This window comes from Pteronotus mesoamericanus, unplaced genomic scaffold (assembly GCF_021234165.1).
Source record: "Pteronotus mesoamericanus isolate MK-2021 breed Mesoamerican mustached bat unplaced genomic scaffold, CSHL_Meso_final scaffold_167, whole genome shotgun sequence".
Classification (NCBI taxonomy): domain Eukaryota; kingdom Metazoa; phylum Chordata; class Mammalia; order Chiroptera; family Mormoopidae; genus Pteronotus; species Pteronotus mesoamericanus.
This window is the reverse complement of record NW_026555308.1, coordinates 49,331,814-49,403,902: the sequence shown is the minus strand read 5'-3', so window position 1 is coordinate 49,403,902 and position 72,089 is coordinate 49,331,814. Positions and strand designations below refer to the sequence as shown.

Sequence of the window (72,089 nt, the reverse complement as noted above, 5' to 3'; positions counted from 1 at the left end):
CAAAAATTTGGGCAAAAATGTACACATTATACACAGCAAAATACGGTAATATTAACTATTTTTGAATTGATGACAAAATAATAATAAGTAAAAGCAGATATTTTAATATTGTTGGCAAATCTCTACTTCAGCATACATACCTGGCTATGTGTAAGTTTGAGGGTCTCTGCAAAAGAGTGAAACTAGACTGCTGACACCATATACAAAATTTAACACAAAATGGCTTAACGACTTGAATGTAAGACCTGAAACAGTAAAATATGTACACAGAAACATAGGCCCTAAACTTACAGGCCTTGGTCTCAGAGGACTTTTTTGTGACCTGCATCCCAAAAGAAAAATAACTGAATGGGACTACATCAAACTAAAAAGCTTCTCCACACCAAAAGAAAACCATCGACAAAACAAAAAGGCAACCATCCGAACGGGAGGATATAATTGCAAGTGATACCTCCGGTAAGGAGCTCATCTCCAAAATTTATGAAGATCTCAAAAACAAAAATATCTGATTTAAAAAAGTGGGAGAGGATGTAAATAGACAGTTTTCCAAGGAATACATACAGATGGTGAGCAGATACACAGAAGGAGGTGGTCCGGTAATCATGCGCAGTATAGCTGGGCCGCCGCTCTTGTCCCTTAAACCTGCCCTCTAATCACAGGGAAGACTTCTGTGGCCAAGCGTGTTCTTTGTCAATGAATTAGCCAGGATTTTCCAGAAAAACATTGTACATACAGAATATAAAATATATATGTGTGTAAGCCCTGGCTGGTGTGGCTCAGTGGATTGAGTGCTGGCCTGCAAACCAAAGGGTCGCTGGTTCCATTTCCTGTCAGGGCACATGCCTGGGTTGCGGGCCAGGTCCCCAGTAGGGTAGGTATGACAGGCAACCACACATTGATCTTTCTCTCCGTCTCTTCCTCCCTTCCCCTCTCTCTAAAAATAAATAAAACCTAAAAAAATAAATAATATACATGTATATAGAGAGAATGTGCATATATGTGTATCTATGTGTAAATGTAGATGCACATGCATAGATTTTAAGCCTTTGCCTCACATGATTATGATAGGAGAGAGAGGAAGTTTAATAAAGATAAAAGGAAGGAAACATTTCAGAGAATGGGAAAGAAAACATTTTGGAAGCTATATGCGATAGCATTGCTGTGGTTAAAAAAAAATGACCAAGATACTCCATCAAGTGATATCCCGCAACTACCTTCTGTATCCTCCAAATGGACAAGCCTGCTTTCAGGGGGGTCCACCCCGCGCTCCATGGGCCACATGTGGCCCAAGATGGCTGTGAATGCAGCCCACCACAAAATCGTAAATTTACTTAAAAATTTTCTTTTGCTAATCAGTTTTCATTAGTGTTTGTGTATTTAATGCGTGGCCCAAGACAACTTTTCTTCCAGTGTGGTCCAGAGACACCAAAATGTTGGACACCCCTATTTCAACTCCATAATACAGCATTTACAGTTGGTTGGTATTATTGAGCCCCCTTACCCTATGTGTTTTTACAGTTCTGCATGGCACCTGTGAGGCCACTATTTTAACCATTTTACTGTTGTGAAAACTGATCATGAGAAGTTAATTCTCCCAAGATCACAGCTAGTGATGGGCAGGATGAAATTCAGATAAATTTTTTTCAAATTTCATTATCCTCGCTCTTTCCACTCTGTCATGCTTTCTGCATAATAAACATCCTAGTTACTGACAGCATCAGGGCATGGCGTCCCTGGGAGCAGAGATGGGCAAGGAGAGAGAACGCTATGGGGTACAAAGGCACACCTTCACCATTGCACTGACAATACCTACAGCCAATTTGCATTCCGCTGATAAAGTGTCTTTGTTATTTCCCTCGACTCTTTAGCACTACTGTCTGGATGTCTCTCAAAAGCAAAAGCTTTTTGCTTGGTCAATGCCAAGTTGTAATTATTTACAAATCAGCTGAATGAGCTGAGTTTTTAGTCCACTGTAAAACCTTAATTTCCAAAATTATTTCATAAAATTCATGAGAATATGTAAGGTTATGGTCATCTATATAACATATTGCTGTTTATATGGTGCAAAAAAGAAAGGAAATGGAAATTCCTGTGTTTCCAAGATGCCACGTCGAAATCTATATGTTATGTGTTTCAACCATTGTAACCACCAGAGGGCAGTATAAATCCACCCATTAAACTAAAATACATAAAAGCCATTACTTTTTGACATGTTCTGCAAAATTTTTGCTCTCATACTTCAAAAAGTAATTTCAAAAATTATAAATTTCTCTCAGTTTAAGTTTGTATCTAAAAACTTTCAAGTTAAGTACATACATTTCTTATGTTATAGCAAAGGATATCATTTCTGGCATATTTAAAACATTGACATTTAAAAATGAAATTTATAACAACTTTTCTATATACCCAAAGACATGATAACTTAATACTCATCACCATCAATTTAAAAATTCTATGATGGGTGTGGGAGAGGGAGGGCCCCAAAGGACCTATTCCTCTGTGGATGGTGCCCCCTACACTGCCCTGCCTGGCCTCTCCTTGTATTTAGTCAAACCCACTTTTTTTAACCCCTAAAAAAGTTTATATGAAAATCCTTTATTTAGATATTGGAAAAATGTGTATTTTCTGACTTTCTAAATGTATATAAATCCCACTTATATCGCAATACGTGTACGACGTCTGTCTGGAAAGAGTCCAGCCATTGTTATATAGTGAGAATGGTTTGTGTTACATTCACTTAACCTGGCAGCCAAGGACAGTGAACTGGAAAGTGCATGCGTGAACAATGACAACCTCACTGTGCTAATCAGTGGGGGTGGTAGATGCCGTTGAGTGAGCATGTGTACTGTGTGACTGTCACATTCAAAATGACTGTGCAAGCAGAGCAACGAAACTGCATCAAATTTTGTTTTAAACTTGAACATTTCTCTGCAGGAACTATTCAGGTAATTCAGAAGGCTGTAGCTATGGGCAACTGGTGATTGGCAGCTTAATCATGACAATGTGCCCCCTCATCCATCATGTCTTGTGCAGAGCTTTTTGATGAAACATCGAATCACGCAGGTGCTTCAGCCCCTCTACAGCCCAGATTTGGTGCCCTGTGACTTCTGGCTTTTTCCAAAACTAAAATCACTTTTGAAAGGGAATTGATTTCAGTTGATAAGATTCAGGGAAATACGATGGGCAGCTAGCTGATGGCAGTTGGGAGAACTGTGAGGTCTCAAGGTACCTACTTTGAAGGGGGCTGAGGCATCGTTATCTTATGCACAGTTTCTTGTATCTTGTATCTTCTTCAATAAATGTCTCCATATTTCATATTACGTGGCTGGATACCTTCTGGACACACCTCATATATACCTAGAAGGTTTTTTGTGTCACTTTCTCTTAACATCCCTGAAACAAAAATATGTATATAATTTGAAATACAGTTTTAAAAATGTTCAAGGGACCATACTTATTATAGTTATTACTAATATATAATTAATCACAATAGCATAAATATATTATAAGCATTAATACATAATTATTAAACCCAAAAAGTAAAATTGTACTTGAAATATAGATATTAATAAGATGGATGAGAATGTATTTACTTTAGAATGAGACAGGATTCAGCATTAATTTTATTTCTATTGCTCTGTCAAACTTGATCATATAAATAAGTACATGGAAGGAAATGGAAGGAGTTTTTTTTTAGTCCCTTAACTCCTCCCATATTACACACCAAGTCATGTAGGGATTGATCATCAGATATATTTTAATGATCTATTAGTTGACAAATTAGGCTAGGTCATGCTTTTTTGTGGTAAGAGAGATTTGAAACTATTGATACTTGATTTCCAAGATGATTGTCACCCATTTATTAGAGTCAGTCATGTGCTTAAGAAATATTTTTAATTATCCCATGACTTGAGGCTCCAGAGGTTTTTCTTTTTCTTTTTCTTTTATTTACTTATTTATTTTTAGAGAGAGGTAGGGAGGCAGAAAGAAAGGGAGAGAAACACCGATCAATTGCTTCTGGTACAAGCCGACCAGTAGCCGGCCCACAACTCGGATGTTCCCTGACCTGGGATCGAATGGTGGGTGACCTTTCACTTTGCAGAGGACCCTCAACCAACTGAGCCACATCCATCAGGGATCCCGAGGTTATTCAAATCAGGGCATTGATCCCTGCTAAGACTAGGGAAGGCTCAGGGAGATGCATTTCATTTGTAAATTGGGAGAAGAGTATCTATGAAGAGGGAGTGGGCAAGGAAAACCACCATAATGTTCAACCCCGGGGACGGCTTCGGGCAGAACAATTTTTAAAAATCCTACATATGAAACGAGGTTGTGGAAATGATATGCACATACCCCTTAGGCTTCATATAGGCCAGTTGAAAGATAACTGTTTTAACTTAAAACAAAAGCATAGGACTTTTCTCTCTTCTGGACCTTTGGAATCAGTTGAGGTGAGAGCATGTGATGAAAACTGAGAAGTATGCAGGCCCAAAATTTGATTTTTATCTAAGTAAACATTTTTTTAAGGCTCAAGAAAGAAGTTTCAGCAAATATATGTATTTATTAGTCCGTATGAATTATTGTTCATACGATCATAGATAGGATTTTGTATTCTGCATTTTAACTGTTTGAAATATACATTTTTATTTTATTGAAATACTACACATCATATGAAGCCAGAGATACCTCCACAAAGCTTGTAAGAAAAAGAGCAATTCTGTGTCTTACCCACCTCCCCCGGAGCCTTGTTTACCTCCCTTTTTAACTCTCTTGCCTGACTTGTGATTGTAACTCACATGTACACAAATAAAATATGTTCATCACCACTTCCTTAATCTTATAGTTTTAGGCATTAAGTATTACGTTTCTATTATGAAAGATGAGGGATTAGTTCAATTTTATTTCCACTTGTGTCCCACATGCAGTTCCCACGCCCCAACCCTTGCTGGGTAGGTATATCTGTAATAGGAGTCATGCTCACTTCGCACGTACTGATAACCATCTAGTACTCTGTGATGACCCTGTCTTGCCCGCACAACATTGTTTTCTTTGGAATTTGTAAGTCTTGCTTTGTTTTCTATGTATTCAATTCGGTGTCAGGCTCTCCCTGAATTATATGTTCTGGTACCTTAGGTATTCCATCAATTTCATCTTCCAAAGTCTTCTGACCTTCCCCATTTTGGATGGGTGTCCTCTCTCTGCCTGCACGGCTGTGACCTTGAGATCTTCCTTCACCTCATTCAAGGGTTCTGTTGGCTTCCCTCCTGCCTTGGGTCCCCTGGTGACTGGATCCCATGTGTTCCTCTTTGTTTTAGCTCCTTATGCCGTGGAGCATGCTCTTTAAGACAATTTTGAAAAAAGATGAATTTGAATTGAGTTTTTGAGGGTATATTTCAAAAACATTCCTTTTTAAACCTGCAACTTAATGGATAATAGGGAGCCTTTAAAATTCTAAAATTAAAATTCTAGGTTGGAAATTATTTTTTCCTTTTTTCTAATCAGTGTGTTTAGTAGAACATGTCACTTTCCAATCCTTTTCCATATTTATGGTATCTTCTTCTTCTTCGCCTGCTTTAATCCATTGTGTCAGACACTCACAAATCTGATCTGGAATGCTTTAAGATCATATATGCTTCTGCCTTCGGGGTGAGGAGGGAAGCTCAAAACCTTCAAAAATAAAGTAAATAGAATTTGAGGTGTCATCACTGTAGGGAACAAAGAATTACCCTTTTAGTCATACTCACAGTCATTTTCTGTCTCCCATAGACAAATTTTTCACTTGGGGACTGGTCTGTTCACCACCCTCAAACATACCTCAGTTGTCACAATTCTGTGCCTTTGCTTGGACAATTTTCTAGGCCCTGAAATATATTAACAAAGTCTTGTTTTTCAGTTCCCACTTGAGTTCCTATTTTCTTCATGACATTTTCACCGTTTACTTCTTTTAAAAAAGATATTTATTCCATTTTTGAACATTTGATGCAAACTTCCAGTGGCTATGGGCCACTTTATATGCAAAGTTCAGCCACTAATTTTTGGACAGCTCAAAACCCAAGAATTCATCACAATTTCTAAAAGGGAAACAATACTTCAAATGTTGATGATTTTTGTTTCAAACCATGGAGCAGAATGGCAGTATGTGTAGTTTTCATAAAGGTAGCACAGAAAGTTTCCATATCTCGGGGATTTTTGTCTTCATCTCTGTTTCAATTGAATTAGAAAATTATATTTGTGTATCATTGAGAATGGGAGCAACACTTTGATAATCAGTTTTCCATGTTTTTACTGAATGAGAACCTTGAGGTTAAAGAGAGAATGCTCAGTGAAGATGATTTCACTTTGTTGGACATGTATAGACGACCTGTCACACTAAAAACAGCAACAACAATAAAAACCTACATGGTTAATTGCTTTGACACATAGGTTGTACTTGCAGGTTTCACTTAGCTCTGAAATATTTCTTTATGTTCTGTTTTAGCACTTAGGTCTAGCCAAAGTTTGCAGAATAAGGTATCATTGATTTCATTCACTGAAAAATGAAAAAAAAATCGAGTGTTTGCAAAGTGTCAAACTCAACAATGCAATAATTTAAACAATTTTGTCTTCTAAGGAAAATGTATATCTTATTTTCAACATTAAAACTTGTGTGATTTGGTCTTAAACTGTTAGATTCTGGCTATTCACCAGACTAATAACAAAATCAAATAGTAAAAATTAAAATTATTGGCATTTTCAGTGTCATGGTAAAGTGTTTTAATTTCATCTCTTTGAAAAACTTATGCAAACAACTTACCTTTCAAAAGTTGATTTACCATGGATGTTAACAGCAGAGTCATTTACTTACATGTTATTTCTTCATGTAATGTGAAGAAAGGAGCTACAGTCACCACCACCACAATTTAATTACTATTAATAATTTTCACCATTTCAATCAGTGCTGACTCATGATTGAATGTTATATTTTCTACATAACTGTGTTCTGGGAATAAAACAGTATGTGCATTGGCATTAATTTATAAATTATTTGCAATGTATATTTCTTTCTTCCTGCATATCAGTGCAGGAAGTTTTGATCTGCAGAGTGTTTTGAGACATACATTTATAATCTGTCATGAGGGTCAGCAAAGTGTTCTGTAAATAGCCATAGAGTTACCTTTGCAGGCCCTACAGTCTCTGGTGCAACTACTGTTCAGTTTTTATAGCATCAAAGGAGCAATAAACAATAAAAAATGAACGTGCTTGTGTTTAAAAAAACTTTATGTATGAACACTGAAATTATAATTTCACATTTATCACATATCAGGAAATTTACTCCTTTTTTCAATGTATCAACTATTTTTTTCCTAAAGATTTTATTTATTTATTTTTAGAGAGGGGAAGGGAGGGAGAAAGAGAGGGAGAGAAACATCAATGTGTGGTTACATCTCACGTACCCCTTGCTGGGGACCTAACCCACAACCCAGGCATGTGCCCTGACTGGGAATCAAACCCGCGACATTTTGGTTCGCAGGCCAGTGCTCAACCCACTGAGCCATACCAGCCAGAGCAGGAAATTTACTCTTTAAAAAATTTTTAACCATTTAAAAATAAAGATATTGTTAACTGGTGAGCAAACAGGTATTGGATCAGATTTGGACCATAGTTTGGGCCTAAGGACCATAGTTTGCTAACTTCTGGTCTGTGTCATGGCTAAAAAAAAAGAAAGAAAGAAAGAAAATGAACCTCAACAAAACAGAAAGCCTATTCTCACGTAGTCTGGGTTTTAAGTGTTAAGCAAAACAAACAATAAATCATCAAATACTTCTATCTTATATGTGCCTCATAAAGGGCCAAATCTGAATCATACCTGGACCATCAGTGATAAATAGTGAAGTAAATTATCTGCTGGCACACAGAAGAAAATAATTGCTCTTCCGCATACTATATTATAATGTCATTAATATTATATAACATCTAACAGCGATCTTTTAAAAAAGGAGTTTTACCAGTGGCTTAATTTTTACCTTTATTGGCAGACAGATAAGAATATTTAATTGTTGGTATTCAAGTTTCATTATAAATTTGTTCCATCCTAGTCCAGGTGTTTTTATTCTTTTGACACAAATTGTGGCCAAAAAGATCTCGCACAAGCTCAATCGCTGTTTAAGAAAAGTGTGTATTTAAGAGGAGTTATGAAAGGGCGTGCCTGTGTTTTAATCTCGAGTCATGCCTTTCATCGATTTTAGAAAATGCTGTCATTATCCCTTTGAATAAACCACTCTTCCATTTGTTCCAGCATTTCCTTCTGGGACTTCTATTTTATATATGATGGACTTCACATCTTCTATGCCATATCTCTTAAACATTTTTATTTTTTTACTATAAACTATTTTAAGCATAAAATAGAGAAATTGTAAAAAATAATGCAATTCACACCAGTAAGTCAACTTTGTCAAAGCATAGCATTTTGCCATGTATGCTGAAGTTATAAATATTTTTGAAAGAGAAAATGTTATAGGTATAATTGAAATCTCCCTGATACCTTCTGTGAATCTATTTTCCTTCTTACCTCTCCCCGTTAATGATTTATTTAAAAATATTTTTCTATATAAACATGTACTAAAATTTCATATCACAGTTAAATATTTCAGATGCATCAATCTTTTTTTCATGTAGATTGCTTTTGATTTTAGTATATTGTTTAAGAAATTCTTAAGTTCATAAATAATTAAATCTACATTTTTTAACACTTAAAAAGGTTTTTCTTTTGACATTTATGTTTTTAAACCATTGAAATTTATTTTCTTGCAGAGTGAGGTACAGATACAATGTTACTTTTTGCTTATGAATAAGCAACAGTTCAAGCACACTGTATTAAATACCTCCTTCTTTTCCTCTAATTTGAATGATGAAATCCATCGCATAGCAAATTCCTATGTATGCTTGGATCAATTTCTGGCCTCTATTCTGTTTCACCAGCTTATTTTTCTCATTCTGAGGCAGCATCATTGTTTTAATTGTTATGGTATTCTGTTATTGATAACTGGTAGGGCATGTTTGGACATATTTTTCTTCAAAATTATTCTGTTTCCTCTCTCATATAGTATATGTCATTGACCTTTTTTGGTTTTAAAGATTTCACAGCAATAAAAGGTAGCAAGTATATACATATGAATTAATACCACTCTTTAGTTTTATCTGCTTTCAGAAAAAAATTAAGCAAGTAGTATTTTTTTGCAGTTTTATAAAACTGATTAATTTTACAAGAACAGCCACTATGCATGAAATCCTCTAAGGTTCTATGCTGCCGTAGATGAGTCTTTTAACAGATGATACCTTGGGACTGGTGGCAAGGGATCAATTTTCCAATAAAGCTCATTTATCTTAAATTCATCATTGTACTTAATCACACTTTTCTTTATTGGCTGCATGTGCAAAATCCCTGCAGCTTTAGGTTTCCTCACTCCAGCTTTTGTAGATTCACATTCTATGTACACACTGGAGTTCTGCTCCCTATTTATATGTCTACCTTTATTCTGAGTTGCAGTATTTCCATTGCCATTTTCATCACTCCTTTTAATCTTTAATAAACTTTTAAACTATGGATATATATTTTTTCACTAGGATGATAATGAAAAATGAAAATTTAACAAATTTAAATGATAGTAGTCAACTAACTTGAAAACACTGTGAACAAAGAGGAAATAGTTCAGGTGAGTTGAAGGTTAAGCAAGAGTTTCTGATCAAAGCTGAGAAATAGAACATAATGAATGAGATTTTTTAAAATTATATTTATTGATTATACTGTTACAGTTGCCCTGATTTTTCCCCCTTTGCCTCCGTCCACCCAGCACCCCCACTCCCTCAGGCAGTGCCCCACCATTGTTCATGGCCACGGGTCATGCGTGTAAGTTCTTTGGCTACTCCGTTTCCTACACTGTGCTTTACATCCCCATGGCTATTCTGTAACTACCTATTTGTACTTCTTAACCCCCTCACCTCTTCACTCATACCACAAATCCCCCCTCCTATATGGCAACCATCAAAACACTCCGTGTCCATAGTTCTGTCTCTGTTCTCCTTGTTTGCTTAGTTCCTTTTTTTAGACTCAATTGTTGATAGATATGTATTTTTTGTCATTTTATTATTCATAGTTTTGATACTCTTTTTCTTAAGTAAGTCTCTTTAATATTTCATATAATAATGGTTTGGCGATGACGAACTCCTTTAGTTTTTTCTTGTATGGGGGGCTCTTAATCTGCCCTTTGATCTAAATGATAGCTTTATGCAGTGGAGAAATTTTGGCTGTAGGTCCCTGCTCTTCATGACTTTGAATACTTCGTGCCAATCCCTTCTAGCCTGCAAAATTTCTCATGAGAAATCAGCTGACAGTCTTATGGGAACTCCCTTATAAGTATCTAACTTCTTTTCTCTTGCTACTTTTAAGATTCTTTCTTTATCTTTAATCTTTGGCATTTTAATTATGATGTGTCTTGGAGTGGGCCTCTTTGCATTCATCTTTTTGGGTCTCTCTGTACTTCCTGGACTTGCATCTCTTTTGCCTTCACCTAATTAGGGAAGTTGTCTTTCATTCTTTTTTCAAACAGATTTCCAACTTGCTCTTCCTCTTCTCCTCCTGGCACACCTGTGGTGTGAGTGTTGGAAGTCTTGAAGTTGTCCCAGAGGCTGCTTACATGATCCTTGTTCTTTTGGATTGTTTTTTTCTTCTTGTTCTGATTGGTTGTTTTTTGCTTCCTTATGTTCCAAATCATTGATTTGATACTTTGTTTCATCCACTTTACTGTTGTTTCCCTGGAAATCGTTCTTTATTTCAATTAGTGAATCCTTCATCTCTGACCGCATCTTTTTTATGCTGTTGAGGTCCTCACTAAGTTCCTTGAGCATCTTTATCACTAGTGTTTTGAACTCTGCATCTGATAGATTGCTTATCTTCATTTCATTTAGTTCTTTTTCTAAAGTTTTGATCTCTTCTTTCGCTTGGGCCATGTTTCTTTGTCTCCTGGTTTTGGCAGCCTCCCTGTGTTTATTTCTACGAATTAGGTAGAGCTGCTTTGACTCCATGTCTTGGTCGTGTGCCCTAATGTAGTTGGCGTCCTGTACGGTCCAGTGGCATAGGCTCCCCTATCACCCAAGCTGGGTATTTGAGTCGTGCCCTTCGTATGGGCCGAGTACACCCTCCTCTTGTAGTTGAGCTTTTGTTGCTGTTGGCAGGCCAATGGGAGGGATTTACCCAGGCCAGTCATCTACAAGGATTGGCTGTGACCACTTATCACCAACCTCTGCCCTCTGGGGAGGATCAGCTGTGCAGGGGCAGGGTGGTGGTGCTCCTGCATGGTCTGTAGCTGTCCACTGTGTGCTCTGGCCCTGGGGCTTCCCAAGTGGTGCAGGCCAAGGTCAGCCCTCACCTGTGTTTTCCCCAGGGCCACCCTGCCTGCTCTATAAAGCAACCTGAGATAGCTGCTACTTGTGCTGGGCTTGGAGATTCCAAGTGAAGCCAAGCTGTGACTCTAGGCTGGCTGCTGCTAGTGCCAGGCCTGGGGCTCACTGAGACCAGCTGTTGCTTGTTTGAGAGGATTTAAGAAGTTGTGAAACATGAGCCAAGCCCAGCCATTCACATGGAAAAGCAGCTTGGGTGGATCCATAAGTTCAGTGGGGCTGAGTCTCTGGCAATTTCCAACGTGGATCAAAACAGTGTTAGCCAGGTTGATGGTGTCTCAGATATGGCACCAGCTTGCCAGCTCTGTGGGGGGAGGGTTTATAAAAGGGACAATGACCTCTGCTCACCTTAATGCCAGACACTTCAGTTCCTCCCATTATGCCACTAGTGCCTTTCAAGCTGCCACCCTGGTGCTGGAGCTCAGAGGGAGTGAGTCTGAGTAGATGAGTCCATGTGTGGGTTCTTTCACAGGTACTGCTTGGGGCTCCAGAAGTTTCTTCCATGACTCAGTCCCTGCTTTTTTGCAGCCAGAAGTTGTGGGGACTTATCTTCCTGGCACTGGAACCTTAGGCTGGGATCCTGGTGTGGGGCTGAGACTCCTCGCTCCTGAGATATCCCTCCCAGATTTTTATCCACCACATGTGGGTGAGAGATCAGACCATGCCCCATCTCTGCCCCACCTACCAATATGTATGGAGGTGGTTCTTTTAATTCTATAGTTGTCAGACTTCCACTCAATTCAATTTCTGACAGTTCTGAGTGATTGTTGTTCTTTATTTCAGTTGTAATTTTAATGTGGTTGTGCAAAGAGTGAGCCATGTCTGCCGATGCCTCCATCTTGAATGGAAGTCTCCATAATGAGATTTTAGCAAAAACTCTCATTACTCTTACATTTCAAATTTATAAGCTATATGCAAATTGTTGTAAGCTTTAAAGATGTTTTATTTGCCAGACAGACTCAGGATAACTTCCCAGACCATAAGAAACCACCCAGGGTCTGAGGAAAACACTTTTAAAAGCACTGTCCTGAAACATTTACTTCAGCATTTAAAAGCTTTGTGCTATGTTTCAGAGAAGTAGAACTTTAACAACCAGAAGACATGGTAGTTGGCAGAAGAGTTTTACTAACCCAGTTGTAGCCAGATCTAGATTCTGACGTGCATTACTTTAAATTTCACTGTCACCCCAGAAACTCCCTAGGCTCTATCATCAGATTATTTGAAACTGGAAATTTCAGCATTTGTACTGCCTGTCACAACCAGGGCCAATAAGTAGAGACAAGGATTGAATCTTTATGAATGCTTCATTCAGATGGCCAGTGATCTGAGGAGATGGTGGGTTATGTACCCTAAAAATTGTCTTTACATCTCATCTCAAGCCGATCTTTTTATAAGGGGAAGGAAGGGTAGGTAAGGGGTTTGGAATTCAGGGGAAAAGTAAGTAAGGGGTTTGTAATTCAGAGGACAGCTTAATCAGATAAAAGTTGCAGTCTGGCGATTTTCCTAGCATCCCTTCATCTGCTGAGCAGCTATTCCTTCTGTGCATCTGGATGTTCTGTCCCTGGAGTACAATGGTTCAGATACCATCGTGATCACTCACAGTCCTCCTGGAGTTGGGGCAGGGCGGGTCATGCATTCCAGTTCCTGGAACAACACCTTTCTACATGCATTAATCACAAAGCCTATTAACTATAATTGAAGCTCAAAACTTTAAACTCTTGAGCTCTCCCATTATACATATGCGCTGTAAGTGAACAACAGCCGTTTTAGTCATTTTTGTGAGCTGAGAAGTTTGTGCACTTGTTTGAATCATATTTTTAATTTTTGACAGTAATCATGCTCCTGGTTTAAAAATGTTTTTAATTACCAAAAGGTTTAGGGGGAAAAATCCCACACAGTTCCCATGACCCTTTCACACCCAAATCCCATTCCCTGAAAACAACTACTTTAAGCTTTTAGCTTTTGTTCCTCTGTTATTTCCCTCCACATGTCTATATATTTATTGCTTTCTCTTAATTCACCAGTTGTAAGCATTTTCTATTAAATTTTTGTCATAGCAGATAATTTGAGCTCTCTCACATCCTTCTTCCACCTCTTTTTTCCAATATGGTATGATCACGAGATTTAGATAAATTTTTATAATGTTTCCATTAGTATATTCAAATCTTTCTCTTTACTGGACCAAGTAGAGCACAGTGACTTTTCTTGTAAACCACCCCCCCACCCCGCAACGCACAGGAATTCATTGTCTAACTTTTTCATTTGCTTGGCATTCTTCAAGTCTCTTTTTCCAAATTGTTTTTTCTGTTCAGTTTTTCTGGACCTCCTAAGTGTCAATATCTACATCCAGGATGAATGTTCAAACAAAACAAAACTTTTCTTTTCCATTGTCCATCACGTTGTTTTTCTGTTGTACCTTTCTGGACATTTCCTAGGCTTATTTTCCAAGTGATGTCTTTAATCCCGCTGCTTTTAATTGCCCAGAGCTTCCTATTTGTTCTTACAATTTTAAAAAAGAAATAGAATCCAGTTCCCTGACTGCAGATATACATCTGGGGATACCCTTCCTGCCTTGCCCCCATTTGCTCTCTCTCTCCCTCTCCCACCCACTCTGTGCATAGTGGGCCTAAAGACCAAGTGGGCAGTTTCACTGTAGAGCAGTAGGGTGTTCAGTTGTCTTTTTTTTTTTTTTATTGGCCTCACCTAATGTTTGTATCTTTAGGTTGTTTCTCTGGGCTGGTTTTTTGAGTGGACACATGGGGTCTTATTGTTCACATATAATTTCCCTGTGTTCAGTTGCCAGAATTTCCCAGGCCTTTCCTGGCACCAGATCCCCCCATTCCTGAGCCTTTCAAAAGCGCTGCAGGGCAGACTGAGGTGCTTCCTGCCATGTCTCCCTTTACTTTTACCTGCATTGGATTTTTCTTCACTCTGATGACCTTTCCCCTACTCACGTCTGATTTACATTTTAGGAAATACGGATTTATTTTAGAATCATCAAAATTTGACTTTTTGTTTCTTTTCTGTTCTCATTTTTGGGATTATTTAAAAATGAGCTAGGGGTTAAACGATACTTCCTTTGCCATTTTGTACCTGGTCGTGAGATTAGTCTTTTCTGAGCTGATAATGCCTCCTCCAGCTTCTGAATTGTTTGGAGCCAGACTCTGGGGTGTAATATCAGCCCGGGAGGAGAGGAGTGCCATGCTTTGCACGTACAGGAGTCATTCAAGTTTACTCAACCAACTAAGCCAGATACCCTATGATTTTCAATAATTCAAGAAACTATTCACAGCATGCTTCATTGAAATAATCACGGAAAAACTGTTCCTGAGTTCTCAGAATTTTTGGAGGCTTAGGTTATTTATTCTCAGGCAGCGGACAGTGCCATTAACCAAATAAGATGGACAACTAAGACCATTCATCAAATGGTAGTTCATTCTTTTTTTTATTGTTCAAATACATTTGTTTCCATTTTCCCGCCCCCACATTCCCCTGCCCCCCCCCACCTCCCACCCTCAATCCTTCCCCACTATAGCTTTGTCCATGAGTCCTTTACACACGTTCCTTGATTTGACCCTTCCCCATATTTTCCCTGTTACCCTCCTCCCTCCTTCCCTCTTGTTACTGTCGGCTTGTTTCTCCTTTCAATGTTGCTGGTTATATTTTCCTTGCTTGTTTGTGTTGTTGATTAGGGTCCACTTATAGGTGAGATCATATGGTATTTGTCTTTCACCACCTGGCTTATTTCACTTAGCATAATGCTCTCCAGTTCCATCCATGCTGTCATAAAGGGTAGGAACTCCTTTCTTTCTGCTGTGCAGTACTCCATTGTGTAAATGTACCAGTTTTTTGATCTACTCCTTTACTGATGGGCACTTAACATCGCTTCCAGCACTTGACTGTTGAAAATTGTGTTGCCTTGACCACTGCGGAGCATAGGTTCTTTTGAATCAGTGTTTTGGGATTCTTAGGGTATAACCCCAGTAAGAATCACTGGGTCAAAAGGCAGTTCCATTTCTAGCTTTTTGAGGATATTCCACACTGTTTTCCACAGTGGCCGTACCAGTCTGCATTCCCAACAGCATACTAGGTTTTCCTTTTCTCCACAACCTCGCCAGCACTTTTTGTTTTTTGATCTGTTTATGATGCCCATTCTCACCAGTGTCAAGTTGTATCTCATTGTGGTTTTAATTTGCATTTCTCTGATGGCTAATGATGCTAAGCATTCTTTCATATGTCTCTGGGCCCTGTGTATGTCCTCCTTGGAGAAGTGTCTGTTCAGGTCCTTTGCCCACTTTTAAATTGGATTGTTTGTTTTCCTGGAATGGAGTCCTGTGAGTTATTTATATATTTTCGAGATCAAACCCTTGTCTGAGGTTTCATTGGCAAGTATATTTTCCCATACAATTGGTTCCCTTTTCATTTTGCTGATGTTTTCTTTAGCTATGCAGAAGCTTCTTATTTTGATGAAGTCTCATTTGTTTATTCTTTCCTTTATGTCCCTTGCTCTAGGGGACATATCAGTGAAGATATTGCTGAGTGGAATATCTGAGTGTTTCCTGTCTATGTTCTCCTCTAGGACTTCTGTGGTGTCGTCACTTATATTGAAGTCTTATCCATCTTGAGTTTATTTTTGTGTATGGTATAAGTTGGTGGTCGAATTTCAATTTTTTGTATGTTGCTGTCCAGTTCTCCCAACACCATTTGTTGAAGAGACTATTTTTACTCCATTTTAAGCTTCTGACCACTTTGTCGATTATTAATTGACCATAGAGACATGGGTTTATTTCTGGGCTCTCTATTCTCTTCCATTGATCTATGTGCCTGTTCTTATGCTAGTACAAGACTGTTTTGATTACAATGACCTTGTAATATAGTTTGATGTCAGGTATTGTGATCCCTCCTACTTTGTTCTTCATTCTCAAAACTGCTGCAGCTATTTGGGGTCATTTATGGTTCCATATAAATTTTTGAAATGTTTGCTCTATATCTGTGAAATGCATCATTGGTATTTTAATAGGGATTGCATTGAATCTATAAATTGTTTTGGGTAGTAGGGACATTTTGATGATGCTAATTCTTCCAATCCATGAACATGGTGTGTGATTCCATTTATTTGTGTCTTCCTTAATTTCTTTCTTCAGTGTTGTGTAGTTTTTTGAGTATAAGTCTTTTACCTCCTTGGTTAAGTTTACTCCTAGGTACTTTATTTTTCTTGTTGCTATAGCAAATGGGATTTTTTTCTTTCTGATTTCTGATTGTGATATTTCATTGTTGGTGTACAAAAATGCCTTTGATTTCTGAATATTGACTTCGTATCCCACTGTTTTGTCAAATTTACTCATTAGGTCGAGTAGTTTTTTGGTGGAGTCTATGGGGTTTTCTATGTATATTAATTCTTAGTAGATGACACAGGGTGAAGGCTTTGTGGCCACTGCTGCCTCAACATGTGTAGGCACCAGAGACTGCTCCATCAGGAAGTGGGCCCCCCCCCAATTAGAAGGCAGGAGGAAGGCAGTGCACCTGCAAGCTTTAAACCACTGCAGTGATTTCCCACCCTTCCATCGTGGCTAAGATCACAGAGTGTCTTAAGGTCTTCAAGAATCCAATAATCACTTTAAAAATCACTTGAATTTAAGTTCATATCTATATATTTATAGCTATGCCTATATTTATATATCTATATCTATAGTTATATCTATATCTGTGTCAGTTATGTTTGACCCTACTAGGAAATAAGGATATACATATAAGTGAATTTTCTAGTTAATTTTATTATTTATGAATTGCTGTATATTTTCTTGTTTTCCAAAAAGACTTTATGTAGATTAAAAGATACACATGATAACTAACCACTCAGTGCCTTAGTTTTATATTTTATATTTTTTATTTTTAATATATATTTTATTGATTATGCTATTATAGTTGTCTAATTTTTTTCCTACCCTTTATTCCTTTTTGTCCTGCATCCCCCATCCCACCAGCATTCCCCTCCTGCTTAGTTCATGTCCATGGGTCGTACATATAAGTTCTTTGGCTTCTCCATTTCCTACGCTATTCTTAACCTCCCCCTGTCTATTTTGTACCTACTATTTATGCCTTTTATTCCCTGTACCTTTTCTCCAATTCTCTCCTCTCCCACTCCCCCTCTGAGGTCCATTTCTGTGATTCTGTTCCTGTTCTAGCTGTTGGCTCAGTTTTTAGTTTTTTTTTTAGGTTCAGTTGTTGATAGTTGTGAGTTATCATTTTACTGTTCATAGTTTCTGATCTTCATCTTTTTCTTAGATAAGTCCCTTTAACATTTCATGTAATAAAGGCTTGGTGATGATGAACTCCTTTAACTTGACCTTATCTGGGCAGCACTTTATCTGCCCTTCCACTCTAAATGACAGCTTTACTGGATAGAGTGATCTTGGATATAGATCCTTAACTTTCATGACTTGGAATACTTCTTTACAGCCCCTTCTTACCTACAAGGTTTCTTTTGAGAAATCAGCTGATAGCCTTATGGGAACTTCTTTGTAAATAACTGTCTTCTTTTCTCCCTCTGCTTTTAAGATTCTCTCCTTATCTTTAATCTTGGATAATGTAACTATGATGGGCCTTCATTTGTGCTTCCTTGGGTCCAACTTCTTTGGGACTCTCTGAGCTTCCTGGATATCCTTAAAGTCTATTTCCTTGGCCAGATTGGGGAAGTTCTCCTTCATTATTTTTTCAAATAAGTTTCCAGTTTCTTGCTTTTCCTATTATCCTTCCGGCACCCCTATGATTTGGATGTTGGAATGTTTAAAGTTGTCCCAGAGGTTCCTAAGCCTTTCCTTATTTTTTTTGAATTCTTGTCTCTTCCTTCTGCTCCAAATTGTTGCTATGAGTACTGGTTTCCTTCTTTTTACTGTTGGTTCCCTGTAAATTTTTCTTTATTTCACTTTGCATAGCCTTTACTTTTTTCTCCATTTCGTGACCACAGTCCACCAATTCTGTGAGCATCCTGATTACCAGTGTTTTGAACTGTGCATCTGAGAGGTTGGCTCTTTGTTCATCGCTTAGTTCTATTTTTGAAGCTTTGGTCTGTCCTTTCATTTGGGCCATATTTCTTTGCCTCAGTGTGCCTGTTACATTGGAAGGGGCAGAACCTTAGGTATTTGTCTGGGTGGGGCAACCCAGGTCACTGGGTTGTGATGTTATATGTATGGGAGGGGTCTGAGAGGGAACAATACTGCTTGCTCAGCTCTCGGCTGGCTTTCAGTCACTTCCTCTGCTACCCACGAGCAAATTGGGCCCTTCCGGCACTGATTCCCAGGTGGGTGGATTTGTGTACTAGGACCCTGTGGGTCTCTCCAACAGACAATCCTGTGGGGCTGGGAGTTTCTCTCACTGTTGCATCCCCCAAAGGTTTTTACAAACAGAGGTTTTGAGGCTTTGTTTTCCTGCCTTGGAACCCTGGCTTGTGGGGTCTGTCTCGCTCCCTAGCTTTGCCTCCTGGTTTACCCCTGTGCAAATGTGGGCCTGCCCCGTCGCCACCCACCACCTTGCTGTGCTTTCCTCTCCACCCCAGCTGCCTGTCTCTGCCCCTCCTACTGGTCTGGATGAATGTTTCTTCTTTAGTTCCTTGGCTGTCGGACTTCCATACAGTTCGATTTTCTGGTAGTCTGGTTATTTTTTTGTTTTTAAATTTGTTGTTTTCCTTCTTTTGGTCATGCGAGGAGGCAGAGGGTATCTACCTATGCCTCTATCTTGGCTGGAAGTTCAGTGCCTTAATTTTTAATGATCTATTTATGCCCTTACATTTATGAGAAGTGGATCATACAATCTTAGCTTTGAACTTTCTGGTACCATAGCAAGATAGGAAAGGTGATCAGCTATATGATTCACAGAGCCCCTTACTTAAACAAGAGATAGTATTATTCTTTATATTAAAATCAGAGAGAAATATCTCCCTCGGTCTTACTGTCTATTATTGCCACCAAGTTTCTCATAGTTAATGAGGCAACAGATTTTATGGGGCTGTGTCTCATCATCCCCTTTAGTCACCCCATATATACTGCATGAGAGTAACCTGGGGCTGCAACAAACTTGCAGAGGTCAGGACACGGGTCAGTTACATACTATAATTATGGCGGGGCTTAATTGAGGAATAACTGTGAGAATGTCGTTAAGAATGAGAAAATAGATTATCTTCTAGGCCTCAGTTATTTGAAATTAAAAACAAAAGGCAGGGGATAGGAGTGGAGTGGGGTATATAGTAAACACTTCATGTTTATTTAATAAAAGAATGAAATCCTTTATTTTGGCTATTTTTATTGAAAAACTAATATAATGGGCAATGCACACTCTGCCATTTTGTTGGGGGATTCAAAATATAATTTAGCCTTTTTCTTGGTGACTCAGTTCCACTGTAATGAACACCAGTGATGTTCTCTCAGGAGGCTGAGATGCCTCAGCCAGTTTGCTCCCTGACTCTAATGTAGAAAGTTATGTTTTTTATTCGATGTATGTTTCAAAGTTCTCCCTCCTGCATCCACAGCAGTTGTCAGGTTTATTTTTGATTATTGCTAGCAGGCTTGCTTCTATAAGCCTTCTTTCTTCCCTCTGTATAGTTGTTGGTTGAATTGAAAAAGAAGTTGGATGATTAGGATGTAAGAATTGTATCAAAAATAAGAGTAAATAAGCCCTAAGCTATGGCCAGAGAGATTCTCCTATGAGTAAAATGCACAAGTAAAATGCACTGTAAGATTCCTTCAGTGGCTCAGATGACTTTTTATCTTATTATTTACTCTTGGCTATGTTTTTGGATAGTTGAATTTGCCAGATAAATAATCTTGGGACAAATGCAATATTAATCTACACAGGATACAGTGCCATGTTGAGTAAGGTGTCAATGGGAGAGTTTCTTTCAAACTATTTCATGAGAAAGAGATTGCAGAAGTGTTGCTGGGAAAGTCTATCTATACATATAGATAAGGTAAACGAGAGCTCCAAGTGATTGGGGACCAGATAAACCAGACTGTCACACCCATGAGTCATCCAAGTGTATTGCCAAGAGGTGTTGAAGGCCCAGGGCTTGGAGCTTGAATGTCCTAGATACCCATCTGTACCCACCTGAAACATCACTTGCTTGCCCTTGGAGAAAGAGTTGGATGGTTAGTCAGTGCCACGCTTTATCATTTTCACATTCCATGGGTGGAGTGAAAAGAACATTCCTTTCTCCTCTGAAGTTTGGCCATGTTGCATCCAATTTTTGCTTAGTGATTTTGTTGTTTACCCTAAACATTTTTAGCTACCTAGGGATATTTAGAAATGGCACAACAAAATACATGGACAATATAACACAATATGATCTCAAAGAGTTCAGTTTTAGCACCATGAACAAGGTCAGTTTAGTTTTTTAAGTTGATGATTGCAGATCAGTAAACTTGAGAAGTGAAGTAAGAGTTTCAAGAGAATAAGAGATATATAGTTTCTAAAGAAGAAGCAAATCCTTGAAACTGTTTTCTCACAAAAAAATAGTGTGACCCAGCATGACATAGTAAAGACTGCATTGAGAGTATTTTTAAATTTTATAAAATTTAGTCCACATTCTCTACCTATTTGGGCATAGTATTCCCATTTTAATCACATAATCAATTGCTAGCAGTTGAGCTTGTTGATGCTGCTGCCAACCTGATTAATGAAATGTAGTGTTTGCAACACTAATCCATTTATTCCTTTAAAAGCAAATCATTTATTTTTGTTTCTGAAACTTATTCCCACATGTCAACTACCTTGATCTTTATCAAATTATTTTTAAAAAATCTAAATGCATCTCTTTCCTGTAAAAAATGTGCTTCATAGTGGGTGATTATTGTATTGTCAATTGGCTTGTTCAATTTACTTTAAGGTCATGTTAAAACTACATTATTCCAACTTTAAATAAATTGCTTAAATTGAGGTCAAAGGTAGCCCAAAGAAAGTAACCTTCTTCACTGAGCCACCTGAGCCCACTCCCAGAATTCATTGACCTGCGCACACAATCCCTGTTCACGATCGATTCCGAGTGCCCTCCAGTGAACCTGCCTCCTGCGCCTTTCTTTTTAATCTCATCATTGAGAAAGCTTAGGAGCCAACAGGACTGTCCATCGTGATGAATGGCAGCCGGGCTTACACTGAGGATGGCAGCTGGTAAAAGGGCCAGAATCTTCGCTTGTGGACAACGTGAGCTGAAGAAAGCCCTGCTCTCCATTATTCCAAAAGGTGAGGCAGGAGGAAGTTCCTGTGAGGGAAAACTGGAATCTTCTTACACACTTTTCTCTCTTCCTGACATGCCAGAAGTTGTATATTTACCATGAGGAATTTTCTAAACCCCACTTAGGTATATTGTCTTTTTAAGAAGACTAAAATATACAGAGAACTAGAAAGTTCTAAGCATCTAGTGAATATTCTGGTGTTTCCCAAGCCTGTCTAATGATCCTATTCAGACATGAAGAGTTAATAAAAGTTTTCCCAAAGTTAATATATGTCAGTTATTGTTAAAAATTATTCATATTTGTTTCTCTTTTATGTGGAGGACTAGGGGAAAATGTTGAAACATTTACAATGATCTTCTCTATTCATGGGCAAACAAGAGATTCATGAACCTATTTCTAAATTAGAGCAGATTAAGCCTTGGCCCAGTAGTTACACTGTGGATTCGAGCTCCTTTCAGGGAACATACAAGAAACAATGAATGAATACATGAATAATGGAACAACAAACTGATGTTCTCCTCTCTCTTTCCCTTCTTCTCTCTATGATCAATAAATTAAAAAAAGAATTAATGCAGATTAAAAGACAGCCTACTCAAAGTTAATTCTTATTTTGGAGCAATTTATTTTGGTAGACATTTGGGGAGAAAAAGCCAAAAAAACAACATACTCAATAACAGGGACACATCAAACAGCATTGAAACTAACTTTGAAGAAGAGACAATATTTTCTGCCCTTTGGCATCAGTTGTAGATTTTAGGAAGACATGATTTCTGAATTATGAGCTATTTATACACTTAACAATATCAAATAGATGATTTCAAAAAATTAATTTCTATTGAAGTGATGGAGAGCTGAAAGGATAATGTACTCTAAGATTAAGCATTTCAATTTATTATCACTGAAGACTGTGTTTGAATTCATTATCTTGCCCTGGATATGAAAGCCTTGTTTCTGTGCTATGTGGGATGTGGGTGTGTATGGTGTACCTGTTAGACCTAAAGTAGTGCCTGTCTAATGATGTGAAGGCAGTTCTTTCCTCAACTGAAGTATTTCCTCCTTTCCCTTAGAAACATGTAGTTAGGGTAACCTTGTTTGTAAGACAGGTGATGATTTACTGCATTTAAAAGTTTTAATACCAGGGTAAAATAATTTGAAATGAACATTGCTCAAAACAGCAACTTTCCTATCTGTGGCAGGTGTTTTTCAAATATATCTAAAGATAACAATAATCCCACATTATCTTCTACAATGTGATCTTGATATTCGCTCAACAAGAGAGAGAGTTTCTCTACTTTCTTATATTTGAATATGCCCTGTGATTGCTTTGACTATAAAATACAGTTGGAGTGATGCTATGCAAGTTACTGGTGTAGCATTTAAGTGCGTTCAACTTATTACCAACCTTGGATATTAAGAAACTGCTTTTGCCCTATGCTTGCTTTTGACATGCCTCCCTTCAGAGCTGTTGTTGGGTGCAAGAGAACCCCAAGTCAGAGTCACATGGAACAGCCATGTGCTGGTGCTCTGGTTCACGGCCCCAGCTGGCCTCCCAGCGGTCACAATTGACAGTCAGCTGTGAGCCATCTTAGGTGTCCAGCCCCACGGACCCTTCAGATCACTGTATTCTGACCACCACTGCATGAGAGATCCCAAGGAAGAACCTCCCAGCTGAGCAATCCATAGACCCACGAGAGAGAAAGCACTTTACCTTATGGAAACTGTGGATAGCTGCTAAAGAAATGAATTACATTTGGTATATGAAAACCATCTTAACCTGTTTTAAAACATTTCCTTTCAAAGTTGAGTTCTGAGGGTTAAACATAACTTTCCTTATTTCCTTATATATAAGACTATAAATTCCTCTAGGAAAGGAAATAGGACTACTCAGCTTTGAAACTCTGGCATTCAACAGTGTTTTGTTCTTAGTAGGCACTCAATAAATGGTTGTTAAATGAATGCCTCTTCCCTTTCACATTACACTCAGTTCAATTTCCCTGCTCATTGAACTCCCTGTTCAATTGATATGAGTTATTTTATAAATTGAGTTCATAATTTTATCCCAGGATTGCCAAAGAATGTGGTTCTGATAAGTTGACAAGTTTCAACACATATTTGGAAGGTGATTAGTAATGTTAAAACTTATATAAGATTTTATTAATGTTATGTATACATAGGTGTTTACACATAAAACAGGCTAAACATTCATTAAATTTTGACCCTATTGACTCAGACAATGATAATAAAGTTTATTTTTATATCTAAACTAAATTTAGATATAGAAGTTTGATAAGTAAGATTATAGATGTGCTGTTTATCTTCTTATGATAATCTCAAATATTTTAAAGGCCTGTTAGTAAACAAGTAAAATGGTAATTTATAGTATTTACTTACTCATAAAAGAAAGTCTGTTTAATAGGGCTATTTATGCAGACTTTCTTAGCATTTTCTTTCAAGGAGTTACTATAATTTAATGTAAATCATATAACAATAGTGAAATGTTGCTGAGTTAGAACATGACGTCACCTGGCAAGCATGGATCTTACAGCCCCAGTGAGTCTAGATTTTAATCAGCAAGGGTGTCCAACCTGCAGCCCGCGCTCAGGATGGCTGTGAATGCAGCCCAACACAAAATCGTGAATTTACTTAAAACATTCTGAGATCTTTTTGTGATTACATGTCACAATGTATTTAATGTGTGGCCCAAGACAACTCTTCTTCCCGTGTGGCCCAGAGACACCAAAAGGTTGGACACCCCTGTAAGTAAGCTCTGCCCCTCACTGCTTGGTGATCATAGTCTAATTATTCAACTTCTCTGCTCAATTTCCTCAAATCTCATAGAGCTTGCAAGGTGCTTGCATTATGTCTAGGACATGATAGATGATCAACAAAGACTAGATGCCTTTGCTTCCCCTCTGTTGGACACAGATCAGTCTAGTTCTAGAATCAACTGGTTCCTTTTCACACAGCATCCATCTTGATAGTGTTAATAGATGTGTCAGAAAAAAGTGGTTATCCTAAGCTTAAAGTATTCCTGATTCTAATAATCACACCTGTCAGCTAATCCTTGACTCCCCAATTCTTTGTTTCTCCTAGTTTCAATCCTTGTTCTGCTGCTTAAACATCCCTAATGTTAATCCCTTCCTCCCTCCTTTCCTCCCTCCTTCCCTCCCTCCCCTCCTTCCACAAAAACTCTATTGATGATACATAGTGGACACCATTGTCTTCTCTGGGGACAAAACAGTAAATAGTAAATCTCTGTTCTTACCGAGTTTACATCACAGCAAGGGAGACAGACAATAAACACATGAACATGAAATGTAAGATAGTGAAGAAATAAATAAAATGGTTTGGGAGTAGAAAGCAAGGGAGGTCAGATAGGACTCCAACGGTGGGCCTTTCAGAGAGTAATTAAGACCCGACAGCTCCAAAGAGCCAAAACTTCACAAAAGCCTGTGGTGAAGTGAGAAAAATTCCCACTGTCCGTTTTCTGTTCTGTTTGCTTATCTGGCCTAAGTTGGGCCCAAGAAGTGCTCCCAAGTCCCACTAGGAATGTGAACTCACTAGAGGTGGATAGAACCATAACTGTGTGAGGGGGTCATATCCCACCAAGAGTATTTGTGAGGTAGAGAAATGAGCCTGCAAAGTGAGAGAGAAGAAAGTGCTTGTACAGGCAGAAGCAGCAATGAGATTGTAAAGACTTCCTAGACTCTGTGTTTAGCCCTGTGGGCCTGGCTCCACTCCGGCCCGTGGGTTCTATGAGATACCTCTGTGACTTTTCAGTCAACCCCTCCTTTCCTGCTTTTTGTTGGGGTAGTTCAAACTGGATTCAAGGAAATCAAAAAGTCTTAACCAATTATTACCCCTTCAATGCCTGAGGGATATAGAATACCTTTTTAAAAAGAAAATATATAAAAGGAGAACGTGATGGTTAATTCTAGGTGTCAAATTGACTGGGCTAAGGGATGCCCAGAGAGCTGGTAAAACACTTTTTGGGTGTGTCTGTGAGAGTGTTTCTGGAACAGATTAGTGTTAATTCCACTGGGGGCCTGAATGGAACAAAAAGGAGGAAAGACAAATTCTCTCTTGAGCTCAGGCATCCATCTTTTGTCCTCAGATAGCTCCTGGTTCTTGGACCTTCAGTCTCTGGGACCTAAACCAGAGGCCTTTAACACGTCTTGTTACAGGCTTTGGCTCACGTGGTTGTGGAGACTCAAACAAAAAAAATAATACACACACACAGATTGGCAAGAGTAGGTTTACAGTTGTGAGTATGCGAAACAGTTTATTCTTGTATTATTTATTAACTTGTATTTTTCCATATGACCAACTTAAACCTACTTTTGCCTGCCATATATATGTGTTTGTATGGTTATATCTATATTCTTCTGTTGGATCTGTTTCTCTGGAGAACCAGAGAATAATCCGATTCATGCCACTGCTTTTCTCCATAAGTACCTCAAGCACTTACCTGCAATTTTGTGTCTCTATTCCATGTGTTTAGTAGCTGTATATGACTTTTCTCAAATATTTCTCCTTTATCTTTTACTTTTCTTTCTCTGTCCCATTTCTATTGTTTTTTACTCTTTTTCAAAATCTTTTCTCTACATTAACTTTCATTCCATGTTGCCTTTTTTTATTGCACGTCTGTGACAATTTCTCACAACTCCTCTCCTCTCACTTCTTACATTAGAAAAATCCTGAGATCACAGAGAGGAATGATTTTGCTCAGTTGAGCAAATCTGAGTCTGTCGGCCACCATGGTAGGCCCTCCTCTTTCTCCCTTTTCTACTACAAGTAGTTCTGATAGGCTAGGAGCACTATACTGGCCTGGTGTGAACAAGTAGGGGATCCATGGATAAGAGTTAAGATTATGATGTGGGTGCTAGAGGCCCTGTTTTCAAACCTTTTATGTGCAACCCAATGTATAAAATCATTTCAGAGTGTCCTTCGCCAAAGCTGGATCTCTCCACTTGGGACCCCTATTCGCTTAGGCATGTAATACTTGAACAGAAACCTCTAGCAATAATTTCACTGGTAGCAGCTTTTCTTCAGACTTCTTCCTGTCCCCAGCCCACCCTTAATCCATGAAGTTCTGTCTGGGGCAAATGGTTGCTCACAAATCAGGATTACTGTCTTTGTAGTGACCTTACGGAGTTTGTGCTGAGATTCCGGGGGCGGGGGGGCTGCGGTGAGGAGGCAAGCAGGAGACACCTGGTATTTGGCTTTGCACTTGCTCTTACTTATTCTGCTAGGAGCCGTGAGAGAGAGTTCACCCCTCATGGATATGTTTAAAGTCAGGTGCCTACTGAACTTTGACCCAGCTGTAAATTCTAGAATGTACACAGGGCCATAAAGGCAAATGTAGTTCTAGGAAGTGCTCAAGGTTTTGCTAGTTCCCCCAAGTGAACATGGAGTCCCCCATCTCAGGTACAGTTTTGAGGAATGTGTGTTAAGTGCTAAGTATGTACTAGGTACTGTGCTAAGAACTTCAGATATAGTAACACATTTAACTCTCACAATGAAAGTTTGAAGTGCGAAGCTTTATTAGGATTCCCATTTTACAGATGAGGATGTGGCTTGGCAGGTCTAAGGCTGCACGCCTAGGAAAGTGGGTGGGCTTAAACTCAGAACTATGCAACTTCCCAATCAGTAATCTTCTCTGCTATGCTATGCTACCTTCTCTAAAGCATATAGAAAATGTAATACAAATATTTATGTACAAATGAACACAATATTGGCTTTGTGGCCCAAACTGTAATCAGTTTGTGTTCCATATGTCATTCTGGTTTGTGAGCCACTCCCTGTCCTTCTTCCCAGTGCCCCAGATATACTTTCACTTCTCTCCCAGCCACTAAATGTCATCCAAACTTCTAATTTGACTGGATGCTGAGAATCTTACTATTTTGTGCCATCCCAAGTAATTTCATGACTCCTTCCTTTTCCTTGTTAAGAAAGATGACTCTTGTGGTGGCTGTGGCCCAGAATCCTCCCCTTGTACTTAGAGCGAGCCAATCAATAGCTCTCCCTACAGCCCTCACCGCACCGATGGCCTGCAATGCATTAATGGCATTGCTCTTTGGCACCTCAAAAGATGGTCTTGCTAGAAAATAAATTTATCCCCCACCCCGCTTTCTTCTTCTCAGTGACGCCTACCTTACTGCTTCCTGTCAGAAGGCTTAGGAAGCCCTGGTGCCATCCAATAGCACCACGGAGATAATCCTGGTTTTTAAAAGTGTCATTTATGGAAGATGCAATTTCTACTTGGTCAATTTGCACGTGGTCGGTCTTGTATATTTAATCTGGCAGCAGAATGCTTACATTTTTTTCTTCTTCTGAGGTTAAAATTAAAAAATGGGTCCTAAAACTATCACCCATGAAAAACAATTAGAAAACAATTCCCTGTTGCTTTCTTCTTGTTGGAGTCTGATGGACTGACTTTAACATATTCTAGTGGACAGGGTTGGTTTGTTCAATTGGTTTGAATGTCATTCTGATGAGTCCAAGAGTATACACCCCATCTCTGCAGGATGTGAGTGTATCCCCCTGGGCACTGGGTGTCCCATTCTCCCTGTAAATCTGCACAAGGGAGAGGAGACACAATGACATTCCCACTCCAAGCCCATACCTCACAGACATCACATGTTGGGTACAAGGTTACTGCATATTGTCTAGTTGATAGTGTCAAACATCTTGCTTACTGGAGGTACGTAGAGGAAAATCAGTAAATTCAAAAGAAAATACCATCTAAATAATAAGAGTACGAGTATTACTTGTCCACTTCAAAGACATGCAGAAAATGCATGGAAACACAAACAGTATGGTGAGCAAGGCAAGAGATATCTGTGAACTGACTCCTCTTTCTTCAGTGTCTTGATCACACTCTCCGTGGGAGGGGGATGCTTCTTAGTTCTAATACGAACTTAAGAGAACAGGGGTAAGGGGGGGGAGGGGGACTGTTCACGGTGTCTGTTCAGAAAGAACTGAAGCAACCCAAGACTGTTATTACATCTGATTGCCGGCAACAGAATGTTGCTAAAGCCCTCCCTTTTAGGATTTTGGACAGTTGCTCGAGTTTCAGTCTTTGAAAAGCTGAAGTCTGGACAAGAGAGCGTGTTAAAGAAAATTTGCTTTTAAGGATAAGCTTCACTGTGATGTAGATTACTTCTTAGTGTTCACTCAGCGAAGACATGAGTACTGTAGATACTCAGGGGCTATGGCACTGTTTTGTGTACTTCAGATGACATAGTTTTTCTATTTCTTCAGAACTGGTCTATATAGCTTTTCATTGAAGAAACGATTACATGCGTTTCCCCTAATCAAAATTTGATCCATATAGTATTCTACCTAATAGCAGTAACAGTGCTTTCCTGTGTCTTCGGTTTGGGTTCTTTTTCAAAGCTTCTCTACCCTTTGGCGTATTTCTTAAACCTGTCATCTTGTGATGTCTCTTTTTAGAACACCCAAGAAGCAGGGATTTAAAAAGTTCCTAAACTAGGAAATCCCGCCCCCAAGCTCTTTCCCACCGAGAGTAAGTTGTTGCCGTCCTGGGGCCTTGCAGGCCCCATGTCTGTAAGGGACCAAGACCACTGCTTCAGACAGACCTTTGGGATAACACCAGTGGGCCAGACTCACAGATTTTTATTTGCAGTTGCTTAAAATTTAAAAAGGCAAAAAAAACCCCCACCCTACAGTAGTGATATAGTTCAGAAAATAAGTGAGTTTGTGGGCAGGTGGTACAACTTATTGTCAGTAACTGCAGCATTTTGCACAAGCATCCTCTCTTCCATCCATCTGTTCGTTTCTCAGCTCTGCCAGGAGGTGTCACTATAATCACAGAACAAACATTCCACAGCATGGTATGTAACTTTATTTTTCTAGCATAATAATTTAAAGTATTTACACACTTGCACACTCACAGTTTTACAGATACTTATTCATATACCTATGAACCACATCTAAAGACTCAGCACACTGTGGGATTTCCAAGCATAAAAAGAGGACAAAAAATGTTTTAAGTTTTTTAAAGACAGCCATATGGAACATCTGTGAAAACCAGTGTTTTCCTCCGAGTTTTAGGCTCCCCAGGAGACCTTTGAACAGCTACAGCCTATCCATGTGTTGCTGTGACCCAAAACTCTTCTGGTTAAGGAAGATTTCAAAGACCAACATGTGCAAGGAGCATTTTCTCTAGAAATCCTATAAAAGAAACAGGAGATAATAAAGCTGGCCTCTCTCCAAGTACCTGCATTTCTAAAACAGTGATCTGTGAGGACAGTTAAGTGTTGTACAGGAACACTGGCTAAGGGAGAATAGCTAAATGTACTGGTACCATTCCTAGTGATGTAGGATGGTTTTAAGCATCTTTTCCAGTTAAATAGTATGGCAAAATGACACGATTTTCTTTCCCAGCTATTAGTAGAGGTGGTCTGCTTTCCCTACAAAGGCCAAAGGTACATTAACCATACACACTCCAAACCCAGACACTGTAGAAATTTCTACTCTTGTTTTCACTTCACTTTTATACTGTTTGCACAGTCTCATTTTCCCAGACTGGCCAGAATACTCTCTTATATAGCAGAAAGTGGAGAGGAGCTTTGCCACCTCTGGATGAATCGCAGTTCATCCTGTGACTGGATGATCAGTTTACTGAAGAAACTTCACAAAAATGACATCCTTTCATCCCGCCAGTTTGGGCCTCTGGCAGTGCTACCAACCCATGGCATATGGCACAAGGAAGCAGTTACCTGGCTAACAGAAACTTAGCACAATCTAGACCCAAATTACTATGGTATTTAAAGTTTATTCACTTTTGTTTACATTAATGTAAACTTAAGGTAAAGCACAAATTCTATCACTTTTTCTTGGAACCGAACACATTTTAGAAAGAACAATACAAACCTACCCATTTTGGAGTTTACTTTCTCAGTTAACTGTGTTTGCTGCTGTTGATAGTGTTTTCCTTTTGCAGGGGATTGTTGACAAGGAAACTGAAGAGGTAAAATTTTTTTAACTTTATAGGGATTTTATGAAGTTACATGAGCAACTGACAAAATATTCACTTACAGACATTAACAGGGATAATATCTTATTAAAGAGACCACCTGGCAGCAACCGCTGCTTAATGAGAATCTCTAGATTAACTAGCACCCAGAGTTCAGCCACATTCTGAGTCAGGCGGAGGAAGTGTTTGTCATTGACACCCTAGTCCATTCCATCATGCAAACAGACGTGTGGAAGACCGTGGATGCTACGGTGAAGAACATGGTGTGGAGGGAAACAAAGAGTGGTAAACTTGGTGGTGGGACCTGGGCCTCAGTAAGGAATCTAACAGTCCCCAGTGCCTGAGGTTGAGGAGGGCTTGCTGTGGGTGGAGATAGGGAGCAGTACGTTTCTGGGCCTGAAGAGTCAAGGAGGGAAGGCTAAGAATGCGGGCTTGCACAAATCATAGAAAGCGGCAAGCCATGATCACTAAATTTATGTTTTTGTGTTTTGTTTGTTCAATGTAAAATAGTTAAAAGAAGAAAAAAACTACAGTTTACACAAGGACATGGGATGCAGACAGACTGAGCACTACCGGAGTCTAGCAAAATGCCTGGTACTTACCTAGGAAATTGTCATCACTACTAGCCCCTTCTGACCTATAAAAACAGCAGTTTCATATGGTTCAACTTAATACACTGGAAATGCTCAGATATAACAATCCTAGTTTAATAAGGATTGTAGTAATATTCTCTCCACTCTCTTGGAAAAGCAACAGCTGTTGAAGAGGGAGAGGGCTTCCTAGACATCAGTCTTTAACAGCCAAAAGCACCTGCAAGGTGGAGTTAACTATTCTTCCGAATCAAGTGAGGACAGAAGCGCTGGGGAGGCTCCACCAGGAGGTGAGTATGAGCTGCGCACCATGGGAATCAGTAGCAAAGGGAAAGGGCAGAAAGGAACAGCCAGGAACAACTACAAACATCATCACTGTTCGTTTCAAAGGGGACGCTGCATATGGTGTCTGTGTATATGTACTATACATACTAAACAGGTACACACATAAATATTTAATATATAAAAAATAAAGTGCTTTCTAACAGGTCCCCAGGCAGGGACATTATAAAACTTTTCACAAAACTGCAAAATAAAATCGATACAATCAAAGAGCACTACATCCAACATACATGAAAACAATCAAACACAGTATGTACAATCTGGTGGGTGTCCCAGAACAAACATCCTGTCATATACATGGTATATACATATATACTCTTTTACTCAATATATTATGACAATATATATTTTAAATTTTTGTTATAGACAAAAAATAAAAGACAACCCCTACAAAAACACAATACAGATCAAGCACATGAGCCCCAGGCCGAGAGAGAGCTGGCTGCCTCCACGGGGAGTCTCCTGACCACTGCTTGGGAAAATGTGCCAGCGTTCCTTCCTCGGGTGCAGTGCCTCCATGTCCGCCAAGGCACTGTGGGCTGCCGCGGTGAAGTTGGCATCACCGGTGGTGAGCAGGTCGAAGACACAGGACTGGAAATAGATGTCCTTCACTGGCATCTTCTCGTGGCATTGAGCATTGGCAGTCTCCAGTGTGTAGCCAGGCCAGGTCTGTGCCAGGCGGGTGTGAGGCAGGGCGTGCCCCAGGATGGCAGACACCTGGCCCTGCCCATCATCAATGCGCTCGCTCAGGGGGCAGCCATTCACACACAGCTGCAGGTCCTGGCTTTCCTCGTAGGACATGGCCAGGTCTTCAGGCATGCGGATGGCGAGGGTCAGGTAGCGACCCAGCTGCCGCACAAACACCGTGGTCCCTATGTAGCGGGCGTGCATCTCCACATAGCGGCCACTCTCCCTTTCCACTATACGCAGACTCTTGGTGTCGCCATCCCCACCGCTGGTGCTGCCATCCACAAAGGCAGCAGGCAGGTCATCTGTCACAGCTTGGTACACTTTCTGATCGGTACACTCACGGTGGGCTTTGAAGATGATTGTGATCTGTGGAAGGAACGTGGACAGTTAACACTATGGGAGGGAAACACGGTAGTGCCTCCCCCTGAAGTTGAACGGCTAGAGAAAAAATCTCCAAAGTCAGCCCCTTTGCTCCTGCCTCACACATGAATGGTGTTGCTGTGAGGGAAAATTAAAAATCCTATGTATTGCCCTGACTGGCATGGCTCAGTCAGTTGGGCACTGTTTCACAGCACCAAAGGTCACCAGTTCAATTCCCAGTCAGGGTACATGCCTGGGTTGCGGGTTTGGTTTCTGGTTGGGGGGGTGTACGAGAGGCAACTGATCGATGTTTCTGTCTTTTTCTCCTTCCCTTCCCCTCTCTCTAAAAATAAATAAATCTTAATAAAAACAAAAAAGGTCCTATTATTTAGAATGAAAATTCAACGTAAGTCCAGGGAATGTGCATCAGGAAAAAGAATCTGTGTTTACTGTTCTAAGATCGGGCAGTGTTGCTGTTGGGATATAGGCAATTTTTACCCATCATTTATACCTTGTCTCTTTCCAAAAACAGATGAGCAAGTGGCATAGTTCTGAGAAAGAAAAACATTCCTTTCTAAGTTACACAGAAATTTGAAGGGGCTTAATTAACAGTATATGTACCAGAATGTTGATTCCTAAAAAGTTTCTTCATTGGACTGTAAAAAATGTATCCCATGACTAATCACCACAAACTTACTTATGAAAACTGAGGGGGTGTAGCAGAGAGTTGAGAAGGGGGGCCATCCCAGAGCAGCTACCAATCATGTGCCTCAGGAAAGATTTCTCTAAGTCTCCTAATCAAATGTTTCACATGACTGGCTAATCCCTGTGACAGGGAAATCACTTGGCAAATATAGCTCCCAAGCACTGGCAGAGAATAAATACCCTAAACCTAGTTACAGCAAATGTTTTCTCCAAACACATGGCCCTTTAGCTTCTCAGAATTTCTTTTCTCCAGCCAACTCTCAATTCTCCAAGTTAAATAGATAATTCATGGAGGAAAAAAAAAAAAAACTACTGACAATACCAAAGCTTCCTTTTTAGTGAACCCACTTTCTTTCCTTAATTAGAACAACTATTAAAAAAGAAAAAACAAAAACTGAACCTTTGAGCACCCTGGCCCCCCACACATTCCACATCTCTGGTGCAGGTGGCGGAAGAAAGAGGACTGTGAAGAGACAGGGCCTCCTGGGTATACAAGGTGGGAAATTTGTCCTGAAGGAAAAAAAAAGACTACATTTTGAGATTTGTGTTATTGTCAGTAACTGAGGTAACAGCTTATTTTTCTTTCTTCATGGAGGGGGAAAAAAAAAGGATCAGGTGACTTCAGTCAAGGAGGAGGTAGACAGGCCAAACACTCTACAAATTACTCTGGACGGAGGAAACCACCTCCTGCAAGGGAACTAATCAAAACAATAGACCCTTGTTAAAAAAGGCCAGAAAATGCCCTGGCCCCCCTCTCCGCCCCCTCTCTCTACAAGTCCTCACCACCACCCTCAAGTTTATGTCTGAAGTTTTTTCCCTCAACTCGGCTAGCATTTGCTCACACTATTTAATTCCACATGTTCCCACTGGTGTTACTTGACTGGAATTTTCCAGCCATTTCATTTTACTTCAGCCAGTTTTAAAGCCAGATCTGAACCAGCTGCACTGTAGCAACTGGTTAAATTCATATCCGTTGTTTGCAGCTGCAACTGAAGGCCAGACAATGTACTAGGAAAATGCTTGGATTTCTCCCTTCCTAATTACCCTGAGCCACAATTTAATTTCACTACCAGCCTTCTAACATTTCAACACCTTCTTAACAACCCAAGGGAGGTGTACCAGAGATGATTTCAGGAAATTTGTTGTGCATCCAACCATAGGACCTTCCAGAGTGAATGGGATTTTGAGCTAGATATCTAATGGGACTATAAAGTAGATTTATTTGGTGGCTCTACAGACAGTTTGACAAGTTTATTTATTTATTTTTAAGGCAAGCTAGGATCTGTTGGAGGTGAAAACATTATTTCAAATAAATTCTGCACCTGAAAGAGTTGAATGTTAGCACAAATGGCTAAAATAAGACTTTTCATATAATCACTACCCTCATTTTCAACTATAACATTCACAAAGATTTCACAAACTCTTCTACAACAGCTAAGTAATTTGTCTTTTTAGTATAAGAAACCTCAAATTTCCACCAACTTGGCATTATTTATAAGAATTAAGAACTTTTTTATTCGCCTTAGGAAAAACGAAGAGGAATTAGTTTTGCTGGGACAACACAGAGGAGAGCCAATTTCACACAAGTTTCCAAAAAAGGCAAGCAAGGGTCGATATTCAGGTGAGTGGCATATACCACGCGTCTTCCCAAGTCTCTGTTACTTTCACTGAGCACACCAACTGCAACCCTGGACTCATTTCAAACCCTCGCACGTTAACGTTACCTTCCGTGCCTGTGACACACCTTGAGGAAGGAGATAAGCACAACTCAAAGCTTGACCTCTGCACTAGCACCTTCACTTACAAAGTATCCCCGTTTATCTAACAGATTTTTATGTCTGTCCAATTTCCTGGGAGTGATTTTCTCTATGAGACAATGAAGCTGACATTTCTCTTGTTTCTCTTTTGGGTAAAATAATTCTCCCAGCGCCTGTGTACAGAATTAACCTATGAATTAAAATGCCTAGGGCGATGAATCGATCTCAAAAGCATGAGAGGGGGTTTCCTGATTGGGTCTCTACAGTCTCAGTTTGTCCTAGAGATACCATCAATAGAAATGTAGAAAACTCTAGGTAACAGTTTCACATGACTTAAATTTTGTAATATAATTTCATTCCTCATATAATTACAACACATGCTCTTAAACAGCAAGCACTCAGCCATAAAGGGCCAGAAATTTTCAGATTCTGTCTCCCTCTTCAGAAAAACAAAATTTACCCATTCTTATTCTTAATAACTCTTATGTTTAAAATATTCAAGATTTAATCAGAATTTTTGGAAATTCCAAACATTTTGTATTTCCAACTAGCAGCTATCAGAGCTTTGTAGAAAGAGGATAAAGTTGTAGTCTAAAGCTCTCAAACAGATAATTTAAAAACACCAGCTATGCTGCTTTCTTTTCTCCCTCTATGAACAGATCCATATGCTGTAATAACTCAATTTGGCACATCTGTTCTATGCCACACCATTTATTATTGATGGACAGCATTTCTGTGCATTTAAAACATCAATGCCTTTTGTTAAACCTCCCCCACCCAGTCCCTCTCACACTCCACCCTCAGACAAACTACTCCAGTTCTCCTCATTCATTTTTAATGTTTCACTCCCTGAGATCTTTACCACCCACAAGGTCTATTAGGAAGAGAAAGACAGCAGCTACAAATCAGCCTTTCCACACATGAAAGGCAATAGGACTTAAGGTTTGCTGTGAAATATCAAAATTTAGTGGCATCTGCTTCCGCTTTCCACCAGGAAGAAAATACATGAAAGGAAAATGAGGTAGCCAACAAAAACGGAAAGCCCAGGAACTATCTTACCAAGATACAGACATTATCTCTCCAAAGCTCAACAGCCTTGTAAAGTGCTGTGCCTAGGTTTTCAAATGGCAGAACTCCCCAAAGGCTGTGCACTTAACTATTTGTGCTTATTGCATTTTGGAAGAAACATTTATCAGTGTTTAATCAGGCCGTTTGGCACGGCAAGTGCAGGAACTTACTGGAATCCTGGAATACCAGAACTGGACTTACAGACCGAGGGACTCATCTCTTGGATTAAGATGAGCCGGCAAACTAAAATGAAATCATCTCAGAAATTAGTTTGGAACATGCGGAAACAGTTTTGATATGTACCTGGTTAAAATTCTGCTTGTTATTAAAGGACCCTAAATGAATTTTCTTTTCTATAATTAGCTACTATGTCCCCTTTGTCAGATCCTTTGGGTGTCTTATAAGCTGAAAAAACAGGGGACTCTGAGGGAGGATGACAGATCTCTGTGCTCACAGCCCTTTTTACTCTTCCACTGGTAGGTGGTATATAGCCTCTGTATTTTGCTCTCTGGAGTGAACAAAAAAAGAAACCATTCCAATAAGAGCACGTGCTTCCAAGAAATACGCGTGCTCTACCTCCATCTCTTAAACACCTAACCTTTACTTCTGAAGTCAAAGCCCAGGAAACTTGGAAGCACCAAAAGGAGGCAGAGGATCCTGAAAGCCCCTTCCTTCCAGTGCCCCCGGGTTCTACAGCCCCTTCCCCCACCATCATCTGACAGGAAACCGAGGAGTGTGGATCCAGGCTGGAGCTGAGCCACCCCCACCTAGGCCGGAAGACAGGTGCCTGGCCTTTGGTTACAAGAGATGGAAGAACTCTGTGTCTCCCCTACTTTAAGAAGTGGGGTGGGGTGGAGGAGCATATTCATCTAGAATAACTTTCTGCTTGAACTATTTTGAACAAAACCCAAGGAGAGTGTTTATATGTACCAAATTTAATTAAAAAATGTTGGGTTGGTTAATAACTGATGTCACTGATAATTTTCCTTAGGATTAAAGGAAAAAAATTTGCTGGGAAGCTGTGGACTCAATGAACTGCAAGGTACTTTTACAATCACTACTCGGACTATTTATCAAATGTCTACCTACAGGCAGACTGAATGTAACACCTACAAAAGTCTATTTTGTTAAATAAGTAGTAACAGGAAGACAGTGTTTAAGAGGAGCCTTACCCCTAGACTCCTTTTAGGGCTTGAATGTCAAAATAGGGTTCTCTATGCTCACAGAGTCTCTTTCCACAGAGCTCTGTTCTAGGAACACTTACAGGAATCCAGAGAAATGGACTGGATCAGCCTTATTTACTCCTCAGCGTTGCCCCAGGTAATACATGCAGGAACAAGGGGCTTCCTTGGCTGCTGGAGGGGGGTCTTGGCAGCAGAAGGAAAAGAAGAAACCAAACTAGAGGGAAAGGACACCCACAGCCGAGGCTGCTAGGGTGGTCCGAGGGGAGAAGCACTAGGTTCAGAGGCTGGAAAGAGCTGGTCAGAGTGAAAGGGAAGGAGGCCCAGGGGTGACACGTAAAAGGGACAGGCACAAAAAAGTTGCCTTCCAAAGGGTAATTTCTGTACACTTAAAACAAGGAAGGCTGGAAGTATAAATAGGCTCAGACACAGGGAAACTGGCTAGCTTCCTAGTACAGACCAGAGCTAGGCTGTGCTCAGCACGAGGAGGAAAGGCCTCTGGTCCTCAGTCCTAGCCGCTCAGAGAGCTCCACAGGGGAAGCCAGACTTTGCATTACAAGGAGCCCAGCAAATGCAGGCGTCTAGAGGTGAAGGTAGGGGTGTGGGGACAGTATTACAGGCAAGGCTGCCACTGTGCTTCAGACCAGAGGCTAAAAATATTTTGCAAGGTGAGAGCCAGAGCCAAAGGCACAGCATTAGGGGTGGGGATCTGCCCTGGCAGATCTGGCCCTGCCTCATAGCCCTCCTCATGGAGCGTGGGGGCAGGGCCACAGATCCTGGGTCCCAGTAGGTCCCTGGGCAAATGCTCTGGGCCTAGGCTCAGCACAGCTGTTTCCCAAGCCAATGGGAATTAAGACATCACAGCCTCTTTGATCATTTTTCAGTTTTGGGAGGTGATATAAAAAAGTAAAAAAGGCTTGAAGGTCTTCACAATGCACATACAGTGTCACTTCTAGGTTCAAGTTCTCAGGGCGATTAAAAAAAAGCACAGCCAGGAGCCAGGTGGCCAGAGGCTATGACCTTATGGTTCAAGAAGCCACCTCACTGGAATGCTGCAAAAACAATATCCTTCTGTCTTCATTTTCCTGATGTGGGGAGAGGGGAAGACACGCCACCACATAGGTGCATATGTGTACCTATGTGTATACTCATACACCCTAAAATGGAAAGATTAGAGTCTGACCCCCATTTCAGGGTTTGTGAAAGTTAGTGTTTAAATGCTGTCATATCAATTCTAGCCACAGTATACATACTATGTTCCAACACTGAAAGAACTCCCACAGAATTAGCCAAGCGTTCTTTTGGCTCTAACTCTTAAATAACCAGCTAACTGGGACACACACACGCAGAAAACAAACTCCCATCTTCACAGAACCAGTTTCACCTGAAGTTCTTACTAGACCTAACAGCACCGTGTTTTCATGGCAAGGCTGCCCAGTTAAATTCTGTGTCTTAGATGTGTGTTGCTATTCCTGTTAGTTATCACTTACTGGCAAGTAGAACAGTTTAAAAAGTCCTTTAAGTTACCCTACCCACAAGAACAAAAAATTCAAAACAGTGGAAGAGCAAGTTCTACTGCAGTCAAAACAAATAAAGACAAAGTGGGTAAGGTAGCATTTTTCATTGTTCAACACTGTAGGTAAGTCTTTTTACAATGCCACATTCCGCACTGGCAGAAACTGTTTGGTTAGCATTAATTGAAGCCAACAAAAAAAGGACCAACCATCCAATATTTCCTTCTCGCCCCTTCCTCTCAAAATGTTGACTCAAAGAAAATTTAACAGGGCAGAAAGAGACATTTGGAAATGTGACAGAAAAACAAGTTCTAACTCTCAGCTGTGTATCAGACTTGGCCCTGTGCCTCTGGTTTAAACTCCGGGGGAGTGTGGGTTTGTTTCAAAGCCGCAGAGGCCCAGGGCACCGGAACCCTGCTTTGCTGGGGCGGGGCGGGCACTGGGTTGATTTCACTTACAAATGGGGGGATTCTGAAGGTCCCCCCAATCCCTTCAAACCATATCTGGGACAGAGTGGCACAGTCTAGGAGATTGAACATACAGGTCTTAAAAGACACACAGATACAGTTCTGGCGGGGTGAAGGAAGAGGGGATGGAATCAAAAAAGGAAAAAGGACTCACGGACAAGACAACAGTGTGGTGACTGCAGGGGGGAGGGGGGAGGTGAGGGTGGAAGAGGTTACAAGGGGGATAGATGATAATGGTAAAATACAATTAAAAAGATACACAGATACAAACTTTATACAATATTTTAGTTTCTACTAACATCTGCTATGTCTCTTCATTCTAAGTAGAAGATGGTAAAAGACTCATTACCCAGAATATTTTAATGTATATGGGCAATATAATGGTGAACTTTGGAAAATGCAGCACAAAGAATAACCAATTCATGTTACAAAATGATCTTTTATACTTACATGTACATCATACAGCTAATAATTCCTCCTCCTTTTTGTTTCTTTCCCTCCATACGCTTGGAAATCCTTTTACCTCCAGGCAGTTTGCTGAAACTATGTAAAGCAAAGTGGAGTAGCTCCTGGGCCTAAGACTTTATAATCCAGTGCACACAAGGGCTATGCAGGAAGTAGAAAAGGACAAATAAGACTACCACCTGGAATCATAGCTGACTTCTGCTCTTCTAAAGAGGATTCTGTAACATTTCAATAGTTTCTACAATAAATAAATTCAGGGAGGATAAGGATATTTAAGACACACTTTCATCAGTTTTAAAGATGAGATAGGATTCTACAAACTGAAATTTAAAAACCGATGACTCTGATAGTCAAATTCGAGAAAGCTTTTTAGATTAAATCAAAGACCAACGACCTTTCAAAAGTGGCAGCCAGGATTCTAGACCCGACTAGGCTGTAGCGTGGGAGGAAAGATGGGTGTAGATGAGGGTCTACTTTGACCATAGCTGGATGGAAAGGGAGACTCAAAATCCAGAAATAAAAAAATGACCTGTACAAGTGACCAGGGAGGAAGAGTGTGCCCTGGGTACAGAAACCCATGTCTCTGCCCCTTCTTTACACCTGCAACCACTTGCTAAGTCTTAGCAACACCTGGAACCAGCTTATGAATGCACGTCATCAATGTTCAAAAACGGAACCCTGAAAATCGCTGGTTTTACATAGAAACCCTACAATTCTCCACTGACTGCTGCAGATTTTAGCTATGTGCTTAACCTGAGGCAGACTGCATTCATCTCTGCACCTCCCCCACACAGTAGGTCCTTTAATGCTTGCTGGTTGAAATGCAGCGCTAAATTAATCATACATTTTATCAGAGAAATGATTATACTGAGCAGGGAACTGCAACTGCAAACTTCTGTCCTGTTTCCTGACATACCACAACTAGTCTTGGAACTTTTTTTGGTAATTTCTGCAAAACAAGGAGGACCATGACAAGGAGCAAATCTGATCTAGATGGCACGACAGTTAGGGCTTAATAAAATAAAGGGCAATCTCAGATCTGAAGACTGGTTACAATACATCTGCAGAGCAGTTGTGCTCTCTGAAAGGAAAGGACTCTACATTCTCAGAGGAAATGCCATGTGTCCCCTCTAAAAATGCTGCATGCAAGAACAGTGTTTATATATTCAAGATACAACCCTGCTAATGGGAGGATGCAGGATCTTCCTTAGTCCATAGTGTAGCTCACATTGTCTCTGTAAAGATACTAAAAGCATAATGGATTACAAAAACTTGGCAACAATAACAACAAAAAAATGTCCTAGGCCTGTGGTCAAGAGACAACAGATTTCCAAACCTGGATCCAGAGATATGCTTAAAACGACAGTTGAAAGCCTTCGCAATGCAGGCATGTCTGTCTCTAATTTTGTAACCAACAGAATGGTCCACAACACTGGTTTACCCTCGTAGAATAACACCTACGTGCAAAGAGGCATCAGAGAGAAAGGGAGGACATGACACATGCTCTAGGACCCCACAAACAAATAAGAACACCTTGGGTTTATACTTGGAGGAAGACAATAAGCAACTATGAACAAAGTGAACTAAGTCTTCCTGTAGCTCTGGTATCATCACCTAGCGGAAGTTTTCGGACTTTCCAGAAAGTAGCTCAAGAATTAAGGATTATTACAAACTTTTAAATATACAGAGAGATACCTGATGGGTAGGGCTTCTCTCCATGCTTAGACAGCTGAGTGCTACCACCCAGGGGATCAGCCAGAGCTGACAGCCCAGCGTGGCAGCAAGAACCTAAAAGAGGCGTCTCAGGTGTCCACTCACCTGCCTAACCTGGCTTGGTCAAGCATAAAGAACATACCTCCTTCCCCAATGTAAACTGCCCTAAGGTAAAACACCTTCTCTCACTAAGGGCGAATCACATAAAAATCTGTAGCAGAGTATCTATAAAAGGACTTGCCCTCATCCCCACTGTACCCTCCAACTTGGGATTTTGTCAGACGGAAGGTTAAGAAAGCTACAGTGATGGGGAAGGACCCAATTACATTAAAAAAGAAGTCAAAATAAAGCACAAATTTTGAAAATAATTTTTAAAATACCACCATTGTTTAGGTGTGTTACACATGCATTCGTGACATTTTTTGGAAAATGAATCATTTTAAATGCACCTTAGAAACTGGTGATTTTAATATACGCTATTAAAAATATAGCATATCTGCAAAGTTCAGAATCCTTTCCTATGACTTATATCAAAATCACTTTCTGTAATCACAGCATATACAAATCTATATTGAGTCCACTTAAGCAAAGATCCACAGATACATGGAAATGGTACACGAGAGTTGAGACTATGGGGCTGGCAAAGAAAACGTGGAAGAAAAGGTACAGAAGTCATGCACTGCCACTGATGATGGGGTTTATTTATTTGAGAGGCCTGAGGGAGCTACTGACTGCTGGCCTAGTGTGAGCTGCCTTCTTTCCCCAAACAAAAACTGCTTTTCTTTCCCATGTAGCCAACCCTGCCAGTTCCAAGCCTGCCCTCTCATCTCTCCCGCCGAGTGCCTTCAGGTCTGAAGTGCCTCTCACAGCCAAAGGTGGGGAAGATGGCCCAGAGCTGATGTGGACCCCAGCCCAGGTGTGTAGATGTGCCAGCAGCCCTTGCAGCCCCACGGCGGGGGAGCGATGAAAAACTGGCCCTGGCTTCAGAACACACCTACCCAGCGAGGTGGCCAACCACAGAGAATACTCCTAAGACAGGGAGCCTAACACGCTGGCAGAGGACGTGACAAAATCCCAGAGGCCCTGAAGAAGCGCCCCGGCACGCGTCATGGCAAGTGGAAAACCGTCCCACGTTTCCCAAGGAAGAGGGAGAGAAGCAGAAAGGGGAGATGGGCCGTGCTGTCCAGCACTGCGGGCGTGGCGGCCCTGAACTCTTTGCCTGCAAGTGGAAAAAAGAAAAGGCTTAGCTAATAAATGGCCCCTTGAGGACAGATGACTTCACTTTTCTTTCATTTTGTTTAGATTTTCCCCCCCTCAGGTTTGTATTTTCGTGATGAGGGAAAGGTGGGTCCTTAAGGTCAAGAAGCGCTCACAAAAATCAGCCTGAAAATGGCTTGCCCGAGAAGCCAGGCTCCCCTGGATGAGGGGTTGCTTTAGGGACCTCACGGACCAAATGCCCAGGTCTAGTGGTTTAGTTCAGTGCTGAAGGCAAGGAAATAAATGGTTGCTCAAATGCAATTTCACTTTCACAGCTGGCCAGCTTTGTCAAAAGCGCTGGTCAGTCTTTAAAGCTAGTGACACTGAGCATACAGGTCATTAAAGGTGCCTGATTACAAGGATGACACAGTATCTGCAACATGCAGTGCTAAGGTATCCAATAGCTGGTCTATGCATGTGTCTAAGGTTTCAGTAAAGCTGGGACTCACACACAAAAAAAATCTTCCCCAAAAAAGTTTTTCTAAGTACTGTGTAGACAACAAGGAAAAAGTCAAATCTTTTTTTGACCTTATTTCCTAAGTACTTTTCGCCTCATATTGCTTTTATTTTCATTAGCATCTTTTTTTCATTGCTTAGAGTTTTTTTAAGGTTATATTTTGGCCCTGGGTAGGTGCAATAAAAGGAAATTGTACTGCAAAACTTTTGGCCTTTTCTTGGTTTCATCAGCGCAGGTCATACCAGCATTGAGACAGACCTTCAAATGTAACCTTCCAGATGCTTCTGGGGGCTTTGGAGAGAGTTACAAGAAGAAGGAAAAAAACAACTACTAGAGGTCGTGAAGCCATAGAGTAATTTGTTGCTGAACAGCATGGTCACCAGATGTGGGGAAATACTTTCCAATAGCGCAATTAAAGACCAAGCATTCTCATCATCGGCTTGAATTTATGTCAGAAGACAAGACCTCCACCTCCCTTTTTGGTATGGGTAAAACCTTTGATCCTTAACAAACTGAGAGAGAAAGCAAAGTTGTACCTTTTATTTATTTCTTTATTCGCTAAAAAACTATGATAGATTCAACCACAACTGAAATGGAACGATGTAAATAAAGTACTTCAGTGTCAACTGTTCCATTGAACCAGTATTTTCCCATGCACCCAGCACTTACTAATCTCAATTGTATTGTTTGAAGGCTACTCCTCTAAGCCCTCAGTTATTTGCACAATCGATGACGACTTTCTCCATTCCCAATGGAACTGCTTTCTTGAATTTCCACTGTTACGTTTTCCCAAAGACTATTCTCAGGTTCTGCGTCCTGACTCTGCTGCAATGGTGGATTTTTGGCCATGATTTGTCTTAAAACTTCATAATTAGATAGTTTAACATCATAGTATAGCAAATACATATTTTAATATTCAGCTAGAAAGAATTATTTGCATACTCATAAAAACCAGAGGAAGTAAAGTTTATTTGAGATGCAGGATTTGGAAAGGCCGGGTTGGGTTTGTACTGGAATTGAAGTGCAAACATTTCTCAGCTCCCCTAAGGTGGCTGCACCCCTGTAACAGCCTTCTTTGTTCAGAGCCATGACTTCTGATCTTAGATTCGTGACACGCCTGGGCGTCGCCAAGGGTCTCTGGGGGTGTTTTAAAACTCCCTACACAAAAAGCCAAGTAAAATAATTTCAATTCACTTTAAAAGAATGCCACACATGTTTGGAGGCAAGGGAGGGTGTCCTGGACTCAAAAGATCAGTCGAACCTATTATAAAAGCTTGATCTCTGTCAATTATATTCTAGTCTAAACCAACTAATGGATAAAATAAAGAAAATTAAGCATGATGAGATAGTCTAAAATGTGTGATTTTGTGTTTGGGGGAGACAGGGAAGGAGTGGTTACTTGCAACACTCTTTCTGTGGAAAAGCCTTTTGACCTCTTTGCTTACTAATACTAATGAAAGAATTAGTGCTGACTGGCAATTGAAAACCCAGTTCATAGCTCCTGTCCACCGACTTGCACTACAACACTCATTTTTCAAACAGGGGCCACAAGAATTTTTTAAGACACACAATACCTGGCTATTTAGTCAGAGGCACTGACCTCTTTTCCCATAGATTGTCAAATAAAAAAAAAAGAAAAATGACAACAGCCAACACAAGAGCTATCTGGTGTGAATGAATCAAAATTGTACCTATCTTTTTCTTTTTTTTTGTCAGATTGGCAAAAAAATATATCACTAATTTTTGCTGTGCCAGATTTTTAGTAATTAGTTTATGTGTGCCATCAGATGAAAAAGGTTGAAAATCACTTCACTAGGACATTAATGTCTTAAAATTGAGAAGATTCAGTATTAGTTTCATGAAAACCAACCAACAAGCCAAACAAGAACCCAGACACTAGAAGCTAAGGAGAATAAAACTAACTTAATTTTGTCAGTTTTCCCCTCAGCTTCTCATTTAAACTGTTATCCTGAGATTACCTGGGGTTATACATCACTGCTCTGCAATATCCAACTCTAAATTCATTGGTCACCATAAGCATAGTAATTAAAAGACTCAGCAATTGGGAAGCTGGCTTGTAGCCATTATCTTTTACTATAGACTCCAAATTTCCAATGAAATATTTCCTGATGGGTTATGTCCCTAGGTTTCACAACTTTCTTTATTCAGAAAATCTACATAAGTCATATCTAGTAAATCTAAACATGAATTTCCTCTAGAGTCTCAAACATATGCACTAAAAAAAAAAAAAATCACTGAAAAAAATAGTCTTTCATTAAATAGGGCTGCCTATTCCCTAGAGAAATCAACTTTACTGTTTACTTTTTATTTTTCATATCATTGCCTATTTAAATTTAGACCCATATTTTTCATAAGCCCCAAAATTCCAGCAAGCAATTCCTTACTAATTTTCATTTAATCCTTCATCCACCCTGTTAACACTGCTTGCCAAAAAAGACCAAGCAAAGTTCCTTTTAAACTCGGCCTTTTATATCACACTTCTAAAGTTGTCTGAAGAGTCAAGACACCTGAAAGATATAAAGAAGAAGAAGAAAGAAAGTATTCTTGCCTTATTTGTAGCAGTAGCACTGGATCCGGGGACCACGGGCACATTCGTCACTTGAACTGAAAGATAATTATTATCTATGAGTGGCCAGGCCCCTTCCACTTTGCACGTCTGGAAGTGATCCTTGAAAGTTCTAAGGTGAGGATCTCCGAACAAGCCACAAAAAAGATAATTGGGAGGGGTTCTGGTCCCCGCCCCTGTGTTCTCTGGCTCCTGCATGGCTGTGATAGTTACAAGGATCATGGGTCACTTCAGGGTTGGTAGAAGATGTGGGTCCATCCTTGGAACAGTTCCTCTGGCTCATGAGGTCACTGATACCCAATACAGCAGAATGGTATACCAGGTTGCCACGGCAAGCTTTTGAAGTTCGCTGGGTGCAGCCAGCATAGGCACGCAGGGCCTTGCAAAACTCGGAGTCAAAGCCGTCAATGGCAGAGTTCAGGTGTGAAGTCAGGGACACAAAGTCTGTGGTACATTTCTGGATTCGACCTGGGCTGGTTGTTGGCAGTCACCTATGGGAAAGGAGATAAGACCACACATTTCTCAAAAGCTTCATGACTTCCTGAGCTACATGAGAAAATGACATTCTCCTCTGGGGACTGTTTGTTCTATTTCATATACTCCTATTTTAAGAAGGCCTTCAGAAATAGGGTTGCATTGTGCTTCTGTGTCTCTCACAAATTAAGCCACTGGGAGAAAAAGTGCATGCAGTTAGTCAGCTTAACACTTTAAAGTATGGGCCATTGTAAGTGAATATGAATCCAGTACCGTGTTCTTAAGTTAATATTACAAGGGAATGGTAAATGACATATTTTATCAACTTTGCTATTGCTGATGGATTTTAAGAGTATTCCTTTGCTCCAAGGACAAGCAAAAGATGTGAATGTTGTTTTGATTTTGAAAACTGCATAAGTAATTTGCTTTGGAAAGCACTGTCTATGCACAAAACCACAATTAAAGCTTCCACAAATCAGGTAGGGGAAACCCCTTAATTATAGCATGAATGGTTAAAACACCTTTACCTGACTTTAGTAAGGCTAACAGAGGAAGAATAACAAGAAAAAAAAATCTAGGTACTACCTTATTCTGCATTTCGTGATAGATGTTTATCAACAAATTGTATATAAACTGACACTTAATCTCCTGGTTCTTACAAGTGTCAATATTCTCTTAATACATTTGACCAAACTAAGTATTCACTTCTGCACCATCCACCACCGAGGATCCCAGCTCCCCAACAGTTCACCAGTGAAAGTACACTAAAATCAGAAGGACACGGAAATTATGCTGCAGAAACAGGTGATTCCAACGATATTTTTCAGAAACACAACAGAATTCTTAGAGTGTATATAAGTGATTTTTTCCTGAAATCAACAATTCGTATGAACTTAATGACCGAAGCAAAGTAATGAAATGAAGTAGTGAAAAACAACGTATTAGTGCCCTAAAATGATGTTTTGCCACTAGCTTCTCACATAAAAAATCTATAAAACCTCTCAAAGCACAAAAATCATAAGAATTGCCAAAACTAGGCCAGTCACGTGCACCTATCAGTTTATTTTGTTCCATAAAATGGGAACACTAGACTTACTGAAAAGCAAAATCCTTTTATCATCCATCTCAAATTTTATAGACATGAACTGTAACATGTATCTGAGTTACACATTCATTGTAGGTCTCTAAACTATGAAGGAAGGTCTCAATCTTTTCAAGTCTAAGGTTCCTCATCTGAGAAATGAGGACGTTGTTCTAAAATAAACTTTGTCACATTTTTTAAGGCATCAAATATCTTATTCTAGGTGGGATAAAACAGTCAGTAGAGTACTATTAAGTATGAAATTATTTAAAGGTGTGGGCATAAACTTCAGCATATATTAATATTTAGGATTTCATCTGATAAAACTATTAAAATGGATCTTAAATAAAAATAATTTAAAAAGATATCTTAATCTTTTCAGTAGTAAACTGCTCTTAAGTCTAAATTAAATAGCCTATAATCTCTGTTTTGGCTTCAGTTGGGGAAAAAATGGTAAGAGATGACCACTTCTCAAAGTACCTCCCCAACCACTTTTATAGTTTAAAGTCCAAATAGGGAAAAATGTTGTAGTTTTGATTGGATATTCACTTTAACTTGAGTAAAAATTTAAAATATTAATCACAAAACCATCTTCATGAGTTTGACCTCTATTATGTTAGATCACTGCAAAGTCAACAAAAGCAGCTCTGATATTTATAGAATTCCTTTCTCCAAAGTAAATCAAGTCATTTTCAACTATTTTTACTCAAAAAAGCAAAATAAATAAAAATTCAATCACCAAGCAAAACAAAACAAACAAACAACAAAAAACCCAAAAGTCATTAAAGCCATTTAACAGATGAAAAAAAAATCAAGGTGGAGGATTTTAAGGCCTTGTCCTGGCTGATGACACACAGCCAGTACGCAGCCCAGGACGTGGTGCCCTTTCCTCCAATCCCATTTTCCCTCCTCCATGAATCATGCCCCCTAAATTCCTGACTCTCAAAATGGTACTTGACAGCTTAACAAAAAAGATTCAAGTAACTAATGTATCGATTTTTTTCCCTTTTAAGTCAGATTCACAGCAAGCAGAAAGCAAGGAAATAAAAACTGGGCCAAAATCATTCAGTAACGAACAGCCCTCAGCCTACAAATAAATGACAGCATAAGAACTTCCCGCTAAACTTGCAGTGCCTATTTGTTCTTTTTATGGTCTATAAAATCTATCTGAGCATACATTTACTTATAATTATTTCAAATAGTCATAAAATATCAAAAGTAAGAACAGTATGGAAATGCAAACGCAACTGCTCAGAGTGGAAGAGAAGTGAACTTAGATTCCAGCTTCTTTTCCGCTCCCTTCCTCATCCTCCCCTCACCCTTCCCTTACTCATTGCAGGTATCTGCTGATTCCTTTGAGAAAACAAAACTCCTTGGGTTCTTCTGTTTTTGCTGAGGTTTCCAACAGCCTTTTGGGGTAGAGATAATGGGAGGGAGGAAGGCTAACTAGAAAAGTGCACCTCGGTCAGCAGTTGCAGCCCCAATGCAGGATCCTGCAGAATGACTAATTTGTAGCATATACCCAGAAATATCCAGGCTTCATGAATATATAATGACAACACACACTTTGCCTGTTACAGGCGGTAAAGAAGCCTCCTGTCAAAATGCCAATGCGGAGCAGAAACAATCTCAAGGATGTAGTCAAGAAGGCTATGAAGTGTATGAGTAAGCAAGTAACTCCCATATTGGATCTCCAGTCAGGAACTGCAGAGGTTTGCTTAATAGAGAAAAAAAGCAAATAAAAGTACTCATTTCATTTCTCAAGGGCAGAATTAAAAATCTGCAGTTCCAGATTTCTATTTTTTTGAGTCAGATCTTCTATGATTGGTACGATAGTATTTTCATTCTAGTTAATAAAAGTGCTAAAGGATATTCGGGCCTAGAACTTTCCTTAATGATTGACAGATGAAGATCTCACCATTTAAGACAGTTTCCTCAAGGCCAGGGCTGCATGTGTGAATTTGCGCACAATTACTGGTTTATAATAAAAGAAACAAGATAAGCTCAAGTTGAATTAAGTGAAATGTGAAGCCATATGGGGGTGCTGGGGCAAATTATATGGATCCAGCATAAAACATATGGCAGCCCATCTGCAAAGAGCACTTTGCTAGGCTCCCTGCTCTGAGTAACAACCCCTGCATGTCAATGGCACTGCTCTTCAAAAGAAGTCTCTCAAAAGAAGCCCTCTTTTCTATAACCAGATTAATTGCTCCACTTTGACAAGTCAAGTCGTTCACCAGAGATCACCATAGCCACTCTGGTAGAATCTGATGGTGACTTTAGTGAGGGCACATTAACATACTCAGAGGAATTTCACATTCCAAGTTCTTGAACTAAGTGGCACCTTGATTTTCTAGACGTTTAAAGCAGCTTCTTAGGTCTTTAATGGGCCAGCAAAGAAATCTTCAAGGACCACATTCCAATCCTGTCAGAGGACACTATGGCAACTAAGGGAAACAATATCCAAGCAGCCAAGGACACAGTCCCACCTAGCCCTTCAATTTCCATTTCAAGAAACCCATGCTTGGACAGTATGGACACATTTTTCACACAAATCACCCCTGAATATATCTTCTGACATGTCATGACAAATGCATCATGTAACTGTAAGGAGACTGAAATTACTTTTTAAGATTCTAAAGTCACTAATTGAAAGCTTTAATCATTCTAAAACTTGCCATGAAATTCTTTATTCAGACTTCAGTTTATGTTTTCCCAAGTGACAGTGTTAAAATGCAGCTGTTACATCACAACACAAAGTTATACAAAGTCAATTACCCCTTCTTTTCAAATGCCACATTTCCCCCCCACTTCTTGAAAGAGCCCCAGACTTTGAGCAGGGGCTGGTATGACTTAATAAATAAAAATTACTCCCCACATTTGGGTGGCATTAAAGTTCAGGATTCTCCAGATCAGAGCATGATGACTGCTCTCCTACTACTAAAGGACAAAATGATCTGGAAGAACAATTTACCTAACACTCTAGTTGTTCTCAAACTAAAAAAAGATAACTTAAATTTCAATGTGGCATTTGAAAAATTCTTTGTCTAGACAAACTCCTTAGAAGTGGTCTTGTTTGTAAAGAGCATCCAAGATTCCCCCCAACCTTGAATGCGATTGCATAACTGACATTTAACATTGTATTAATGAGAGGAATTTAAACAAAATACTATCACAGTCTAGATGGCTCATTCTCAGGCTTATTTCCCTAAGAACAGATTCCACACTGCTGCTTCAGAGGGAAAGCGCCGACCTCCAGCAAGCAGCGTTATCTGTCAATCCGTCCTGAAAACACGCGGCTAGCCACAAAGCACGAGTTTTTCCAAAGAGGTTGAAAGCTGAATTAAAAGCAGCTTTTGCAAATACGAAAGAAATCCCTGTTTAAAGAAGTTTAAGTTACTTCGCGAAATTAACCTCCCAGTTTACAAACTCAAGTCCATTCTCACCTCACCGCCACCCCCCAACTCCAGGGCAGCGAAAGCGCCCTTGTCTCCCTCCGAGTAGCGGCAGCGGCAGAGAAATCCTGATCCCAGCCTGACTTTCAGTAAACACCACGCAGAGAGCAACAAAGCATCCGGAACATATTGTCTCAGGCGGCGCACCCCGCTGACTCGCACAAATCTTTGATAAGCGGCTGCCGGGGAAATTTATCAACGGCCGAGCAGAAGAGGAGAGAAGGCCAGAGGGAGGGACGGGAAGAGTGGCCTCCTCTGCGCCCTGGAAGGGCGGCACAGGGCGGGGTGTTCCTGCTCCTGCGTGTGTGATTGGGGTGCACGTCAGGGCTCAAGAGGCTTCCAGTTCACCACGGCCCTTCCACCCTGGCCGGGCGTCTTTGGAACCCGGGGTGTTTAAACGTCAGTTCCTGTGCGGGAGTTCAAGCATCGAGCAGCAGCGCGTAGCACAGGGCGGGTAGAGCCCGGGGCGGCGGCGCCTCAGCCCCGGAGACGCGGGGTGGAGGTGGCGGCGCAGGAGCGAGCTGTCACAGGCCCCGGCGAGGGCGGCGGCGCTCGTGAAGGGTCCGGAGCGTCGCGCATGAGCCGGGACGCTCGCTTCCTCTCTTCCTTCCTGTGTCGAGACGTGGTCAGGCTTGTCGCCGCAGGGCGGCCGGGTAGGCGGGACAACGTAGCGGATGGCATCGGCATGGGCGCAGCGGTTGCAGTGGCCGAAAAGGGCGGAGAGGGGGGGAAAGAAGAGGAGCCACAAAGACGTGCAACGAGCGCCGAATCCCCAGCGCCCGGGTGCCCGGTCCCGCCGTGGCTCTGCGGCGTGGGAGGGCGGATCAGGTCCCCAGCGAAGCAGCGGTCGGCCGGGGCCTGAGATCGCGTAGTGGGTCTTGGGTCACCAACCCTGCTCATTGTGCTGTTATTCGCCTTTTTTCACTAGTTATCTGCGCACCATTACCCCCACGGGCCCCGCTCTCGCGCAGCCAATGGAACAGGAGGGCGGGGCACCGTGGGGGTGTGGACAACGCGGATTGGCTAGTGAAGGGCGGGTGGGGCGGCAGTGTGGGGCTGAGATTGATTGACCCAGGGCCACTGCGCAGATATCCGGGCGGCCGACCGCTGCTCGCTGGGGTTGGGTGCGCCTCCTGTTGGTCCACGCCCGCGCTCCACGACCGCAGAGCCCACGCTGGCCGGGGCCGGGGCGCCCGGGCGCTTGGGGCCGGATTCGGCACTCGTTCACAGTCTTTGTGTCTCCTCTTTCGCCCCCCCCTCTCCTCCCGCCGCCTCCGGCCACTGCAATGCCGCTGCGCCCCGTTGCCGTTGCCGTCGCTGCCGACTTGGTCCGCCTGCGGCGCGCTGCTCGCTGCGGCGGTGGCTGCGGCCCGTCTCCGACGTGGGCCTGAAGGAGGAAGAAGAGGAAGCGAGGCGCGTCCCCCGGCTCATGCCGCAGCCACGGCTCCGGACCCGCCACGGCGCCCGCGCCGCCGCCCTCGCCGGAGCCCACGAGACCTGCATGGACGGGCATGGGCTTGAGAGCAGCTCCTTCCTGCGCCGCCGCCGCCTCCGCCGCCGTCTCCGGGGCTGAGCAGCGCCACCGCCCCAGGCTCTGCCCGCCTCCCCTGGCACTGCTCTTGCTGCTGCTGCTCAGTCTTGGGCTGCTCCACGCAGGTACGAGGCGCGTGCGCGAGGAAGCCAGCCCCAGGGCCCTGTGCTTTGTTCCCAAACACCCCGGGTTCCAAAGACGCTGGCCAGGGTGGAAGGGCAACGTGGTGAGACTGGAAAGGCCTCTTGAGCCCTTGACGTGCACCTTAGTCGGGCTTACAGCGCAGGAGCAGGAACACACCCGCCGACTGTGCGGCGCGCCCAGAACGCAGAGGAGAGGCCTCTTCCCGTCCCTCCCTCTGGCCTTCTCTCCTCTTCTGCTCAGACCGTTGATAAATTTCCCCTCCAACAGCCGCTTATCAAAGATTTAGCGGGCGGGGGTGGCGGGAGTTGCGCGCCTGAGACAAATGTTCCGGATGCTTTATTGCTCTCTGCATTGGTGTTTACTGAAAGTCAGGCTGGGATCAGGTTTCCTCTGCCGCTGCCGCCTACTCGGAGGGGAGACAAGGAGCCTTGTGCTGCTGCCCTGGAGTTGGGGGTGGCGGTGAGGTGAAGAAATCGCACCAGATGGAAAGACTTTCACCAGAGTTTGTAAACTGGGAGGTTAATTTCGAAGTAACTTAAACTTCTTTAAACAGGGATTTCTTTCGTATTTGCGAAAGCTGCTTTTAATTCAGCTTTCAACCTCTTTGGAAAAACTCGTGCTTTGTGGCTAGCCGCGTGTTTCAGGACGGATTGACAGATAACGCTGCTTGCTGGAGGTCGGCGCTTTCCCTCTGGAAGCAGCAGTGTGGAATCTGTTCTTAGGGAAATAAGCCTGAGAATGAGCCATCTAGACTGTGATAGTATTTTGTTTAAATTCCTCTCATTAATACAATGTTAAATGTCAGTTATGCAATCGCATTCAAGGTTGGGGGGAATCTTGGATGCTCTTTACAAACAAGACCACTTCTAAGGAGTTTGTCTAGACAAAGAATTTTTCAAATGCCACATTGAAATTTAAGTTATCTTTTTTAGTTTGAGAACAACTAGAGTGTTAGGTAAATTGTTCTTCCAGATCATTTTGTCCTTTAGTAGTAGGAGAGCAGTCATCATGCTCTGATCTGGAGAATCCTGAACTTTAATGCCACCCAAATGTGGGGAGTAATTTTTATTTATTAAGTCATACCAGCCCCTGCTCAAAGTCTGGGGCTCTTTCAAGAAGTGGGGGGGAAATGTGGCATTTGAAAAGAAGGGGTAATTTACTTTGTATAACTTTGTGTTGTGATGTAACAGCTGCATTTTAACACTGTCACTTGGGAAAACATAAACCGAAGTCTGAATAAAGAATTTCATGGCAAGTTTTAGAATGATTAAAGCTTTCAATTAGTGACTTTAGAATCTTAAAAAGTAATTTCAGTCTCCTTACAGTTACATGATGCATTTGTCATGACATGTCAGAAGATATATTCAGGGGTGATTTGTGTGAAAAATGTGTCCATACTGTCCAAGCATGGGTTTCTTGAAATGGAAATTGAAGGGCTAGGTGGGACTGTGTCCTTGGCTGCTTGGATATTGTTTCCCTTAGTTGCCATAGTGTCCTCTGACAGGATTGGAATGTGGTCCTTGAAGATTTCTTTGCTGGCCCATTAAAGACCTAAGAAGCTGGTTTAAACGTGTAGAAAATCAAGGTGCCTTACCTTAGTTCAAGAACTTGGAATGTGAAATTCCTCTGAGTATGTTAATGTGCCCTCACTAAAGTCACCATCAGATTCTACCCAGAGTGGCTATGGTGATCTCTGTGAACGACTTGACTTGTCAAAGTGGAGCAATTAATCTGGTTATAGAAAAGAGGGCTTCTTTTGAGAGACTTCTTTGAAGAGCAGTGCCATTGACATGCAGGGGTTGTTACTCAGAGCAGGGAGCCTAGCAAAGTGCTCTTTGCAGATGGGCTGCCATATGTTTTATGCTGGATCCATATAATTTGCCCCAGCACCCCATATGGCTTCACATTTCACTTAATTCAACTTGAGCTTATCTTGTTTCTTTTATTATAAACCAGTAATTGTGCTGCAAATTCACACATGCAGCCCTGGCCTTGAGGAAACTGTCTTAAATGGTGATATCTTCATCTGTCAATCATTAAGGAAAGTTCTAGGCCCGAATATCCTTTAGCACTTTTATTAACTAGAATGAAAATACTATCGCACCAATCATAGAAGATCTGACTCAAAAAAATAGAAATCTGGAACTGCAGATTTTTAATTCTGCCCTTGAGAAATGAAATGAGTACTTTTATTTGCTTTTTTTCTCTATTAAGCAAACCTCTGCAGTTCCTGACTGGAGATCCAATATGGGAGTTACTTGCTTACTCATACACTTCATAGCCTTCTTGACTACATCCTTGAGATTGTTTCTGCTCCGCATTGGCATTTTGACAGGAGGCTTACTTTACCGCCTGTAACAGGCAAAGTGTGTGTTGTCATTATATATTCATGAAGCCTGGATATTTCTGGGTATATGCTACAAATTAGTCATTCTGCAGGATCCTGCATTGGGGCTGCAACTGCTGACCGAGGTGCACTTTTCTAGTTAGCCTTCCTCCCTCCCATTATCTCTACCCCAAAAGGCTGTTGGAAACCTCAGCAAAAACAGAAGAACCCAAGGAGTTTTGTTTTCTCAAAGGAATCAGCAGATACCTGCAATGAGTAAGGGAAGGGTGAGGGGAGGATGAGGAAGGAGCGGAAAAGAAGCTGGAATCTAAGTTCTACTTCTCTTCCACTCTGAGCAGTTGCGTTTGCATTTCCATACTGTTCTTACTTTTGATATTTTATGACTATTTGAAATAATTATAAGTAAATGTATGCTCAGATAGATTTTATAGACCATAAAAAGAACAAATAGGCACTGCAAGTTTAGCGGGAAGTTCTTATGCTGTCATTTATTTGTAGGCTGAGGGCTGTTCGTTACTGAATGATTTTGGCCCAGTTTTTATTTCCTTGCTTTCTGCTTGCTGTGAATCTGACTTAAAAGGGAAAAAAATCGATACATTAGTTACTTGAATCTTTTTTGTTAAGCTGTCAAGTACCATTTTGAGAGTCAGGAATTTAGGGGGCATGATTCATGGAGGAGGGAAAATGGGATTGGAGGAAAGGCACCACGTCCTGGGCTGCGTACTGGCTGTGTGTCATCAGCCAGGACAAGGCCTTAAAATCCTCCACCTTGATTTTTTTTTCATCTGTTAAATGGCTTTAATGACTTTTGGGTTTTTTGTTGTTGTTTGTTTTGTTTTGCTTGGTGATTGAATTTTTATTTATTTTGCTTTTTTGAGTAAAAATAGTTGAAAATGACTTGATTTACTTTGGAGAAAGGAATTCTATAAATATCAGAGCTGCTTTTGTTGACTTTGCAGTGATCTAACATAATAGAGGTCAAACTCATGAAGATGGTTTTGTGATTAATATTTTAAATTTTTACTCAAGTTAAAGTGAATATCCAATCAAAACTACAACATTTTTCCCTATTTGGACTTTAAACTATAAAAGTGGTTGGGGAGGTACTTTGAGAAGTGGTCATCTCTTACCATTTTTTCCCCAACTGAAGCCGAAAACAGAGATTATAGGCTATTTAATTTAGACTTAAGAGCAGTTTACTACTGAAAAGATTAAGATATCTTTTTAAATTATTTTTATTTAAGATCCATTTTAATAGTTTTATCAGATGAAATCCTAAATATTAATATATGCTGAAGTTTATGCCCACATCTTTAAATAATTTCATACTTAATAGTACTCTACTGACTGTTTTATCCCACCTAGAATAAGATATTTGATGCCTTAAAAATGTGACAAAGTTTATTTTAGAACAACGTCCTCATTTCTCAGATGAGGAACCTTAGACTTGAAAAGATTGAGACCTTCCTTCATAGTTTAGAGACCTACAATGAATGTGTAACTCAGATACATGTTACAGTTCATGTCTATAAAATTTGAGATGGATGATAAAAGGATTTTGCTTTTCAGTAAGTCTAGTGTTCCCATTTTATGGAACAAAATAAACTGATAGGTGCACGTGACTGGCCTAGTTTTGGCAATTCTTATGATTTTTGTGCTTTGAGAGGTTTTATAGATTTTTATGTGAGAAGCTAGTGGCAAAACATCATTTTAGGGCACTAATACGTTGTTTTTCACTACTGCATTTCATTACTTTGCTTCGGTCATTAAGTTCATACGAATTGTTGATTTCAGGAAAAAATCACTTATATACACTCTAAGAATTCTGTTGTGTTTCTGAAAAATATCGTTGGAATCATCTGTTTCTGCAGCATAATTTCCGTGTCCTTCTGATTTAGTGTACTTTCACTGGTGAACTGTTGGGGAGCTGGGATCCTCGGGTGGTGGATGGTGCAGAAGTGAATACTTAGTTTGGTCAAATGTATTAAGAGAATATTGACACTTGTAAGAACCAGGAGATTAAGTGTCAGTTTATATACAATTTGTTGATAAACATCTATCACGAAATGCAGAATAAGGTAGTACCTAGATTTTTTTTTTCTTGTTATTCTTCCTCTGTTAGCCTTACTAAAGTCAGGTAAAGGTGTTTTAACCATTCATGCTATAATTAAGGGGTTTCCCCTACCTGATTTGTGGAAGCTTTAATTGTGGTTTTGTGCATAGACAGTGCTTTCCAAAGCAAATTACTTATGCAGTTTTCAAAATCAAAACAACATTCACATCTTTTGCTTGTCCTTGGAGCAAAGGAATACTCTTAAAATCCATCAGCAATAGCAAAGTTGATAAAATATGTCATTTACCATTCCCTTGTAATATTAACTTAAGAACACGGTACTGGATTCATATTCACTTACAATGGCCCATACTTTAAAGTGTTAAGCTGACTAACTGCATGCACTTTTTCTCCCAGTGGCTTAATTTGTGAGAGACACAGAAGCACAATGCAACCCTATTTCTGAAGGCCTTCTTAAAATAGGAGTATATGAAATAGAACAAACAGTCCCCAGAGGAGAATGTCATTTTCTCATGTAGCTCAGGAAGTCATGAAGCTTTTGAGAAATGTGTGGTCTTATCTTCTTTCCCATAGGTGACTGCCAACAACCAGCCCAGTGTCGAATCCAGAAATGTACCACAGACTTTGTGTCCCTGACTTCACACCTGAACTCTGCCATTGACGGCTTTGACTCCGAGTTTTGCAAGGCCCTGCGTGCCTATGCTGGCTGCACCCAGCGAACTTCAAAAGCTTGCCGTGGCAACCTGGTATACCATTCTGCTGTATTGGGTATCAGTGACCTCATGAGCCAGAGGAACTGTTCCAAGGATGGACCCACATCTTCTACCAACCCTGAAGTGACCCATGATCCTTGTAACTATCACAGCCATGCAGGAGCCAGAGAACACAGGGGCGGGGACCAGAACCCTCCCAATTATCTTTTTTGTGGCTTGTTCGGAGATCCTCACCTTAGAACTTTCAAGGATCACTTCCAGACGTGCAAAGTGGAAGGGGCCTGGCCACTCATAGATAATAATTATCTTTCAGTTCAAGTGACGAATGTGCCCGTGGTCCCCGGATCCAGTGCTACTGCTACAAATAAGGCAAGAATACTTTCTTTCTTCTTCTTCTTTATATCTTTCAGGTGTCTTGACTCTTCAGACAACTTTAGAAGTGTGATATAAAAGGCCGAGTTTAAAAGGAACTTTGCTTGGTCTTTTTGGCAAGCAGTGTTAACAGGGTGGATGAAGGATTAAATGAAAATTAGTAAGGAATTGCTTGCTGGAATTTTGGGGCTTATGAAAAATATGGGTCTAAATTTAAATAGGCAATGATATGAAAAATAAAAAGTAAACAGTAAAGTTGATTTCTCTAGGGAATAGGCAGCCCTATTTAATGAAAGACTATTTTTTTCAGTGATTTTTTTTTTTTTTTAGTGCATATGTTTGAGACTCTAGAGGAAATTCATGTTTAGATTTACTAGATATGACTTATGTAGATTTTCTGAATAAAGAAAGTTGTGAAACCTAGGGACATAACCCATCAGGAAATATTTCATTGGAAATTTGGAGTCTATAGTAAAAGATAATGGCTACAAGCCAGCTTCCCAATTGCTGAGTCTTTTAATTACTATGCTTATGGTGACCAATGAATTTAGAGTTGGATATTGCAGAGCAGTGATGTATAACCCCAGGTAATCTCAGGATAACAGTTTAAATGAGAAGCTGAGGGGAAAACTGACAAAATTAAGTTAGTTTTATTCTCCTTAGCTTCTAGTGTCTGCGGTTCTTGTTTGGCTTGTTGGTTGGTTTTCATGAAACGAATACTGAATCTTCTCAATTTTAAGACATTAATGTCCTAGTGAAGTGATTTTCAACCTTTTTCATCTGATGGCACACATAAACTAATTACTAAAAATCTGGCACAGCAAAAATTAGTGATATATTTTTTGCCAATCTGACAAAAAAAAAGAAAAAGATAGGTACAATTTTGATTCATTCACACCAGATAGCTCTTGTGTTGGCTGTTGTCATTTTTCTTTTTTTTTTATTTGACAATCTATGGGAAAAGAGGTCAGTGCCTCTGACTAAATAGCCAGGTATTGTGTGTCTTAAAAATTCTTGTGGCCCCCTGTTTGAAAAATGAGTGTTGTAGTGCAAGTCGGTGGACAGGAGCTATGAACTGGGTTTTCAATTGCCAGTCAGCACTAATTCTTTCATTAGTATTAGTAAGTAAAGAGGTCAAAAGGCTTTTCCACAGAAAGAGTGTTGCAAGTAACCACTCCTTCCCTGTCTCCCCCAAACACAAAATCACACATTTTAGACTATCTCATCATGCTTAATTTTCTTTATTTTATCCATTAGTTGGTTTAGACTAGAATATAATTGACAGAGATCAAGCTTTTATAATAGGTTCGACTGATCTTTTGAGTCCAGGACACCCTCCCTTGCCTCCAAACATGTGTGGCATTCTTTTAAAGTGAATTGAAATTATTTTACTTGGCTTTTTGTGTAGGGAGTTTTAAAACACCCCCAGAGACCCTTGGCGACGCCCAGGCGTGTCACGAATCTAAGATCAGAAGTCATGGCTCTGAACAAAGAAGGCTGTTACAGGGGTGCAGCCACCTTAGGGGAGCTGAGAAATGTTTGCACTTCAATTCCAGTACAAACCCAACCTGGCCTTTCCAAATCCTGCATCTCAAATAAACTTTACTTCCTCTGGTTTTTATAAGTATGCAAATAATTTTTTCTAGCTGAATATTAAAATATGTATTTGCTATACTATGATGTTAAACTATCTAATTATGAAGTTTTAAGACAAATCATGGCCAAAAATCCACCATTGCAGCAGAGTCAGGACGCAGAACCTGAGAATAGTCTTTGGGAAAACGTAACAGTGGAAATTCAAGAAAGCAGTTCCATTGGGAATGGAGAAAGTCGTCATCGATTGTGCAAATAACTGAGGGCTTAGAGGAGTAGCCTTCAAACAATACAATTGAGATTAGTAAGTGCTGGGTGCATGGGAAAATACTGGTTCAATGGAACAGTTGACACTGAAGTACTTTATTTACATCGTTCCATTTCAGTTGTGGTTGAATCTATCATAGTTTTTTAGCGAATAAAGAAATAAATAAAAGGTACAACTTTGCTTTCTCTCTCAGTTTGTTAAGGATCAAAGGTTTTACCCATACCAAAAAGGGAGGTGGAGGTCTTGTCTTCTGACATAAATTCAAGCCGATGATGAGAATGCTTGGTCTTTAATTGCGCTATTGGAAAGTATTTCCCCACATCTGGTGACCATGCTGTTCAGCAACAAATTACTCTATGGCTTCACGACCTCTAGTAGTTGTTTTTTTCCTTCTTCTTGTAACTCTCTCCAAAGCCCCCAGAAGCATCTGGAAGGTTACATTTGAAGGTCTGTCTCAATGCTGGTATGACCTGCGCTGATGAAACCAAGAAAAGGCCAAAAGTTTTGCAGTACAATTTCCTTTTATTGCACCTACCCAGGGCCAAAATATAACCTTAAAAAAAACTCTAAGCAATGAAAAAAAGATGCTAATGAAAATAAAAGCAATATGAGGCGAAAAGTACTTAGGAAATAAGGTCAAAAAAAGATTTGACTTTTTCCTTGTTGTCTACACAGTACTTAGAAAAAACTTTTTTTGGGAAGATTTTTTTTGTGTGTGAGTCCCAGCTTTACTGAAACCTTAGACACATGCATAGACCAGCTATTGGATACCTTAGCACTGCATGTTGCAGATACTGTGTCATCCTTGTAATCAGGCACCTTTAATGACCTGTATGCTCAGTGTCACTAGCTTTAAAGACTGACCAGCGCTTTTGACAAAGCTGGCCAGCTGTGAAAGTGAAATTGCATTTGAGCAACCATTTATTTCCTTGCCTTCAGCACTGAACTAAACCACTAGACCTGGGCATTTGGTCCGTGAGGTCCCTAAAGCAACCCCTCATCCAGGGAGCCTGGCTTCTCGGGCAAGCCATTTTCAGGCTGATTTTTGTGAGCGCTTCTTGACCTTAAGGACCCACCTTTCCCTCATCACGAAAATACAAACCTGAGGGGGGGAAAATCTAAACAAAATGAAAGAAAAGTGAAGTCATCTGTCCTCAAGGGGCCATTTATTAGCTAAGCCTTTTCCTTTTTTCCACTTGCAGGCAAAGAGTTCAGGGCCGCCACGCCCGCAGTGCTGGACAGCACGGCCCATCTCCCCTTTCTACTTCTCTCCCTCTTCCCTTGGGAAACGTGGGACGGTTTTCCACTTGCCATGACGCGTGCCGGGGCGCTTCTTCAGGGCCTCTGGGATTTTGTCACGTCCTCTGCCAGCGTGTTAGGCTCCCTGTCTTAGGAGTATTCTCTGTGGTTGGCCACCTCGCTGGGTAGGTGTGTTCTGAAGCCAGGGCCAGTTTTTCATCGCTCCCCCCGCCGTGGGGCTGCAAGGGCTGCTGGCACATCTACACACCTGGGCTGGGGTCCACATCAGCTCTGGGCCATCTTCCCCACCTTTGGCTGTGAGAGGCGCTTCAGACTTGAAGGCACTCGGCGGGAGAGATGAGAGGGCAGGCTTGGAACTGGCAGGGTTGGCTACATGGGAAAGAAAAGCAGTTTTTGTTTGGGGAAAGAAGGCAGCTCACACTAGGCCAGAAAGGACACAAGTCAGTAGCTCCCTCAGGCCTCTCAAATAAATAAACCCCATCATCAGTGGCAGTGCATGACTTCTGTACCTTTTCTTCCACGTTTTCTTTGCCAGCCCCATAGTCTCAACTCTCGTGTACCATTTCCATGTATCTGTGGATCTTTGCTTAAGTGGACTCAATATAGATTTGTATATGCTGTGATTACAGAAAGTGATTTTGATATAAGTCATAGGAAAGGATTCTGAACTTTGCAGATATGCTATATTTTTAATAGCGTATATTAAAATCACCAGTTTCTAAGGTGCATTTAAAATGATTCATTTTCCAAAAAATGTCACGAATGCATGTGTAACACACCTAAACAATGGTGGTATTTTAAAAATTATTTTCAAAATTTGTGCTTTATTTTGACTTCTTTTTTTAATGTCATTGGGTCCTTCCCCATCACTGTAGCTTTCTTAACCTTCCGTCTGACAAAATCCCAAGTTGGAGGGTACAGTGGGGATGAGGGCAAGTCCTTTTATAGATATTCTGCTACAGATTTTTATGTGATTCGCCCTTAGTGAGAGAAGGTGTTTTACCTTAGGGCAGTTTACATTGGGGAAGGAGGTATGTTCTTTATGCTTGACCAAGCCAGGTTAGGCAGGTGAGTGGACACCTGAGACGCCTCTTTTAGGTTCTTGCTGCCACGCTGGGCTGCCAGCTCTGGCTGATCCCCTGGGTGGTAGCACTCAGCTGTCTAAGCATGGAGAGAAGCCCTACCCATCAGGTATCTCTCTGTATATTTAAAAGTTTGTAATAATCCTTAATTCTTGAGCTACTTTCTGGAAAGTCCCGAAAACTTCCGCTAGGTGATGATACCAGAGCTACAGGAAGACTTAGTTCACTTTGTTCATAGTTGCTTATTGTCTTCCTCCAAGTATAAACCCAAGGTGTTCCCTTATTTGTTTGTGGGGTCCTAGAGCATGTGTCATGTCCTCCCTTTCTCTCTGATGCCTCTTTGCACGTAGGTGTTATTCTACGAGGGTAAACCAGTGTTGTGGACCATTCTGTTGGTTACAAAATTAGAGACAGACATGCCTGCATTGCGAAGGCTTTCAACTGTCGTTTTAAGCATATCTCTGGATCAAGGTTTGGAAATATGTTGTCTCTTGACCACAGGCCTAGGACATTTTTTTGTTATTATTGTTGCCAAGTTTTTGTAATCCATTATGCTTTTAGTATCTTTACAGAGACAATGTGAGCTACACTATGGACTAAGGAAGATCCTGCACCCTCCCATTAGCAGGGTTGTATCTTGAATATATAAACACTGTTCTTGCATGCAGCATTTTTAGAGGGGACACATGGCATTTCCTCTGAGAATGTAGAGTCCTTTCCTTTCAGAGAGCACAACTGCTCTGCAGATGTATTGTAACCAGTCTTCAGATCTGAGATTGCCCTTTATTTTATTAAGCCCTAACTGTCGTGCCATCTAGATCAGATTTGCTCCTTGTCATGGTCCTCCTTGTTTTGCAGAAATTACCAAAAAAGTTCCAAGACTAGTTGTGGTATGTCAGGAAACAGGACAGAAGTTTGCAGTTGCAGTTCCCTGCTCAGTATAATCATTTCTCTGATAAAATGTATGATTAATTTAGCGCTGCATTTCAACCAGCAAGCATTAAAGGACCTACTGTGTGGGGGAGGTGCAGAGATGAATGCAGTCTGCCTCAGGTTAAGCACATAGCTAAAATCTGCAGCAGTCAGTGGAGAATTGTAGGGTTTCTATGTAAAACCAGCGATTTTCAGGGTTCCGTTTTTGAACATTGATGACGTGCATTCATAAGCTGGTTCCAGGTGTTGCTAAGACTTAGCAAGTGGTTGCAGGTGTAAAGAAGGGGCAGAGACATGGGTTTCTGTACCCAGGGCACACTCTTCCTCCCTGGTCACTTGTACAGGTCATTTTTTTATTTCTGGATTTTGAGTCTCCCTTTCCATCCAGCTATGGTCAAAGTAGACCCTCATCTACACCCATCTTTCCTCCCACGCTACAGCCTAGTCGGGTCTAGAATCCTGGCTGCCACTTTTGAAAGGTCGTTGGTCTTTGATTTAATCTAAAAAGCTTTCTCGAATTTGACTATCAGAGTCATCGGTTTTTAAATTTCAGTTTGTAGAATCCTATCTCATCTTTAAAACTGATGAAAGTGTGTCTTAAATATCCTTATCCTCCCTGAATTTATTTATTGTAGAAACTATTGAAATGTTACAGAATCCTCTTTAGAAGAGCAGAAGTCAGCTATGATTCCAGGTGGTAGTCTTATTTGTCCTTTTCTACTTCCTGCATAGCCCTTGTGTGCACTGGATTATAAAGTCTTAGGCCCAGGAGCTACTCCACTTTGCTTTACATAGTTTCAGCAAACTGCCTGGAGGTAAAAGGATTTCCAAGCGTATGGAGGGAAAGAAACAAAAAGGAGGAGGAATTATTAGCTGTATGATGTACATGTAAGTATAAAAGATCATTTTGTAACATGAATTGGTTATTCTTTGTGCTGCATTTTCCAAAGTTCACCATTATATTGCCCATATACATTAAAATATTCTGGGTAATGAGTCTTTTACCATCTTCTACTTAGAATGAAGAGACATAGCAGATGTTAGTAGAAACTAAAATATTGTATAAAGTTTGTATCTGTGTATCTTTTTAATTGTATTTTACCATTATCATCTATCCCCCCTTGTAACCTCTTCCACCCTCACCTCCCCCCTCCCCCCTGCAGTCACCACACTGTTGTCTTGTCCGTGAGTCCTTTTTCCTTTTTTGATTCCATCCCCTCTTCCTTCACCCCGCCAGAACTGTATCTGTGTGTCTTTTAAGACCTGTATGTTCAATCTCCTAGACTGTGCCACTCTGTCCCAGATATGGTTTGAAGGGATTGGGGGGACCTTCAGAATCCCCCCATTTGTAAGTGAAATCAACCCAGTGCCCGCCCCGCCCCAGCAAAGCAGGGTTCCGGTGCCCTGGGCCTCTGCGGCTTTGAAACAAACCCACACTCCCCCGGAGTTTAAACCAGAGGCACAGGGCCAAGTCTGATACACAGCTGAGAGTTAGAACTTGTTTTTCTGTCACATTTCCAAATGTCTCTTTCTGCCCTGTTAAATTTTCTTTGAGTCAACATTTTGAGAGGAAGGGGCGAGAAGGAAATATTGGATGGTTGGTCCTTTTTTTGTTGGCTTCAATTAATGCTAACCAAACAGTTTCTGCCAGTGCGGAATGTGGCATTGTAAAAAGACTTACCTACAGTGTTGAACAATGAAAAATGCTACCTTACCCACTTTGTCTTTATTTGTTTTGACTGCAGTAGAACTTGCTCTTCCACTGTTTTGAATTTTTTGTTCTTGTGGGTAGGGTAACTTAAAGGACTTTTTAAACTGTTCTACTTGCCAGTAAGTGATAACTAACAGGAATAGCAACACACATCTAAGACACAGAATTTAACTGGGCAGCCTTGCCATGAAAACACGGTGCTGTTAGGTCTAGTAAGAACTTCAGGTGAAACTGGTTCTGTGAAGATGGGAGTTTGTTTTCTGTGTGTGTGTGTCCCAGTTAGCTGGTTATTTAAGAGTTAGAGCCAAAAGAACGCTTGGCTAATTCTGTGGGAGTTCTTTCAGTGTTGGAACATACTATGTATACTGTGGCTAGAATTGATATGACAGCATTTAAACACTAACTTTCACAAACCCTGAAATGGGGGTCAGACTCTAATCTTTCCATTTTAGGGTGTATGAGTATACACATAGGTACACATATGCACCTATGTGGTGGCGTGTCTTCCCCTCTCCCCACATCAGGAAAATGAAGACAGAAGGATATTGTTTTTGCAGCATTCCAGTGAGGTGGCTTCTTGAACCATAAGGTCATAGCCTCTGGCCACCTGGCTCCTGGCTGTGCTTTTTTTTTAATCGCCCTGAGAACTTGAACCTAGAAGTGACACTGTATGTGCATTGTGAAGACCTTCAAGCCTTTTTACTTTTTTATATCACCTCCCAAAACTGAAAAATGATCAAAGAGGCTGTGATGTCTTAATCCCCATTGGCTTGGGAAACAGCTGTGCTGAGCCTAGGCCCAGAGCATTTGCCCAGGGACCTACTGGGACCCAGGATCTGTGGCCCTGCCCCCACGCTCCATGAGGAGGGCTATGAGGCAGGGCCAGATCTGCCAGGGCAGATCCCCACCCCTAATGCTGTGCCTTTGGCTCTGGCTCTCACCTTGCAAAATATTTTTAGCCTCTGGTCTGAAGCACAGTGGCAGCCTTGCCTGTAATACTGTCCCCACACCCCTACCTTCACCTCTAGACGCCTGCATTTGCTGGGCTCCTTGTAATGCAAAGTCTGGCTTCCCCTGTGGAGCTCTCTGAGCGGCTAGGACTGAGGACCAGAGGCCTTTCCTCCTCGTGCCGAGCACAGCCTAGCTCTGGTCTGTACTAGGAAGCTAGCCAGTTTCCCTGTGTCTGAGCCTATTTATACTTCCAGCCTTCCTTGTTTTAAGTGTACAGAAATTACCCTTTGGAAGGCAACTTTTTTGTGCCTGTCCCTTTTACGTGTCACCCCTGGGCCTCCTTCCCTTTCACTCTGGCCAGCTCTTTCCAGCCTCTGAACCTAGTGCTTCTCCCCTCGGACCACCCTAGCAGCCTCGGCTGTGGGTGTCCTTCCCTCTAGTTTGGTTTCTTCTTTTTCCTTCTGCTGCCAAGACCCCCTCCAGCAGCCAAGGAAGCCCTTGTTCCTGCATGTATTACCTGGGGCAACGCTGAGGAGTAAATAAGGCTGATCCAGTCCATTTCTCTGGATTCCTGTAAGTGTTCCTAGAACAGAGCTCTGTGGAAAGAGACTCTGTGAGCATAGAGAACCCTATTTTGACATTCAAGCCCTAAAAGGAGTCTAGGGGTAAGGCTCCTCTTAAACACTGTCTTCCTGTTACTACTTATTTAACAAAATAGACTTTTGTAGGTGTTACATTCAGTCTGCCTGTAGGTAGACATTTGATAAATAGTCCGAGTAGTGATTGGAAAAGTACCTTGCAGTTCATTGAGTCCACAGCTTCCCAGCAAATTTTTTTCCTTTAATCCTAAGGAAAATTATCAGTGACATCAGTTATTAACCAACCCAACATTTTTTAATTAAATTTAGTACATATAAACACTCTCCTGGGTTTTGTTCGAAATAGTTCAAGCAGAAAGTTATTCTAGATGAATGTGCTCCTCCACCCCACCCCACTTCTTAAAGTAGGGGAGACACAGAGTTCTTCCATCTCTTGTAACCAAAGGCCAGGCACCTGTCTTCCGGCCTAGGTGGGGGTGGCTCAGCTCCAGCCTGGATCCACACTCCTCGGTTTCCTGTCAGATGATGGTGGGGGAAGGGGCTGTAGAACCCGGGGGCACTGGAAGGAAGGGGCTTTCAGGATCCTCTGCCTCCTTTTGGTGCTTCCAAGTTTCCTGGGCTTTGACTTCAGAAGTAAAGGTTAGGTGTTTAAGAGCTGGAGGTAGAGCACGCGTATTTCTTGGAAGCACGTGCTCTTATTGGAATGGTTTCTTTTTTTGTTCACTCCAGAGAGCAAAATACAGAGGCTATATACCACCTACCAGTGGAAGAGTAAAAAGGGCTGTGAGCACAGAGATCTGTCATCCTCCCTCAGAGTCCCCTGTTTTTTCAGCTTATAAGACACCCAAAGGATCTGACAAAGGGGACATAGTAGCTAATTATAGAAAAGAAAATTCATTTAGGGTCCTTTAATAACAAGCAGAATTTTAACCAGGTACATATCAAAACTGTTTCCGCATGTTCCAAACTAATTTCTGAGATGATTTCATTTTAGTTTGCCGGCTCATCTTAATCCAAGAGATGAGTCCCTCGGTCTGTAAGTCCAGTTCTGGTATTCCAGGATTCCAGTAAGTTCCTGCACTTGCCGTGCCAAACGGCCTGATTAAACACTGATAAATGTTTCTTCCAAAATGCAATAAGCACAAATAGTTAAGTGCACAGCCTTTGGGGAGTTCTGCCATTTGAAAACCTAGGCACAGCACTTTACAAGGCTGTTGAGCTTTGGAGAGATAATGTCTGTATCTTGGTAAGATAGTTCCTGGGCTTTCTGTTTTTGTTGGCTACCTCATTTTCCTTTCATGTATTTTCTTCCTGGTGGAAAGCGGAAGCAGATGCCACTAAATTTTGATATTTCACAGCAAACCTTAAGTCCTATTGCCTTTCATGTGTGGAAAGGCTGATTTGTAGCTGCTGTCTTTCTCTTCCTAATAGACCTTGTGGGTGGTAAAGATCTCAGGGAGTGAAACATTAAAAATGAATGAGGAGAACTGGAGTAGTTTGTCTGAGGGTGGAGTGTGAGAGGGACTGGGTGGGGGAGGTTTAACAAAAGGCATTGATGTTTTAAATGCACAGAAATGCTGTCCATCAATAATAAATGGTGTGGCATAGAACAGATGTGCCAAATTGAGTTATTACAGCATATGGATCTGTTCATAGAGGGAGAAAAGAAAGCAGCATAGCTGGTGTTTTTAAATTATCTGTTTGAGAGCTTTAGACTACAACTTTATCCTCTTTCTACAAAGCTCTGATAGCTGCTAGTTGGAAATACAAAATGTTTGGAATTTCCAAAAATTCTGATTAAATCTTGAATATTTTAAACGATTTAGAGTTATTAAGAATAAGAATGGGTAAATTTTGTTTTTCTGAAGAGGGAGACAGAATCTGAAAATTTCTGGCCCTTTATGGCTGAGTGCTTGCTGTTTAAGAGCATGTGTTGTAATTATATGAGGAATGAAATTATATTACAAAATTTAAGTCATGTGAAACTGTTACCTAGAGTTTTCTACATTTCTATTGATGGTATCTCTAGGACAAACTGAGACTGTAGAGACCCAATCAGGAAACCCCTCTCATGCTTTTGAGATCGATTCATCGCCCTAGGCATTTTAATTCATAGGTTAATTCTGTACACAGGCCCTGGGAGAATTATTTTACCCAAAAGAGAAACAAGAGAAATGTCAGCTTCATTGTCTCATAGAGAAAATCACTCCCAGGAAATTGGACAGACATAAAAATCTGTTAGATAAACGGGGATACTTTGTAAGTGAAGGTGCTAGTGCAGAGGTCAAGCTTTGAGTTGTGCTTATCTCCTTCCTCAAGGTGTGTCACAGGCACGGAAGGTAACGTTAACGTGCGAGGGTTTGAAATGAGTCCAGGGTTGCAGTTGGTGTGCTCAGTGAAAGTAACAGAGACTTGGGAAGACGCGTGGTATATGCCACTCACCTGAATATCGACCCTTGCTTGCCTTTTTGGAAACTTGTGTGAAATTGGCTCTCCTCTGTGTTGTCCCAGCAAAACTAATTCCTCTTCGTTTTTCCTAAGGCGAATAAAAAAGTTCTTAATTCTTATAAATAATGCCAAGTTGGTGGAAATTTGAGGTTTCTTATACTAAAAAGACAAATTACTTAGCTGTTGTAGAAGAGTTTGTGAAATCTTTGTGAATGTTATAGTTGAAAATGAGGGTAGTGATTATATGAAAAGTCTTATTTTAGCCATTTGTGCTAACGTTCAACTCTTTCAGGTGCAGAATTTATTTGAAATAATCTTTTCACCTCCAACAGATCCTAGCTTGCCTTAAAAATAAATAAATAAACTTGTCAAACTGTCTGTAGAGCCACCAAATAAATCTACTTTATAGTCCCATTAGATATCTAGCTCAAAATCCCATTCACTCTGGAAGGTCCTATGGTTGGATGCACAACAAATTTCCTGAAATCATCTCTGGTACACCTCCCTTGGGTTGTTAAGAAGGTGTTGAAATGTTAGAAGGCTGGTAGTGAAATTAAATTGTGGCTCAGGGTAATTAGGAAGGGAGAAATCCAAGCATTTTCCTAGTACATTGTCTGGCCTTCAGTTGCAGCTGCAAACAACGGATATGAATTTAACCAGTTGCTACAGTGCAGCTGGTTCAGATCTGGCTTTAAAACTGGCTGAAGTAAAATGAAATGGCTGGAAAATTCCAGTCAAGTAACACCAGTGGGAACATGTGGAATTAAATAGTGTGAGCAAATGCTAGCCGAGTTGAGGGAAAAAACTTCAGACATAAACTTGAGGGTGGTGGTGAGGACTTGTAGAGAGAGGGGCGGAGAGGGGGGCCAGGGCATTTTCTGGCCTTTTTTAACAAGGGTCTATTGTTTTGATTAGTTCCCTTGCAGGAGGTGGTTTCCTCCGTCCAGAGTAATTTGTAGAGTGTTTGGCCTGTCTACCTCCTCCTTGACTGAAGTCACCTGATCCTTTTTTTTTTCCCCCTCCATGAAGAAAGAAAAATAAGCTGTTACCTCAGTTACTGACAATAACACAAATCTCAAAATGTAGTCTTTTTTTTTCCTTCAGGACAAATTTCCCACCTTGTATACCCAGGAGGCCCTGTCTCTTCACAGTCCTCTTTCTTCCGCCACCTGCACCAGAGATGTGGAATGTGTGGGGGGCCAGGGTGCTCAAAGGTTCAGTTTTTGTTTTTTCTTTTTTAATAGTTGTTCTAATTAAGGAAAGAAAGTGGGTTCACTAAAAAGGAAGCTTTGGTATTGTCAGTAGTTTTTTTTTTTTTTTTTCCTCCATGAATTATCTATTTAACTTGGAGAATTGAGAGTTGGCTGGAGAAAAGAAATTCTGAGAAGCTAAAGGGCCATGTGTTTGGAGAAAACATTTGCTGTAACTAGGTTTAGGGTATTTATTCTCTGCCAGTGCTTGGGAGCTATATTTGCCAAGTGATTTCCCTGTCACAGGGATTAGCCAGTCATGTGAAACATTTGATTAGGAGACTTAGAGAAATCTTTCCTGAGGCACATGATTGGTAGCTGCTCTGGGATGGCCCCCCTTCTCAACTCTCTGCTACACCCCCCTCAGTTTTCATAAGTAAGTTTGTGGTGATTAGTCATGGGATACATTTTTTACAGTCCAATGAAGAAACTTTTTAGGAATCAACATTCTGGTACATATACTGTTAATTAAGCCCCTTCAAATTTCTGTGTAACTTAGAAAGGAATGTTTTTCTTTCTCAGAACTATGCCACTTGCTCATCTGTTTTTGGAAAGAGACAAGGTATAAATGATGGGTAAAAATTGCCTATATCCCAACAGCAACACTGCCCGATCTTAGAACAGTAAACACAGATTCTTTTTCCTGATGCACATTCCCTGGACTTATGTTGAATTTTCATTCTAAATAATAGGACCTTTTTTTGTTTTTATTAAGATTTATTTATTTTTAGAGAGAGGGGAAGGGAAGGAGAAAAAGACAGAAACATCGATCAGTTGCCTCTCGTACACCCCCCAACCAGAAACCAAACCCGCAACCCAGGCATGTACCCTGACTGGGAATTGAACTGGTGACCTTTGGTGCTGTGAAACAGTGCCCAACTGACTGAGCCATGCCAGTCAGGGCAATACATAGGATTTTTAATTTTCCCTCACAGCAACACCATTCATGTGTGAGGCAGGAGCAAAGGGGCTGACTTTGGAGATTTTTTCTCTAGCCGTTCAACTTCAGGGGGAGGCACTACCGTGTTTCCCTCCCATAGTGTTAACTGTCCACGTTCCTTCCACAGATCACAATCATCTTCAAAGCCCACCGTGAGTGTACCGATCAGAAAGTGTACCAAGCTGTGACAGATGACCTGCCTGCTGCCTTTGTGGATGGCAGCACCAGCGGTGGGGATGGCGACACCAAGAGTCTGCGTATAGTGGAAAGGGAGAGTGGCCGCTATGTGGAGATGCACGCCCGCTACATAGGGACCACGGTGTTTGTGCGGCAGCTGGGTCGCTACCTGACCCTCGCCATCCGCATGCCTGAAGACCTGGCCATGTCCTACGAGGAAAGCCAGGACCTGCAGCTGTGTGTGAATGGCTGCCCCCTGAGCGAGCGCATTGATGATGGGCAGGGCCAGGTGTCTGCCATCCTGGGGCACGCCCTGCCTCACACCCGCCTGGCACAGACCTGGCCTGGCTACACACTGGAGACTGCCAATGCTCAATGCCACGAGAAGATGCCAGTGAAGGACATCTATTTCCAGTCCTGTGTCTTCGACCTGCTCACCACCGGTGATGCCAACTTCACCGCGGCAGCCCACAGTGCCTTGGCGGACATGGAGGCACTGCACCCGAGGAAGGAACGCTGGCACATTTTCCCAAGCAGTGGTCAGGAGACTCCCCGTGGAGGCAGCCAGCTCTCTCTCGGCCTGGGGCTCATGTGCTTGATCTGTATTGTGTTTTTGTAGGGGTTGTCTTTTATTTTTTGTCTATAGCAAAAATTTAAAATATATATTGTCATAATATATTGAGTAAAAGAGTATATATGTATATACCATGTATATGACAGGATGTTTGTTCTGGGACACCCACCAGATTGTACATACTGTGTTTGATTGTTTTCATGTATGTTGGATGTAGTGCTCTTTGATTGTATCGATTTTATTTTGCAGTTTTGTGAAAAGTTTTATAATGTCCCTGCCTGGGGACCTGTTAGAAAGCA

The 72,089-nt window shown here is 41.0% G+C and overlaps 2 protein-coding genes across 2 annotated transcripts; one reads left to right on the top strand and one right to left on the bottom strand.

Annotated features, from left to right (window-relative positions):
- Positions 1–29,504: 29,504 nt before the first annotated feature.
- LOC129083557 (repulsive guidance molecule B-like) lies at positions 29,505–48,290 on the bottom strand. The gene is given in 5 exon segments (XM_054589352.1): positions 29,505–32,648; positions 45,796–45,972; positions 45,974–46,281; positions 46,284–46,304; positions 48,224–48,290. Coding segments are annotated over 5 exon segments (1,242 nt in total). The 3' UTR covers positions 29,505–31,979.
- A 3,619-nt stretch (positions 48,291–51,909) lies between these two features.
- LOC129083938 (repulsive guidance molecule B) lies at positions 51,910–71,835 on the top strand. The gene is made up of 3 exons (XM_054590028.1): positions 51,910–52,479; positions 57,493–58,001; positions 71,167–71,835. Exons 1-3 carry the CDS (start codon positions 52,335–52,337, stop codon positions 71,833–71,835), a joined length of 1,323 nt encoding a protein of 440 aa, XP_054446003.1. The 5' UTR covers positions 51,910–52,334.
- Positions 71,836–72,089: the final 254 nt, after the last annotated feature.

Coding starts and splice junctions, on each gene's coding strand:
- LOC129083938 (XM_054590028.1), top strand. CDS start 52,335: ATGGGCTTGAGAGCAGCTCCTTCCTGCGCCGCCGCCGCCTCCGCCGCC. Junction 52,480..57,492: donor TCTTGGGCTGCTCCACGCAG/GTACGAGGCGCG, acceptor TCTTTCCCATAG/GTGACTGCCAACAACCAGCC. Junction 58,002..71,166: donor GTGCTACTGCTACAAATAAG/GCAAGAATACTT, acceptor TTCCTTCCACAG/ATCACAATCATCTTCAAAGC.